The sequence below is a fragment of the Sciurus vulgaris genome, assembly GCF_902686455.1.
Source record: "Sciurus vulgaris genome assembly, chromosome: 7".
Taxonomy (NCBI): domain Eukaryota; kingdom Metazoa; phylum Chordata; class Mammalia; order Rodentia; family Sciuridae; genus Sciurus; species Sciurus vulgaris.
This window is the reverse complement of record NC_136467.1, coordinates 58,379,610-58,451,518: the sequence shown is the minus strand read 5'-3', so window position 1 is coordinate 58,451,518 and position 71,909 is coordinate 58,379,610. Positions and strand designations below refer to the sequence as shown.

At 40.8% G+C, this 71,909-nt stretch overlaps 1 protein-coding gene and 2 long non-coding RNA genes across 7 annotated transcripts; 1 reads left to right on the top strand and 2 right to left on the bottom strand.

Annotated features, from left to right (window-relative positions):
- Positions 1-32,553: 32,553 nt before the first annotated feature.
- On the bottom strand, positions 32,554-41,399 carry LOC306665678. Its single transcript, XR_013765109.1, has 3 exons — positions 41,304-41,399; positions 38,759-38,851; positions 32,554-34,450 (listed from the first exon to the last, which is right to left on the bottom strand). It is a non-coding gene; the product is annotated as an uncharacterized lncRNA (long non-coding RNA).
- Positions 41,400-42,482: 1,083 nt separating this feature from the next.
- On the top strand, positions 42,483-63,711 carry PRDM1 (PR/SET domain 1). 5 transcript variants are annotated; one of them, XM_079149035.1, is made up of 7 exons: positions 42,486-42,885; positions 44,482-44,730; positions 51,363-51,482; positions 55,161-55,413; positions 60,720-61,816; positions 62,223-62,351; positions 62,722-63,711. In XM_079149035.1, the coding sequence occupies exons 1-7, from the start codon at positions 42,844-42,846 to the stop codon at positions 63,298-63,300; spliced, it is 2,469 nt and encodes an 822-aa protein (XP_079005161.1). In that variant the 5' UTR covers positions 42,486-42,843; the 3' UTR covers positions 63,301-63,711. The 5 variants fall into 5 exon arrangements, with proteins under 5 accessions (XP_079005163.1, XP_079005161.1, XP_079005165.1 ...); XM_079149039.1 differs by lacking the exon at positions 42,486-42,885 and adding an exon at positions 42,948-44,234; XM_079149036.1 differs by lacking the exon at positions 42,486-42,885 and adding an exon at positions 42,950-44,211.
- Positions 63,712-64,055: 344 nt separating this feature from the next.
- On the bottom strand, positions 64,056-66,044 carry LOC306666790. Its single transcript, XR_013765397.1, has 2 exons — positions 64,915-66,044; positions 64,056-64,883 (listed from the first exon to the last, which is right to left on the bottom strand). It is a non-coding gene; the product is annotated as an uncharacterized lncRNA (long non-coding RNA).
- Positions 66,045-71,909: the final 5,865 nt, after the last annotated feature.

Sequence of the window (71,909 nt, the reverse complement as noted above, 5' to 3'; positions counted from 1 at the left end):
ATTGTAATGGAACTTGTTAATTCTAATGGCCCATTCTAGAGATAATCAAATGAGACAATATATGAGTATGTGTTTTTAAAACATTTTGAAAGTAAATTGTCTTCTTTTTTTTTTCTCATAGTCTTTTTTTTTTCAATTTTTAGTTGTCGATGGACCTTTTAGAATTTATTTATATGCAGTGCTGAGAACTGAACTCAGTGCCTCACACATGCTAGGCAAGTGTTCTGCCACTGAGCTACAACCCCAGCCCACTACTCACAGTCTTTAAGTAGAACATAGCCTAGGTTGGGTGAGGTGGTGCACACCTGTAATTCCAGTAATTTGGGAGGCTGATGTAGGAGGATTGCAAGTTCAAGACCAGCCTGGGCAACTTAGTGAGATCCTGTCTCAGAATAAAAAGGACTGGAGATACGGCTCAGAGGTAGAGTGCCCTTGGGTTCAATTCCCAACACCACTTAAAACAAACAAAGAAAACCCTCAGGTTGATAGGTGCAGAAATAACTGTGGTATAAGCAGATTCTTTGATTTCTTATTGGTCATCTCTACCCTCTCAGTTCATATTGGAGGGGTGGGAGAGGTGGAGAAGTTCCCTTAATGGGTGTGGACATTTCTTAGAAAGTAAATAGGTGAAGGATCCTTTTGTGTATGTATATTTATTAAACCAAGAGTATAAAATTTTAGTTGGTCTATGTATTCATGAAAGTCCATCTGAAGGTTTTCCCCTGCTCACCTAAGAGAAAAGGGAATCAATCCCTGTTATGTTTTCCTAAGTTTCTGTATGATCCAACATATTGATTACAGGAAGAGAGATTATCCTCTCTAGATACTATTTTACTCACAAATGTTTGAGAAACATTGTGCCAGCTTATCAGACAAATCTGTTTTCCTTAGCCCACTCGTTTCAGAAAACAACCAGAGATATTGTTTTTATTTATTTTTAAAAATGTATTGTTTTTGTTTTGTAAGGATTGAAATACAGGCCACCTGGAATTAGCTTCCTTCTGTCTCCCTTATCATTAAAGTGTATAATTTTACCCCTGATGTGTTCAGTGAAACATGACTAAAAGTTAAAATAAGCTGGTCTGCAGAACAATAGTACTAAATGGGTTAGTCACAAATCTATTGTCATATAATATTAGAAATAAGTATTTCTTGCTGACATCCCTGCCTTAATCAGTTAGCTAGTCCCTAGCGGCTTAGGGAGATTGTGTTTAGCCTATTTCCCAAATGGTAATTAAGAAATGGTTTTGTTTCCTAGTAAAGGTTTGCCAGTGATATCTATCTGGCCTGTCCACCCTGTAAATTCCGTCTCCATCCCTGCCTTTATACTCCGACACCTCTCTAGAAACCCCTCTTCCTTTTGCCCATCACTATGACCAAGTCTTTAAAACATCCCTTGTGTAGGCACTGCCCAGTGAGGAAGAAGTGCTTAAGCAGCTGAATGTTTGAAATCCAGCTAAATGTACCAATTATCATCTGCTTAAGTCTTTCTTATCTTGAACGGTGAGGGGCTTAATGGCTGAGACCCATTGTTCTTCTTTTCTTGGCATTAATGAAGAAATTAGAGCATCCAGTTGATTTCCTAAGATGGCTGCAAGTGACCTGCTGAATTGATTTAGTGTCCCGGCCTTTCCGAGTCCGGTGCAGCAGAAAGCAGTGGAGAGTGAGGTGTTGTCAGAATAAGCCCTTGTGCACGTGGGCTCACCCACACAAGTATGAGCACACCACCTCCATCCACGTGCAAGCCCTGGGTATTTAGCCTCTTGTAAAAGGATTGGAGAGGCTTGCAGATAGTCTGCTTAAGAGATATACTCCCAGTTTCTGTTCTACTTTCTCAGTGATTAAGAATCCTGACAGCAGCAGCCACAGCTTCTGTGTAAAGCTGACTTCCCAGGTCAAACCTATATCCTATGGGTTCAGGTGCTGTCCAGATACAGAACTGACTGTGGCCCACCAGAAGGTCATCTGCTTCTTACCTGTCATAGTTACAAGAATCATTAATTTTCAGTTAGGAATTAAGAGTAAAAAACTCCATTTGCAATGTTAAAAACATGGTGTGTATCCTTCATTACCTTCTTCAGTGCTCAGATAACTATAGGACAATTAACATCAAGATACTTCACATTTCCTGTCATTGTTTTTGAAAAATTAGATCATAATACGTATCTTACTTTTGTCAATGAAAGATGATGGAAATCCTTTTAAAGCCAGTTATGGATCTAACTTTCTCTATTTAATTTGTATCTTATGTTCAATGGAATGGCTATACTACAGAGTATTCAGCCATTCCCTGCTAATGGGCAACCTTCAGTTTCTTTTTTTCCCCACTTATAAACAATACCACATTCTAGGAGTGGTAACAGTGCCAGTTTCTGAAGTTGAACTGTTTGGATTAAATCCTATAATACCACTTAACTTTTTCTTTTAATGTCCAGTGGGAATGTTTCCTGTGTTGAATTCTGCCTCATCTGCCCCTACCCAGGTTTTTTGAGCAAGCATTACTATTAACGTTATCATATGTCTCTTTGTCATTTTCCATTGTTCCTTTGAGAGAATTTTCTGGATAACAGAAAGCCTCTCCTTAGTTCCTCCTCCAGGGTTTACATTTTTTTCCACATTGTGCAAATTTAGTATTTGTAGTCAGAGGCAGAATGAGTTAGTTGAGGAAGATCATAAATTGAAAAATCTCTGAGGAATCTATCTCAATAATTAAGAAAAAAAGTCATTGCTTTGTATGTTGTGTTGTTCTTTTACTTTCCTTACTTTATGATCTTCCCCACTGGAAAGTAAAGCAATGCATACTAATTGGAGACTTTGAAAGGAAGAGAAAGGTATAAAAATTAAAGTAAAAGCATCAGGTGTGACTATAAGAAATAGCATGCGTGAGTTTGTTTTTTTGTTTGTTTGTTTGTTTTGGTGTGGTGGGATCACTGTATATCCTGATTTTCATGGTGGTTTTATGAATCTGTACCTGTGTTAAAATTCAGAGAACTCTACATCTCCCCAGGAACATTAACTTTAAAATTAACTTTGCTATCATTTTTAAATTTAAACTAAAAAATATAATCATTAATTAATTTTTATTAACATTTCGGCATGTTTCTTTCCAGTATTTCTCTGAATATTATCACAGATTTTCTTTTTTACAAAATTGAGATTATGTTTGTGTATATGCTGATTTTAGCATCTTGAATATTTTAAATATTATTTTGTTCTTTTAAAACATTTTCATATGGTTGGATCATAGTCTATCACCAGATAAACCTAATTTATTTAACTCTTCTGTATTGCCTTAAAAATTAAGTGTACAACCAAAGTTATTAGTTTAAATGAACACTTAACGTCCACTTCTATGATTGTTCTCAGAATAAAGTCAGGTCTTCACAGGAAAAATCCCTTTCTTCCCCTGAGCTACAGAGTTCTACGGCCTCCGTTCCTGAGAACTTCCCAGTCACAAATGTGGCCCTGCAGGTCCAGAACTTGCCCAGTACTTCCTGAGTTTGGGGATTTGGGCTGCTTCTCTTCTCTCCACCCTGGCTTGGCCTATGGTCATGGTCTCCTCCCTCCTCATTCTACAAGATGAACACCTTTAAGCCTTAGCGCCAGACTCCCTTTTTCTTCTTATACAACACCTATCCTTTTTCTTTGTTTAACACTTTCCATAACTGTTATTTATTTTTACATTAGTTATTTATTGTTGGTCTCTCCCACTTTATAAGCTTCACTGAGGGCAAGGACCATGCCAGTTCTGCTGATACCTGTTTAGCATAGCACCTGGCACCTAGTAGGTGCTTAATAAATAATCATCGGCTGACTGATGGATGAATGAATAAGAGCCATCATGCTCTAGTGGACATAGGCTTCATGATCACACAGATATGTCTGGAGATCTTGCATTCAGATTTTAATACTTTAATCAAATTAATTATAAGTAGCATTGAGATTGTTCAGTGACCATCAGTGTATCTTAATTTAATGAAATGAGTTGTGATCCTTTTATTCTGTACTGCAGTATTTTTAAATGTAGGTATTTCCTCCTTTTTTATTTAGCTTTTTCTTACTTCCTTTTCTTTTGTGTTGGTTTTGTGCGCTGCCCTCCACATCAATTATGTATGTGTGTATTTATATTTGTGTATCTTTATTTGTATTTTTAAAGTTACTACTGGCTTTACAGCTCTCAGTATCTTTGGAAATCAAAAACTTTAAATTCTTTTGCTCCCTTCCACTACTTCCACCCTTTTTATTCTTTGCTTTGTGTGTGTGTGTGGTCTTCTTCTCCTCTTTCCCTTCATCAAATTCTATTGATAACACTAGGAATTTGTCCATCAAGACTTTTAACTCAATTTCTCTTCTTGGATTATCTAGAAGGTTTTGAAATGTAATTAATTAATCAATTGAATATTAGAAAATTTTGGCACTAGGTTATGTGCACGTTTTTGCTTACTTTATTGTGTGAATTTGTATAATAAATCACGTAGTATTTTTTGCCAGGGGAAGGCAGAAGTTAGTCATCACTCAACGTGTGAAACAGAGGCAAGCAGCAATACTGTTCAGTATCTTAGCATCAAACCATGTCCCCTCTTTTTAGCCTCAGTGCCTCCAGTCTTTTTTATTGTTTAACCAGTGTTTTCTAGAAACTGTTAATTGTCTGATCCAATGTGGATGACAGACCGTGAGCTAAAAGATTTGGATCCCTGCTCCCTGCTATGCAGGTGAATGGATCATTACTGTTCCTGGGGTTGTTAAGCTCAGGTAGAAGCCTGGTCGTTGTCAAGGTCAGCATCAAATCAGTTCCTCCTCTCAGGACACCCTCTCCACCTAGATAAGACAAGGGAAAGCAAGCAAGGATCGCTCTGATTTCCAGTGGGAATTAAGAGATGACAAAAAGGTAGCAAATGTCACCTTCACTGAGGGTTTTTCCCTTCTAAAAGGAAAAAAGGTCACACATAGACCCCTTTGGCAAGTTCAGTCTCCCTTTAGAGTGACTAAAGAACCAAATGGCTAAGAATGTCAAATCTAAATTGAACTTTATTTTTTTAATATTTTGTTTAGTTGTCAATGGACCTTTATTTTATTTATATGCGGTGCTGAGAATCGAACCCTTGTGCCTCACGCATTCTAGCAAGCACTCTACCACTGAGCAACAATTCCAGCCCTAAGTTAAAGAAAAGATAATGGAGTCAGGCGCAGCAGTACATGCCTGTAATCCCAGCTACTTGGGAGGTTGAGGCAGAAGGATCGAAAATTTAAGGCCACCCTGGACAACTTAGTGAGACTCTCAGAATGAAAAGGACTGAGGATGTAGCTCAGTGGTAGAGCACCCCTGAGTTCAATCCCTAGTACTGCAGAAAACAAATAGTAAATAAATAAATATAAGGTGGTTGAAATAGAAAATAAGAGAATATATTTGCAAATAATTTCTTAAAAACTTTTACTATTATCTTTCTGGTAAACCACTGTGACTAGAAAATGTGATTTCTCAGCTCTTTCTGAGGTTCCAACCAATTCAGGGCGCTCCCAACCAAACCTCACTGTCATTATGTCAATGCTCAAGGCAGTGAGGACAGCAGCATCGATCCCCAGAGAAGTGGCGGTTGCACAAGTTGCCTCTGGAGATAGATGTTGGTAGGAGGCAAAACTTGGGTTAAGGGTCGCAAGTCCACATTTTACTGCTTTTCTTTAGATACGTGGTTTAAAAAAAAATAGTTTTATTATTAGACTATTTAAAAGAGCAAACAAAACTTCAGTATGGTAGAATTTCTTCCTGGTGTCTGGAACTATGCCCTCATTTATTGTGGCTCAATCAAAACAGCATATTTTAAAGTAGTAATTACAGTACAAATGATCAACAAGGCCAAATATACGCCATGCTAATCTTTGTACAGTGATCTGAGAAATCAGTGTTCTCTTTTATTAGTGTCTGAAAGGAGTGAAGAAATTTTTTCAGTAAAAAACCTTGTCGACATTCAAGGTATTTTTATTCTAAGAAGCAATGGGGGCGACAAAAGTTAAATTTCCCTTGGCTTTTCAAGGCTATCCTCGATTCTTTCTAAAATGGGATGGACAAAATAAAACAGAGGCAAGAATCTGCACTTCTTTTGATGAGAGTATAAGGGAGGATTTAGAAGAGGTTGAGTCTTTAAAACCGAAACTAAATGTAGAGTGTTTACTAGACAAGGCTAAACAAAACCAGTGTTTATGTTCTAGAAAAACATCCTAAATAATGATCTCTTCTTCCCCACTAGGTTCATGAGACAATGCAGAGCCTACTCTGTATTTGCATGGGCAATTTTATTTTAAAATATACTCAATACCCTGGGCCACCAAATGTGTGACCATTTACCTTGAGAAGGCAAAAACATCACCAGTGTTAACAGGAAAGAAAAGTATTGGTCCTGATGCTACTAGAGCTGCTTTACAGAAGAAGGAATAACAAACCAAAACAAAACAAAACAAAAAACCCCTTGGTAGGATGCTAATCAGGCCTATTCAGAAAAGCCCTAATTAATGTAATTAAAATCTGTCAGATCAAACTGATTAGCCTGATACTCAAGCCTAGGAGAGGGAGTGGGACTTCTAGGGGGAGGGGAGCACCTGCTGCTAAGGTGGGGTTAGCTTTCAGGAGCAGGAGGTGGTTGGTCTCCAAGGTGATCAAAGCAACTTGTCTTTCATTTCCATGGAATAAGGACAGTGGGCTCCTGTCTGGAGATCTAGTTTCCTGCATCTCTAGTTGCTCCATGTACTTAACCATTCAGGTAGGAGAAGCAGGTTCTTTCTGGGCTGTGATGGAAGGTAGTGGAAGGGGCAACTTGTCTTCCTCTGTAACAGCTACAATACAGATGAGGCATTTTTCATCCCCTGGCAATTCCCTGTCACAGACACAATCGTTGGCCATGACCACTGACACTCCAGCAGGAAGGAGACAAGGCCATGTCATGTGATCTTCTCCATAGGACTGTTGACACAGGCCTCCTTTGCAGATCCACATTCTAGGGTAGGAGAGCAGCAAGTGATCTCTGCCTGTCTGGGCTGTGCACTGGGGACAGGGAAAGCCCTGCTCAGGGACCCCCTTCAGAAATTCCAGGCTGCCTGAGTGGAAAAGTGAGTATTTCATCAACAGTGGGAGAGAGTTCGATTCTAGCCAAATTGAAGAAGCAAGGACAAGTCAATTCAGCGTTAAGAAATTCTCTGAGCTTCTAATTGTATCCTAAGAATATATTCTTTCCTGTAGATGGAAAAATGAACATTCCTCCAAGTAACTTATTCTGAAGTTTCAAGAAAGTAATGCAGGTTTTTATCACTTGTTTACTAACTTAGATGTTTAAAACCCAAGACTCAATTAAGAGATTGGGGATAATCATATGAAGTAACTTATCTGATCTTTTGCTTTGTAACAAACTAATAAATGCACAAGATAAAGTGTCCTGGTTCTCCATGATGCTTTTGACATGTTACCTATTTGATTTTTAAGCTAATAATGGCATCAGAAATACTAATAAAGAAAGAAAAATGCCAGTGGGATGTGGGGGAAGAATTTGGTGTCTCAGCTTTTTTCCCGGAATCCTAAATACCAAATGTAGTACAGTCCTTATTTTTAGTCACAGCTTAGCAATTTAAGTCTGTGCAATTTCTTTATTTTTTTGAGAACAGTGAGAGAAGTAACTGATTTGAAGTACATTTTAAAAATTGTATTTAGTAGTGGAGTGGGTCTTTAACAGAGAAGGCCATGAAAGACGGACATACGAATAGTTGGCCAGAATATAAATTCTGATTTGCATACCTTCTTTTCATTGTGTAGCTTAGCTAATCACACAAGATTATGGCGGAAACTGGTAAATCTTTGTTGCAGGGAATTGACTTAGCAGGGGGAAGATGTCTGTTGGGATCTCCACTTTAATACCTTCTTTTGTCACCCTTATCTTCAAAGTCACATTTGCTAGTTTGTCATAAGGGTTGCACAAAGTGATAAGAATGACAAGGCTTTCACTAAAATTTTGAAGACTACTAAGCAAGCCATTTTGGTAACTGAGAGGGAAAAGCTTGGAGCCAAGACCCTGGATTCTTACGTGCTTCTACTGTTGTTTGGTCAAGTCCAAACAAACCCCATACTCTGACCCTTGGTTTCCTCAGAGCTCAAATGCTGAGGTTGGGCTGGAAGCACTACACAGTTCTAAAAGTCTGGGACATTTTAATGAATAAATTCAGAGTAGAATGTTGGTCCTTTTTTTAGCTGTGAAACTTAAGATTCAGCACTTCTTAAATAACTTGTGCCAGGAGTTCTACAGTGTAGTGGCAATTAGTAAATAAGCATTGTGTCTCTGTTTATATTTTATTTGCTATGAATGACTAGATTTTGGAAGTATTCCCCTCCCTTTTCCAGATGTGTGGTGGCCTGGGCTCTCTGTGCACCCAAAGCAACCTCTCTAAAACAAGCACCGGGTGTGTAGAGGTGGCAAACCACCGGAACTGACCACGCCACATTGTCAGAAGGTCACACACTGATCAGGCTGAGCCAAGCCCGTGTTTGACTTAGCTCCTTTTCTTGCAATTTCACAATTTTATGGCTCTCTTGGTTCCATTGATATCCTTGAAAAGGACAGCTCAGTTCAGTTAGTGAACCTGCAGTAAAGTGTGGTTGCCTGGTCAGCACAGGGTCTTATCAGGAGAGAAATGTGTTTTATGGAATACTGAAGGCCAGAAAGGGAGGGGAGGGCTTTTCTCTTTTTGCTTGTTGGTACTTTTGTCTTGCTTCAGATTTAACCTTTTCCATTCCTTTGTACTTTAGAGATCTTTTTTTTCCCCCCTTTAAATGTGGAGGGAATGCTTTCTGACTTTATATTGGCACTTTGGGAGGCAATGGTGTGTAGGCAGGTGTGTGTGTGTGTGTGTGTGTGTGTGTGTGTGTGTGTGAAAGAGAGAGAGAGAGAGAGAGAGAGAGAGAGAGAGAGAGAGAGAGAGAGAGAGAGAGAGAGAGAGAGATCACAGACATTGATACTGGAAAGCAAACTGGCTACAACCCCCAGAAGCAATCATGATACCTCTACGTATTTCTACATGAGAAGAGCTGCACAACAAATGTTGAAATCTATAACTTCCTCTTTCATGACCCCTCAGGTGGCTGACCTAACTGTGTATATCTTTTGTCTTATGGATATGTTTTCCATGCATTTCCTTAATAAATAAGCCTTCAAAGTCATGCCTCCAGATATCTATCCTACAGTTCTATAAGACTTCTTTGCTTTGGTCAGTGTGGATTGCGGATGGCCAGGATGGGGTTGGGGTGACCTGTGCTAGTCCAGCTGTTGCTCCTGGGATGCCATCCTGGGCTCAGCTCAGATGACACCAACTCCATCGCCCTGCCCTGCTTGTTCTTCTCCTCTCCTGGGCCACTTCTGTGACATCTGTCACATCCTTCCTAGGACTGTGCACACATTCACACATGCTTGTGCTATACTCAGAAACAGTGTCACAGTGTTTCTATGCACCTTTCTCAGTACTGGGCACCTCTAATACCTGTCTGCTGAGCAAATGAATCAAGGAAAGAATGACAGATGGCTGCCTTTTCCTTAAATTTAAGAGTTCCCTCATTCTCCTGAGTTTCCATCTTTTCTTTTCTTTCTTTCTTTCTTTCTGGTCTGGAAAATCTGAATTTTGGTAATCAAGAACTTAAAACACACACTTTCCCCACCACAGTAATTTGTTGGCCACTTAATTATTTTCCTATAAAAGCACAATAAGAAGTTATTTGAATTTTCAAGCTATCAAGATTTGGTGGAGAGCAGTACAGAAGATGGCACAAGTAAGAAGCTTGAGCTCCAACACTTGTGTGATATGAATTTGGAGAACTCGCCAGATCTTCTTGGGCCTCCATTTCCACTTCTGTAAAATTGAAGGAGTTGGACTAATGGACAGTGCTTCTCCCACATGGGCCTTGGATCCTTAGGTTGCTTCCACAGCCAGATGTTCTGCTTTTACCTGTTCCATTTGTTAGGGTTACTCTCGGATTTCAGAAAGTTTAGTAGAAGGAAAAAAAGATAATCAGTGGTATACTCACTGCTGAGATAAAATCTCTGGGTGGTGTTAACAATGTACTGCATTACTGCTAAAGTTCCTTACAGAATTCTAAAGTCATGTGATTTGGGGTGGAGATATAGCTTTGGGTAGATGTGCCTTTAGTATGTGCAAGACCCTGGGTTCGATCCCCTGCACCAAAGAAAGGAAGGAAGGAGAAAAAACAATCGAGATAAAATCGTGTGAACTGAAGAGAGCATAAAAAGAGCATTCCTAGGATTTAGAATGAAAGCCTGAAGAGAGCTACCACACATAGGAATCAGTGTGTGTGTGTGTTTTCAACTAAAATTACTTGGGAGACTTTTGGCTATAGAGTATTGAGGTTTATTGTTTTTGCATGTGCTTTCTGTGGTGCTGAAGATCTAACCCAGGGCCTCGCACATGCTAGGCAAAGGCTCCATAACCCCAACCCTCACACATTTCTTTTCCCATCCAGAGCATTTGGGTTCAACCAAAGAGAAACTTCAGAAGGTTCAGCAAACCAGGAACTTTCCTTAACAATCGCTAGGAGTGAAAATCATGGTAACAAGAATATGTGAAGTGTAATTTGGTTCTGGTTAATGGTTAACTCTTTGAGCTGGACCTGGCTCCTTCAGCAAACACCAACACAGTGGGATGGGTCTTCTTTCCCCTGCAGACCCAGGCTTAGATAACTAAGCTTCAGATTGAAGGCCTCTTGCTCAGACTAGGAGAGTGGACTCCCAGCAGGCGGGCTTTCACTGTCTCTTCAAACAGGAAAGGAAGGAATCATGTTACCTAAACTGCTATTTTCAAATAAAGAAGGCAAAGAAGGGGGACTGGTTCTGTAAATGTCTTTAAGATCACAGGGTAGCTGACCTGACTTTCTCAGCTGTTTAACTGACCCGTTGTCTGAACAGGTGTGAGATGCAGCAACGGATTGCTTAGGATAGCTGGCATAACTGTCTTTTCTGTCTGGAAAATAGGAGAAAAAGTAGACCATAACTTGACTTGGCTAGGAAGAGTCTGAAGTCTGAGTCCTTAAAGGGAGAGATGATGCTGAAACTTGAATTTTCTTTATAGAATGCAAAAAATGGTTTTGAGAAGGTGAGTGGGTGGTCGTTCTGTATTTTGGGAATGGTGTTGTCTGCATATTTGGAGGGTAACAAGTTAGTTTTCTTTCTTCTTCCACCCATCCATTGGATAATTTGGATTTACATTTTTAAAAATTAACACTTAACAAAGTAAAATAAACCAGATAGGAAGAGATAAATATTGTATGATTCCATTTGTATGAAGTATCGGAAATGGTCAAATTCATAAAGATGAAACGTAGAATAGAGGTTACCAGGGACTGGTGGTAGGGAGGAATGAATAGGGAGTTATTGGTTAGTAGCGTTGGGGATGATGAAGTTCTGGAGATGGATGGTAGTGTGGTTGACAACAGTGTGAATGTACTTAGTGCCACTGACCTGCAGTTAAAAGCAGCTAAAATGGAAATGTTATTTTACCATAATGAAAATCCGTTACTGTAAATATTGTTCAAAAACATTTGTTATAAGATAAACCAAAGGAAACTTGTAAAAAATATCCTGAGACTAGGAAATTAGTATGATGAAGACATAGCAAGTTTTTTTAAATTTTTTTCTCAAGTGAACTAAGTATTTTGGCAGGATTATTTTACTCTATAGATGTCCCATAACTGGTGTGTTAAAAGCCTGGTCTTCTTGAATTTCTAGTTAACAATGCCTTTTTTGTCTTTCATGCTTCATAAACTTTACATTTAATGAATAATTCTAAAAACAATTTTCAATTTGATGTTAATAACTTATGGCTTACCTATCAGATTGTGGCATGGTAAAATATCTGCCATGTTAAAATCAACAATTATTTTGGATCCTTTTGGGAAGATAGACCATATCCTGATTGTTGGTGTTTGATAAATTATTTGGTAGGATGGCAGATTTATAATTCCTAATTCCTAATAGATGGCAAAAATATATAACTTTAAAAATCTACTGTCACCATCAAGAGGTTATTACAAACCTTAAAATTACTGAAATATTATTTTTTGCAAATTTACCACTTAAGGTAATTTTTTGACTAAAAGTTTATTTTAATTCAATTTTAATTTTAGAATGAGTTTATTCATTTTAGACAAAATGACCCAAAATTTCATTTCCTGCTTCACTTGATGGTTTTGTTCACACCAATTTTAGGAACATGGTCAATGAGCTTTGCATTGCAGCTCTTTCTTCTCTGTTCTCTTTTTTTCCCCAAATAAGAAAAAGCCTGTTGCTTATAATTTAATTAGAATTTCTAGCCAATGCATTTTTTAACCTGACAGAAGTAAGATTTCTGAGAAAAAAACTAAAACTCACTTAAAAGTTAAAACAATTGAATTAGAATAAAGCAGAAATGTAAAGTAATAAATAATCTCTTGAAAGGAGCATTCTTCCCTTTATACGTCACCCTCACCAGTATTTCATTTACAGTTTTAAAAAGAGAAAACGCGATTGAGACACAAATTTACAAATACATAAAACTATCCTAGAGTATCCTGATAGTTTTAATTCTACTGAATTTACGTATTAGCACCTAAGGATGCTTACAAAACCTTAAAAGGCCAGTGCTCTGGGAGACTTATTTGTTATATTGGGACCGAGTTCTTGAATCAAAGGGTGGAAGCCAAAGGGAGTTCCCTGTGGAGAGGATCCCTGGATAAAAGTGTCTTGGCAGTGAGTGTCCTTTCTGATAGTCTGTTCTAGCAGTAGCACTGGTGCCTCCCCCAAATGTTTACATACTCTGTTTGGGTGGAAAGTTCATGCCTTTGAGCATCCTTAGCCCTGGTTTGCAGAGCAACAAGGGCGTCTGAATGAAAGTCTTGAGTACAAAGACTACAGACTACTCGGAAAAGGTTACAGACTAGAAGCCCCTTTGGGGTTTCATTGCAGGACAACATCATGGTGTTAGTCTTTTTTTCATGAAGTCTACAATCTTCAATCATAGTTCATCTGCTTGCCATATCAGCCAGCCTGCTACCGGGGTAAGTGGTTGACCAAAGACTGTTGGTATCCTGAGGTAGCTGGCATGACTTCATTGCAGTACCAAATAGAGAACATTATCATCTAACAATTTTTAGTTATGTAGAAAGAAAACTGAAGGAAGATGCAAATTTGGATATTTTATGGAAGGGTTCTAAGGTGCCTTTTGACTTTGAAGTAAATGAATTCTTCTTAAAAGTATTTAAAAAACTTCTGTGTATGCTTAGTGTAGTTCTGCTTAAAAGTAAAAATCAAATTGCTACTCATTCCCTTATGTCTGTCTGTCTCTCAAAACTAATTCTGAACTGGAGAAGGGACAGGACATATCTTTGGTGGTATTTGATTTTCTTTCAAGAATTTGTCAGAAGATGGGTAAAAGCGTAGCTCTTCTATTACAACAACACTGTGTTTTCTTTTGTGCTTGACAAACTAATGTATGAAAGACTTGAACATTTCAGCCTAAGAGGATCAGTGTCAGATTAATGTGTAAACTTTAAGAAGATAAGGATCGCAGCATTTTACTTCTTCAGGTACAACTAAGAATAGCTGCGTTCAACTTAATTAATGATTGTATGGTTGTGATTGTAACAAACAGTAACTGTACATTCTAAGGAGAGAGAAAAGGCCTCATTTGATGCTATTTGAATTTTTCTATGCCAGGAAAAGGTATAGATCTCTTTGATCTTTTTGTATTCTTTCAGCAAATGCATACTATGGATCTTTGAGAGAGCAGACAAGTATTTTGAATTCATAGTGAGAATAGAGTTTTAACATTCCGTACATGTTACTCATCACTATCAAGAACACTGGCAGTTCATTTACACCCTGGGAACAAAATATTTTGAAATGATCCACACTGCTATTGGATCTGCGAGCTGGTTTTCATCAGCTAACTAGCACTTCTCCATATGGTCTGTCATGGCCTCTCCGAGCTAAAGAAGGAAATCGTTCTCACAAAGCAGCACTCTACCTCGTGGTTCCCCAAAATTAATGCATTCGACTTGGCTCACCACACCCAGACTGCTCTCCCTCCTCTACATATTGGCATCTCTTTGGAGGGGGCTCTTGTAGGGGATGACTCTTTCCCCGCCAGAACTTCTTGGTTTAAAACATACCATGCAGCTTTGACCTAAGATTATTCAATAGTTAAAAATCACTGCTAATTGAAACTTCCTATCATTTCAGCTGGTAGGAGTCTGGGGAGGGGCCCTTAAGTATATATCTGTAATACCCAACTTTGCAGCTTGAGGAAATAGAAAGAAGACTTGACTTTTAAAGGACTGTTTTCTTTGATTTAGTTATATTTGTGTGAACCAGATGCTGTCATTACTTTGGGAGGATACATGTGTCCTGCGTTATTATATACGTAAGACATTATTAATCTGGTTGGGACCTAGTATGTTATTAGCAACCTGGCTCACTAGTATATCTAGTTATCTATACTTCTTTTATATTTTATTTACTTGTTAGGACATTTTAAATGGAAAATGTGTAACATCTGAATATCCAAAAACTTAAGAAAAAGAAGAATGAATTATGTGTCCCTTGAAAAGCCTGAGGATTAGATTATCAGCACAGTTAATACTTAAGGGACCATGTGTCTCCCTAACTTGCCAATTTCTATTTGTTGAGTGTTGCAAGAGTTTGCTAATTAAACAGATGACAAGGTGTTTTGAGCAGAACTTGTGGACATTTCACCAGTTGAACAAATTATTGCTTCAGTTGGAAAAAGTTGATGTTTGTTAACTTTCTTGCTATGTGTATGGAGAATCATCTTCTGGCCAGGACTCTAAGGGGTTCAAGGCATTGTTGAAAATTTAGTTGCCAGTATTCCTGTTGTTATTTCAAGGCACCAGTATCGCTTAGCTGAACTTGCAAAATTGACTTAAGCAATAAGACGTGATTGACAGTCCAAATAAAATTAAAGTCAAGCTGGACGTGGTGTGCACACCTGTAATCTCAGAGGCTGAGGCAAGAGGATAGCAAGTTCAAAGTCAGCCTCAGCAACTTAGCAAGGCCCTAAGTAACTTAGCAAGAACCTGTTTCAAAATAAAAAATGAAAAGGGCTGGAGATGTATCTCAGTGGTTAAGCACCCTTGGGTTCAATCCCTGATACCAAAAAAATAAAAGTAAAAATAAAGTCAGGTATAGGAGTGGATTGGGAGATTGATTCATTCTTAAGAACATGACTTTTTCCTCTAGAGGAAAAAAGAACACATTGTTTCAAATATAAAAGTAGAAAGTGAGGTATTTAAGGTTAAAAGAAAACCCTTTCAAGTTAAGAACTTTCATATCATAATTCTTTGCACATGAAACTACAAAGCCGTTTTATTTCATTACTGAAGCAAAAACTGCCGGCACCAAGCATTTGTTGCATAGCCCAGCAGGACGCAGGGCACAGGCCTTCCTACATCAATCTCCTGTGAGGGAGTCCTCAACTGGGAAATGGAAGGGCACCAGGAGGGTGGCCTGGGACTCACAAGTCCATCCCTGCAAAAGAGAAGGGCACGCCCCAGCCTCCCTGCCTCTCGCCACCTCTCCTGGTGTAAGTGATTTGATGGAACTAATTGGCCAGTCTGAAAATGCAATTGGTAGGAATATTAATCAAACCTTGATAATGATAGAAAAACCACCCCACTTGTCTGCTCCACTGTCATGTGAATCAACTCACTTAGGCTTTAATTCCTTCAGACCCAGGAGCCTGTTTTATCAGCCATACACAACCCTGCTCAGAAACAGGGAGAGAAGCTCCCATGAAGGAAGTGGGTTTGAGTCTGTTCTCCCTTTGTTGTGGTCAGTAAAGGAACTACTTGTGCTTTTTAATTAGAAGGGTGGGACCAGATTCTTCCTAATTGCAATTTGGGCTGTAATACAAAGCATTGAAAGAAGAATGACTTTGCAAAAGAAATCCATGTACCTTCTCTTCTGCATTCAACCCCCAGCCTTTTCTTTGAATGACTTCTCATTTTACACTTTTTACTTAATGCCTCCTCCAGAATGTATTCAGCCTCCTCGGTTCTGGATTTCAAGTTTTCGAAGCTGCAGCACTGTTGGTGGTTGTTGCTTAGCTTGATGCCTAAGGTGTACCTGGGCCTGGCGGGTGCACTCGCAGGGACAATGGGTACGAATGCAAAAGCATTGCAGGAAGGATTCAGCAGTGCACGTTTAGAAGAGCCAGAAAGTGTTCATCAGAAATTGCAGACAGCTGCTTGTGCTAAGTAGGATTTATCCTTAGAACTAGACAAGGAAATTTGTATTTCCTGTTTTAATTAGAAGGGACTTTCACAACATAAGAATAAAAGGCATGGTTTGCCCCAAAGACATGCATCTGCTTTATATAAAAATAAATGCATTATAAGTGTGAGAAATTGCTTGAAGATGGCCATGATATTGAGAATATGCTGTGTATTTACTTTATAGTCATCTGAGGTTTTCTTTTCCAGTAAGGTTAAGAACCTCAAGAATTTTTATGAGTGGTTTAGAGAAAAGCATGTTCAAGCACTCTTGCTCACGTATTTGTAGAGAAAGGAGGAAAGAAATCTTTTGTTTCATACACCTGCCAAATGTATTCATGAAGTGCAGCTTTTTTTTTTCTTTTCCTTTTTTTTTTAAGACCCTGAGAAGAAGCAGAGGTCCTTAATTTTTCACCACGACTGTTGATTTGGGATGCGTAGTGAATGGAGTATAAATTGGTAGAATTGGGTGTGTGTTTGCATTTTTTTTTCTTCTGAATTTGTAAGAAAAACTACTGGTTTCTTGTACAATATTGATTTTACTTTTTAACAAATCACTTTTACAAATGCCATTGCAGAGAATGCCAAATTCACTTTTTCAAAGAAAAGCATGTCAAAGTCATTTTAAATCATTTGCAGTGACAGAAGATTTCTAGCAGAATTGTAAATCATCTTTTAAAATGAAACTGGGTATAATAATCACTCATTTTATTTGTTTGGTTGGTTGGCTTTTTTGGTGCTGGGAACTGAATGCCAAAACAAACAAAAAACACAAGTTTTTATTCTTGTATCCCTTTTCCTCTAAAGAAATGTATCTTAAGTCTTAAGGTTTAAGAAAATTCATTTCACATTTTAATTATATAAATGTAGGTAACAGATAATAAGGAAAGATATATTCAGAAAATCATAATTCAAATTTTGCTATTAAAATCAGGTATAGTGGCAGATGCCTATAATCCCAGTGACTCAGGAAGCTGAGGCAGGAGTATTGCAAGTTTGAGGCCAGCCTCAGCAACTTAGTGGGACCTTGTCTCAAAATGAAAAATAAAAATGGCTAGTTATGTAGCTCAGTAGTAAAGTGCTCCTGGGTTCAGTCCCCAGTACCGTTAAAAAAAGAAGCAACAACAGTTGGAACTTTATGCAAATTAATTTACAGTCTCCTCTCTAGGTCCTGGGCCAGTTACTCTTAAATTGCCCACTTGTGCAGGGAGCACTTCTTATCTTGTAAGTTTGTGTCCTTGAAATGCTTTGCAACTTTTCCTCCCCTTCTTGCATTATGTTCCACCCTATACCAATATTTGGCAAAAGTTCTTTTCAGCTGTCAGTTGTGTTTTGGAATAGCCTCTAAGTTATAATGTTTGGGCTTTGATGACAAAGTATTATTAAACTAGATGACTTCTGAACAAGCAGAAAGGTGTTTCTTACAGTTCTGGAAGATGCAAAGTCTAAGATCAGGGTCCAGCATGGTTGGGCTCTGGTGGGGGCCCTCTTCCAGTTTACAGACAACCAATTTCTCATTGTGAAAGAGTGTCTGGAGTCCCTTTTAAAAATGCACTCCTCTCATTCATGAGCGTTCTACTCTTATTAACTAACTACCTCCCAAAGGCCCCACCTCCTCATACTATCACATTGGAATTCAACACAGAAATTTGGGGAGAACACAAACATTTAATATATTATGACCTCACAGTAAATGAGTCTGGTTTCTATTTGCTTCCAGACTGACCTTTCCACAAAAGTAGCAAGCATATTTCTTTAATTTCATAGTCAATAGCCTATTCAAGAAATTATTGTGTACAACAATCACTCAATAAACCATGTTCAAGTGTATAAATATTCCAGGTCTCCATCTATTCATTCGGTTATTTATTTCATCCAACAAATATTTCTTGAATACGTATGTGTATCAAACATTGTTCTAAATGCAGAAGACAAAATGGTTTAATACACACACACACACACACACATTCTGTAACCCCAATAGAGATTACACTAATGGGAGAGACAGATAAATCAATAAACATTAATTAATAGAAGTTTAGATACTAATACAAGATAGTGACCATGATAGCAAAGCTGAAACAGTGGAAAGGAATAGAAAATTACGGAATAGCAAGCTATTTTAGATAAAGATAGATAAGAAGATCTCTGAGGAGGTAGCCTTTGAGTACAGACTGTAGATGAATTGAGTGGGACATCCCTTTTAGATCTGGTGGAAGGCTAGCACAGATTCAAAGGTGGAAAGGAGTTATTTCTTACAGAAGAAGCAAAATACGGGGCTGGGGAGAGAGCTCAGTCAGTAAAGTGCTTGCCTTGTAAGCACAAGGCCTTGGGTTCGATTCCCAGCACCAAAAAAAAAAAAAGAAGAAGAAGCAAAACACCCAAACCAGTGTGCCTGGGGTCTGGAGAACCAGGGGAAAAGTGAGAGGAGAAGAGATCCAAGGGAACATGCAAGGTCTTGTTTGTAACCTCTGGGGAATACGAAGTTTTAACTTCATTCTGATGATGATGGGAGCCCTTTGCAAGTTTTATCACTGGAGTGACGTGATCTGGTTTATGTGTTTACATTACTGAATACTGGTGAAGAACAGAGTAGGAACAAGGGCAGGACAGGAAGGCCAGTGAGTAGACTTACTGTCCAACAGTTCAGGCAAATGGTGACAGTGACTTGGGCTAGGGTAGCAGTGGTAGAGAAGTGCTTGGAGGGTTTTGAATATATTTGGAAGGTAAAGTCAGTAAAACTCTCTAATGCACTGGATGTGGGTGGTGAAGATAGAAGGATGGGGAAACCACAAATGAATGACTGATAATCTAGTTTGATCTTGGTGAATGAATTCCTGAGATTGAAAGACAACAGCAGTTTTGTGAAGAATCAGTTCTGTTTTGAATTGTGAAGATTGAGATGTCCAGAAAATGCGAAAATAAGAATGACAAGGAAGGAACTGTATGTAGGAATTCAGTGTCCAGAGGAATGTTCCAGGCTAGAGATTAAAATCCAGAGTTATCAGCCTATATTTAATATACAGTGTTATCTAAACTCAAGCATTAGATGTGGCAGCTGAGAACCAGGTCACTCTATCTTTTCAAGGAGGAAACTAAAGGAGACCAGAAATAGTGGCCAGTGAGGTAAGAGGAAAACAGGAGAGTATAGTCATTAGAAAGTCAACCGTAGAGTTTTCTCAAGAAGTACAGCATGGTGTCATCATGTGCTGCTCAGAAATAAACAAGATGAGAACAGAATATCACCTGTTCATTTGACAAGACGGAAGTCATTGCTGAACATGTACAGTGATTTCAGTGCAATGTGGGAATGAAAGGGTGTCTTCAGTAAGGTTCTGGAGGGACTGAGATGAGACAATGTAAGTGTGTAGACACAGATAACTCATTGGAATATTGGGGATTGGGCTAAGTATAAAAAAGCAGGGGCTGTGTAATTGAAAATGACATGCCAGAGAGGATGCATCAGACATGCAAAGTTGGACCACAGGGAAGTGAGAACAAGTGCTATACATGTTGGCAAATGAAAAAAAAAGGACAATTGGTCACTGGGTTGGAAAATCTGATGTGATTTGGTAAATTTTTAGTCAGAGTAGTAAAAACATGGTGGGAAGACAGAAGAGGAAGACAGATTTTGGAGGAAGTATGCTTCATGATGCAGTGACCACTGAGTGGACTGGGAAGGGAAAAGATCAGATGATGTCAGAGGTAACAGGAAGTCCCTGCAGGAAAGACAGTGAGCCAGGTATAAAAGTCTTCAGTCAATAAAAGGGATCAACTAGACAATCTCTGGCCAGTGACAGTGGACACCTGATATCATGTGCTTACCCCACTGGGGGTGAGTTTGGGGTTAGGGTTATGAGAAATTATCATGAAGCAGTGACAGAAACAAGGGGAATCCCATCCCTGATGACAAGCTCCCTCCTTCTCTTTTTGGTTTTCAGCCAAATGCCCATGGATTTAGTCAGGCTATTAAATGGCTCTACTCACCTGGACAGGATGTCTTTCTAATCTGCCTTGTCCTTGTCACCTGGCCCAGGAGTTACTGCTCTGGCCAGGATGTCCCTGTCTTTCTTTCTGGCTGAATTCATATGCATTGTGGCATGATAATTATGTCCCATAGCCCATTGTTATTTCAAATGTGATTTCTGGTATGCAGTTAGATTCTGAGTTCCTCTTCTTCATTTTGGCAACCCCAGAAATTTGGCCTTTATAACCCAGCAATGAGTACTGTGATATAAGTCATGCTATTTCTTGCTTTAGTTGAAGGTCTTAATAAGGAAATTGAGGCTCAGAGACATTGAGTGATGGACTTAAAGCTTTCAGCTAATTAGGGGCAGAGGTCTTGGTGCATTTCAGAAGCATAAGGAGACATTAATGACGTCCACCAGGCACATTCAGCCCTGACCCATCCGCACTTAGTTTCTACTTTAGAAAATGACTTAGAATTTAAACTTATCCAAGAGGCCTGAGAGTGAAGTAGATAGCTTCAAAGCACAGTTACAGTCTGTGATCAGAAGAGGATCTCTTCTGATCCAAAACTAATAATCTCAATCCATTTTTTTGTTGTTGTTGGATTGACAAAGATGAAAATAACTGGAAAATGCCAGAATAAGGCAAGGAAAAAAATGGGTACCATTGAAGTTGTCAAAACCTTCATCCATGTTGGAGAGCAAGTGGGACGTGTCCATTTAAATTAAAAAAAAAAAAAAAAAAAAAAAAACCCTCATGCTCCAATGTCTAAATATCTCATTTTTGCAACTCTCTAAGGATGTTAATAAAGAAATTCTTGATTATTTCAAATTTGGAACTGCCTATAGAATCTTACAGGGTTTTTTTAACTTTATATACGTATGTGAATATATCTTTCATGTCATAAATACTGCATATGTCATGTGCAGTATTTATTCTTCAATTTTTTTTACTTGTCAATGGACCTTTATTTATTTATTTATTTATTTATTTATTTATTTATTTATTTATTTATTTACATGTGGTGCTGAGGATCAAACACAGTGCCTCACACATGCTAGGCAAGCACTCTACCACTGAGCTACAAGCCCATCCCCTTCTTATTTTTATTTTATAAGATCTAAATGCCAAGGGTAATTTCTGTTTCTCTGTCCCACAGAAAACTGAATGTCTTCATTTTTTTCTTATAGGGAAGGCAAATGTGTAACCCCTTTATAAAGTGGTTAATCTATAACATGAAAATTCACATATCAATAATGATTTTTCAGTGACATTTACTACAGAAGAATATGCAATACATTTCCAGGGCTTCAGGTGCCCTGCATAGTTGTTGGTCCAAGTGTGAAGGAAGCAGAATCTCACTAAAGCAATGGTAATGTGGATGTGTATAGAAAACACTGGCTGCACTTGACCTTTCCTAAGAGTGCAACATTCCTTACAGAGAATTGCATTAATGGGTTGTTCCAGTAGAGAAAAGATGGTGAACAGCATTCAAACCCTATCAGGACACCCCTGCCCACACCCCTACACAAGCCTTTCTGAATTGTCAAGTTGGGCTTGCTGCTACTCCGCTTCCAGCAGTTGGTTTCCAAGCAGAGAACAGCTAATACGTTCAGAGAATGTTGATTCTTCCCTGGTTACTGCTAGAAAGGTTTGGTGAGGGTTCCGGAGGGTGGGGGTGGCGGGGAACGGGGGTAGAAATGAAAAATCACTGCTGGTTTCTGTTTTTAAGAGCCAAAGGAAATGGCAGCCCCGGCTACTTCCACCCCACCCCCGCCCTCACCAAAAAGGCCTAAATGAAGATGGATGGATTCCGTTCCCCACAAAGGGCGAAGGCGATGCCCTCCATCTACAATAAGAATGGTGGGGTGATCCTGGGTCCCCACAAATGCAGTCCTTTCCTTGAGTTGTTTTCCTGGGGCTTCCTGACTGTGACTGCCACTCAGCTCTTAAAACCTCTACCTTCCAGGTCAGGCAGAGGTCAATGTAAACTAACTCAACACCTCCTTTCCAGACCGTTCTTCAAATGGCAAGAAAGCACCAGGGGAAATAATGTGCTGGGGTTTTCAAAGGCTGCCTTGTACAGCAAGTATTTGCGCTCCCAATGTTTCACATCTTGGCTACAGAGCAGACAATCTTGGCACCAACTAACAAGTTCTGAAGTTGGTTTCACAAGTAGAATTTTCTTGGTCTTAATTTATATCTTGCCTATAAATGTCTCCTGCTATGCCCCACCCCCATGAAATGAAAAAATGAGTAACCACATTTTGAAGTAAAAGCCTGAATTGCTGGCATGTCAGGCAAGGAGTTTCTCTTTATTTTCAGATATTTAAGAATCAGATGTAACCCTCTGCCCTGTGTGATATGTATTTTCTCTAAGGCATCCCTTCACATATAAAGATAATGAGTCAGTTTAGTAGTTTCAGTCCCTTGAAAAAGGATTTTCAGAAAATATGAAAGAAATGGCTTTATGATCAATTCCAAAAATATTTATTAGTCAATTCTGGAAATTCATTTTCAGTTTACTATGTCATGCTATATCACATCCTTGATCAAGTCATTTGTTAGCCTGAGATGAAAAAGATGGATGAGGGTCTGGGAGTGGAACTCAGTGGTAGAGCACTTGCCTGGCATGCGTGAGGTCCTGGGTTCAATCCCCCCAAAAGTAAATAAAAAGATGGGTGAGTATAAAGCTGAGAAGGAGGGTAGAAACCTGTCAAGAAGCTTTTACGATGTTATTTCGGTTAATTTCCCCCTGTACGCGAATCTTATTTAAAGTAAATTATCTTTCTTCATTGTGTCACAGTGTGGCTTGTAGGGACGTACTCTCTCTTCTCTTGACTTCTACCCATTAACAAGAGTGCAGCACAGAGAATAACTTAAAATTTAAATTGTCCTGGAAAGATCAAAGCTCGCTCATTCTGCAAAGGGTAATAATTCCCTAGTATTAAAAATTTCCCCCAAATATAGCACTGGGATGGACCCAACTGTAAGAGGAAGTACCTTTCTCATAGATGAAAGAGGAAAACACTGTCCTGACTAAAAATAGCATCTCCCTTTCCACCAGTTCCTATCAGCTGGAGGTGGGATTAAACAGTAGTTGTCTAGAAGAGACAATAATTGAGTGTGGCTGTTTCCCCTGCAAGGCCTGGCCCAGGTGGTGAAAGTTAAGTATCATCATTCAGATAAGACCCAAAAGCAGTTTGCCTCCATGTCTATTTAGCTCCTCTGCAAAACGTCCTCTCTGGGTGTTGAGCTGTGGACAGACAAAATCCAGACCTTTTGACAGGGCAGCATCGGCGATCGCTCAGACTCTTGGTGAGCTGCTTAGCCATCAGGCAACTGCTGGGCTCTTAAAACTCGATGGCTATTTCCACAATGGGTCCAAACACAGAAACTGGAGGAGATCTGCCAAATGACCCAAATCAGATGTTGCAAGACCATGGGAATAATTCTACTCCTGTGTGAACCAAAGAAAGAAATTAGTGATCAGAAGACTAGTGTTTGTCTTCTGAGAGCACACAGGCAGCACCCCTCTGTCTTGACAGCTTGGAAGCAGGGAAATCCTGTCTCTGGTTTTCCTGTCAGTATAGGCACAAGCTGGGTACTTACGTTTTAGATGTTTCCAGAGTGGGTTCTCCTTAGTGAGAAGGAAAGAATGCATAGTGGGCCAGAGTCCTCACAGATACTGGATTAAGCTAGCACTGATCAAGAGACTGGTCACTGGGGCCAGAGGGACAGCTAGGAGACTCAAGAGTCTTTGAAGCCTCACTGACACTCAGTCATTCAGTCACTGAATTGCTCTTTTGTTTGTGTGTTAGAGACAGGATCTCACTGAGTTGCTTAGCGCCACGCCTTTGCTGAGGCTGCCTTTGAACTCCAGCAATCCTCCTGCCTCAGCCCCCTGATGAATTATTTTTTGAACCTGGGACAGCTGATCACCTGAATTACTTTTTCCCCACCTGTGAGAGAGAGATGATGCTCCTGCTCTTGGTCTACCTGATCCTCAGTAGGACATTCACCAGCCACAGCTGTGTCCATGGGACTAACCTTGCACGGACTGCTGGAATGTCTTAGGCCAGGTCTCCCATCCTGGCCTTTATTCTGATCATCAGGGTACTTGGAGGTTATCTTGATGACTGGAGGATGTCTGCAGCCTTTGAAGTCTTTTTGTCAATGGTCTTATTTATTATGTATTCAAAAAGCATTCCCTGAATAGCTACTGTGTATACACCTTCTCACAGACAAACCAATTCACAAGATATAAGCCCTAGATGAACAACAGTGCATTTTCGGAGAGTATTCATTCTATAACCTTGCTCCTTTTGCAGTGCCTAGTATTGTAGATAAGCTGAAACGAACTGTGTGTGGCTAAAAGTCTTGAATGAGGAAACTGTAACCAATAGCTCACTTTCCTGGTGTGTGTCTTTAGCACATGTCATTAGTAATGTTCAGGTTATTATAACTGTATAGTAAAAGGGCTACACTTCAGTATACAAAAGGTTTTCAAAAGTATGTTTTTAATTACTGCATGACCAGCTGCCTATTCAATAATGTTGTGTAAATATTATAGAAAATGATTATAATGTCATCTGTAGTTTCTCTGTTTTAAATAAAAACTGGGTCAATAGGCCTTCAGATAAGAGGTTAGGATAAAAGAAGATTGAGACTTCATTGCTTCCATAGATTGAGCCTATGACTCCCAAAATCAGGGGGCTGCCCCATAATCCTAATGGATTGAATTCCAAAATTCCTTGGATTTGTCCTGCTGGACTAGTCTCTCTAAGGCTTATCTGGATCCCTGCAGATAGATATTATGGTTTACATACAGTAATTCCACTTAGTCCAGCTGTAAATTTAAGTCTATTGTATTAACACAGTATTGAAAGGCAGCCTTGCCCTTGCCCATGAAAGCTGAGCCTGTCTTTCAGACTTGTTTAGCAGAATATCAAGGATTTTCAATTAGTTGGTTGGGAGGTCCTTGGAGAAACAGCCGCCCTGCCTAGTCCCCCATTGTCTATAGTTTCCGCCTGCTCCTTCCAAGTGGGACAAATAAAGAGATTCTGTGTGTGTTCATTAATGGGTGAGCTTTGGAGGGGGCTTTGTTCTTAAATGGGGGCTTTATCTTATCCCTGCTGGTTAAGCCCCTCCATGTACTCCTCACCTGTCATAACTGTCATACATTTAATTCATCATGCGGGTGGACAGGAGCTCACAGATCATGTCACAAGACAGGAGGGAGCTGGGGGGTGGGGCTCGGCAAAGTCAGTCTTAGAACTTTACCATCAAAGACGATTACCAGATTTTAATAAAGATTTTTTTAAATAAGATTTTAATCAAATGGGCTGTTTTGCAGAAGAGAATTTTTTGCTTCATGTTTCTCCCTCAGCAAGTTTGATTTTAGCATCCAGCATTTCAAAAGATAGTACAATAAAATGTGTTTAATTTTAAGAATCCATATTTAAAATGTGATGGGTATTTTAAAAACAGTATCCTTCTGCTCCTCCCTTATCAGTCTTTAACTTTTGTTTCTGATCTTAAAAGTAATATTTATTTTTAAAAATGTGAAAAAATACAGAAAAGAAATAATCAATAGTATTTCCACCACCTAGTTATAATTGATGATTAACACTTTGTGTATACATTTCTAATCTTTTTTCCTCTGAATACACACACATCTACTTTCCATAAAAATGATTATAGAAATGTCAGTTATGAATCCAAGTGCTTTCCTAATATTTTATACCTTTGGCAACATTGTTATTTATTATAAAACTAGGACAAGCTTATTGTAAAGGATCTGAACCATATCTGTGCATGTTAATTAAGCACATTTTGTTTGATAGGCCCTTTTCTGGATGCTTTTTTTGTACTAAGTGATTTAGTCTTCACAACCTCCCAGTAAACTTAATGCTATTATTATCTCTATGTTGCTGATGAGTAATGGGAGGAGTAGAGAGGCAATTTTTTTACCCAAAGTCAAACAGGGTGTAAGAGCCAAGATCTTAAACCAGGCAGGATGACTGAACCAAGTCTCTTAGCCACTATCCCAAACAGCCTCATAGAATTTGCTTGTATAAATAATACATTTAACTGATTCCATATTGTTGACATTTGACTTGTTCCCAACTTTTCAATATTATAAAACAATATTTTCCGGTCAAAAACTTAATGAATAATTCTCTGGACGCACCCATAATTATTTCCCTAGAATAAATTCCTGTACGTATGAAAAGTTTGCTTTCTCAAAAAGCTAAACATAGAATTATCCTATGTTACCCAGAAATTCTCCTGTATATATTTACTCCAAAAATTTGAAAACAGGGACTCAGATATGGTATGCAATGTACACAGCAGCATTATTTAGAAAAGCTAAAAGGCAGAAACCACCCCCAAGTCCATCAACAGAAGAATGGATGAATAAGATGTGGTGCATCCACACAGTAGAACATTAGCCATAAACAGAAATGAAGTTCTGATACTGCTACATGTACATGAAACTGGAAAACATTATAATAAGTAAAATAAGCCAGACACAATAAGGCAAATACTGTATTATTCCACTTACATGAGGTAGAATTATAGCAACAGAAAATAGAACAAAATAAAAGTCACCAAGAACTAAAGGTACAGAATTTCTGTTTAGAGTGATCAAAGGTTTTGAAAATAATGTGATGCTTATATAACAGTGTGAATGTAATTAATATTGCTGAATTGTACACTTGAAAACAATTAAAATTATCAATTTGTTTTGTATGTATTTTACCACAATTAAAGATGTGTAAATCTACCATATTATCTTGCATCAAGACTTAGCAGATCTTTGACAACAGTATTACCTTTTTAAATTTAAAGCAATTTTTAAAATTTTGCCTGAATTTTATTTTGCATATGTAAACATATTCATATGGTTCAAAAATCCTAAAGGCGCCAAAGGTATACAATGAAAAATCTACACACATCCCCAGCCACCCAGTTCTTTTTCTCAGAGAAACCAACTCTTTCCAACTTCTTGTGTAGCCTTCCATATGCATTTCTGTGTGTAGTGTATATATTCTCCTTCCTTCCTTTTCACATAAATTATAGCAATTGATAAAGCACTCATTAAAATTTGCATTTATGGAAACCTCTTTCACTCAACTCATGCATTTTTAAAAAGCCTGATTAAATTCCTTTACCACCCCAAATCAGACTTTGAACATTGTCTCTAATAGGCTGTACTGAGCTGGGGATCTGGGTCAAAGATGGACATCCTCACCTGAAAACGCAGTGAACTCTTGGGGTGACCTTTCCAATTCTAGGTACTGAGACAACATCATCTCACATCCTGTGAAGAGAACAGAACCAACAGGCATTTTCTTGCCTCACATAGTAAAATTAACGTTATCCCTTCTCGTTTGTCTTCTGATTTAAAAAAAGGCAATTTCTTTGGAATTCATGCTTGATGAACTTTCTATGTTTGGAAACTTTGTTAAGCTCCCCACCTTTGTCCATTGTTAGGTCACCAAAGGACAAAACCACTAGCCACTGCCTTTGGTGAGTCACTCTACCTCTCGTGAAAATTAAGGAGAACTGTAGGTCCCTTGTGACAACTAGAGTCTACCAGGTGTCTAGTAGCTTAGCACGAGGTCAAATTGGGTTAGAAAAAAACTTACTCATAAATGAGAACAGATTCAATAACTTGATTATAGATCCCACGAATGTCTATGTTAAAAATAAATAAGGGCATGGAGACGTAGCTCAGCAGTAGAATCCTTACCCAGTATGTTCAAGGCCCTGGATTCTATCCCCTGCACCACAAAAAAAATAGATAAATAGATGATAAATAGATAGCTAAAAGAACCATTCCTGACAAAGCCCTAAATGAAGATGCTAAAATTGCCTTGTGATATCAAGGATTTTGTTTTGTTTTGTTTTTTAAATCAGGGTTTTCAAAATTGTTTATAATACGCAGCTCCAAAGTGGGGTTGACTGTTACAAGTGGAAGCATCTTCAGAATTCAAGGAAAATATTGTAGACTTTTTCCTTCCAACAGCAATAGATATAATGACCGTTTGTACTTAGCAATCACAGAAAGCAAGCCAGCCGGAATCTGAGAAATATGCCCAGTTTGTAAATTCAGATGACATTGTATCAAGTTACAGCAGGGAATTACGTGACTTTTCCTGCAGTTTGCATCACTGTCCACTGCTCAGATACCATGGAGAAAGAGAAGCGTCTCAGATACTGTAAATGACACGTGCCAAACACGTGGAAGGTAAATCCCCTAATTCGGTCCGTTCTTCCAGCATTCCCTGGCAGACAGCCAAGCTAAATATTTCTGCTGGATAAAAAAATGCACTCTTGTGTGCTACACTCTTCACTGATTGCCTGACTCCAGTGGAAGGGGTTGCCTCGGCAAGGAAAATAGAAAATAAGGAGTCCGCTTCGAACACCTTATGTGTGTTTTTTACCTTAAAGCATTTCTCTAAACTGTTTGTGGGCTGTGCTTGTGATTAATTTATGCTAGAAGAGAGGAGAAAATTTGGAAAAATATATTGAATGCAAGCCTTGCCACTCCCCATCCAACACCTCTCCCTGGATTTGTTTTTAATGATTATCTTTTCAGATTGCCTAGATGGCTGTCATTTTTTGTCAGTTGCATGTTTTTTAGCTAAATCAGTTTCAAAGACTGTTATATTTGGTCAACTGGAAGACCCAACATATGGACCAGCGGCTTTGTGTCAGATGGGGATTATAGTTAACTGAAATTTATGACAAAACTCCTGACTTCATTAAGACTAATTAGAGGAATAGACTTGGGAGTCAACATTCAGATATCATCTTCCCATTGTTTTAAATGTTTTTCTTTTACCTAAAAGGCCATTTTGTGTGTGTGATTGTGAGAAGAATACAAGTGGAATTATAGTACATTTTTTTCCTCTGCTTTTCATTTAGTAGTACATCCTGAGCATTCTCCCATGTCACCTTTATTTCAGAACTTTTTTATGGCTGATTAGTAGTCATATCATGTGGCTAGATCATAATCAATTGAGCAAATATTCATAAATTGAATGCCCACATCATTCCCAGTTTGTTAACATTGCAATTAAATGTACTTATATAACTGTTCAAATTATTTTCCTGTGAATATATTTCCGTCAGTATAATCATTAAGCAAAGGTTATGAATCTTTAAGGCTCTTCTTATATATAGCCAAGCTTCTTTCCAGAAAACTTACACCAATAAATATGGCTTATAAATATCCAGATATTTAGACTTACGCTGAAATTTCAAGAATTAACATCTTCTAATGTTTTGCTCAATGTAAATGTCAGTGGCACTATTAATATGTGGAAACTACCCTACAGCATAGTGCTTCTATCTTTTGTTTATTTGAGAAACACATTGGGCTCTTCTTATGTGCTAGGCACCACACCATACCCCAAATGGTAGCTTTTGCTAATTTCAAATATTTATTCTTGAGACAATCTTCCATATTGTCACTTTGAACAATCACAATTTGTAATAAGTTTAAGCCATCTATATTAAGAATTATATATATATGTGTATATATATATATATATATACACACACAGGCATTTATTTATTTATTTATTTATTTCTACAGACTGCATTTTGATTCATTGTACACCAATGGGGTACAACCTTTCATTTCTGTGGTTGTGCACGATGTAGATTCATACCATTTGTGTAATCATATGTGTACATAGGGTAATGAATATCTTATATATCTAACAAAAAAGTAATACATAAAGATGATGATGCTCATGCACTTCCAGTAGGATGTAAAATTCAACTTGATTCTCTGGTATTGGGTATTGCCTGGTGCTTACCCATCACCATGCTTGGTGGTACTTTCCTTTTCCAAGCCACAATATTCACCTAACTGGAATTAGGAATGCAGTCTGTGGCCACAGACCCAAGCCAGCCTAGGTGACTTCTTTGAGTACGGAACTTATGTCCTTGTCCTCATCGCCCCAGTTTGTTAATCTCGGAGGCACTGAGGCACATTGTCTATGATCAATCTAGGCCACACATTTGGAAGCTGTTGCTGTGAATGTTCCTTAACCATAGTACGTTGTCTTTGATGAGAAGCATTAGGGCAGACAATATTTTAATATGGAGAGCTTCTACAAGGTGAGTATCTGATTAAGTAAAGCAGAGGCCCCCAAGCCTCTGGACATTCAGCACATTGGAATCAGCTCAGGTATTTAAAAATTAGTGATGCCTGGCTCCCATCCCAGCATTCTGATTTATTTGGTATGAGATACAATCTGGACATCAATATTTTAAAGCTCTCCAGCCCATTCTGGACTGCAGCAATTGGGGACTACTGTTGGAAGCATTTTGGGGACAAAATTGTAATGACATGTTATCAATGTATTCTTTGTACTCCTGCCTCAGCCTCCTAAGTTGCTGGGATTGCAGGTATGTACCACTGCAATGGGCTAATATATTCCATTTTCTTATGTCGTTGCCTGGGCTTTTGTACTAATAGCCACACCAAGTCATGGACACCTTCTTTACCTATTGTGAGGGGAAAAATTAAAAAGGTAAAACTCAAGACTGGAAGACTATTTTTCATACTCCTTAGCTATTGTTTTGTGGTCAGGAAAAGAGAAGTCAAGAATAAATTCACTTTCTAAAATATAATAACTAATTCATGCTGGAAATCATTCTGCAGGGATGATCTGGAGAATAACACATGGGTCTTAAGCAAGGTTCTAGAATGTGAATGAGTAGCTCTGGAAATTGTGACCTTCCCTGTCCTCCCTACACTGACGTGCAACACACAACTGAGTGCTCCCCCACCAAGAATAAGATGCTCACGTTCCTCAAGCAGAGCTCTCTATTCTTCGTTATAGAAGATGGAGAAAGACAAGCGGGGGAAGCAAAGAGGAACAAAATGACTCCCCGTCTCATCCCACAGTTGGACCTGCAGTTAGATTTTTCTCCATGACCCAGTTCTAATAAAACCCAAGAGCAAGACAACTAGATTTCAGCAGGTCCCATCTGGGAGGCTCTGCCCAGATGTGTGTGTGGCTTTTGCTGCCGGTGGCGCTGCATGCGTGGGGGAGCTTCAGGACAACCTTCTAACCACTTATGTCGCGAGCCCCTGGTAAATGAGAACAGAAACATAGTGGGGTGGATTTAGCTCTTCTCTGGAAAGAGGATGGTTTCAATACTCCTCATCCCACACAGACTTTAGGGTGCTTTGAAGGAAACCTTATGCCAGCCGGCTTTTGAGCTTCTCCGGAAGAGGAGGCCTGTGTTGTGCACAGATTTGATTCTGGTGGGCCTGGGGAGGGGAAGTCATGATGTTACAAGTGGTGAATACGGACTGCCGGCTGCTCCCTTCACCATGAGGCAGCCAGCGGGAGACTGACAGCTAACATCTCAGTGACACATGGGCATTCATGTGCCCATGTACATGGACGTTCTAAACCCAGGGTTAAGTGGGTTCAGTTACAGCGCTAACATTATAATACTGTTAAGGACACCACTGTATATATTACTTCTTCGATTTTAAAAATAAGAAATAATTAAGTCATTTTATTGTCTGTGTCCTCTGACCAGCTGAACAATATTAAGGAACTATTACTATTATTTTCATTTATTGCCATTCCTAGCTAATATGTGGCTAATGTTTTTTGTTTATTTATTGCTGTGCTGGGAATCAAATCCAGGGCCTGGAGCATGCGCTGCTAGACAAGCACTCTACTACTGAGCTCCACCCCCAGCCCTGTATTTTATTATTTAAAAGTTATTTGTGATTTTTAAGTTTGTGTGAAAAGAGAAAGGATTACGACTTAATAACTGATTTCAACAAGTATATTTGTTGTGACCAAGCTCAGTCACTGTATATGAAATCAAAGGCCAACTGACCAACAGAGGAAGAAGGTCTCACCTACTCATCTGATGACACCTTATGGTGCTAGATGTGACTCAGAATTCAGAACTTCTCAGATTTGGGAGAGATAATATGGATGCATGTACCCTCGGTGAGGTGTTCTTATTCAAACATCAGTGTTTCTGCAGCAGAAAATAGCAGAAAGGTTCTTACCAAGTAGCTGAGACGACTCAGGCAGTTTCAGGTCAGCACTGAGGGCAACCATGGGAGACTTGGTGGGGAGGGAGGGACTGTGGCAAAGCCATGATTCAGAGTGGTAATTCTGGGGGCAGTGGAGTGATGAAAATTTCTAAGAAATGAGACTGGAAATGGAGAGAGTGATTATAATAAAGATCACTGTAGTATCTTCATGGTGGGAGTTGATCTAGGGCAGTGGGTAAAAAAAGTCAAACAACTTTCAATTTTCAGAGCTTTGTGGATTGGGGAATTGCCGATAATTTATTGTGGGCCAATACTAATAACTGGGTAACCAGAAGAAAATTACTCTGGGAGTCAGTATCTTCCTTTATGAAATTAAATAAGATTTCTGGGGATTGTGATTTTCCACGGACTGAACACTCCTGAACTTCAGACTCACGTTGCCAGAGTATTCCATGTAATAGGTCCAAAATAGGGGATGGGAGTGTAGCTCCTGGTGGAAAACTTGCCTAGCATGTTCAAGGCCCTGTTTGGAGTCCTCTGCATCACCAAGAAAGAACGAATGGAACGAAGGAATGAATGAAAGACATACACAAGGGCTGGGTGCATGTGCTTAGCATGTTTAAGGCCCGGGTTTAATCTCTAGCACAGTTTAAAAAAATTAAAGTAATGTATGCTTGATCATTGGTTAAACAAAGCACAGTATATATCTGCACTCTGGAATTCTCTGAGGCAATTAAGAATAATGTAGACCTGGGAAGATGTTCACAGTAGTAAGGAGAAAAGTGAGTTATAAAACACTTTTTGTACTGTGATTCCATTTACGACATACTTACTTAGATGCCAGAACCTATACTAAACGGCTAATGGTGAATGTTTTTGTTAAGGCTCACTTGGTAGTAAGGAATAATAAACTCATTTAAACCATCTCAGGTATAAAGCCTTTTGCTGGGAATTTATGAGCAGGGCACACCAGATGCCATGATGCCATCCAGCAAGTATCTCTCTAATAGGCCTGGACACGTCTATTTTCTGATATTCTGTATTTTCTGATTTATATGGTTACCAAGAGTTGTCTGTATTTGTTTCAAAATTTGAGGATGTCAATTGTATTATGTAATCTGATTTCATATCATATAACTCAATGAAATATTGGTTAAATGTTACAAGTTATCCCCATTAAAACCAAGGATAGGATAGGACTACCATAAAAATCACTACAGGAGAAATTTAAGTATTTAACACTTCAAATACATGGTTGAAATCTCATGTGGCACTAGTATTGAATAATATGCAATAATAATGAAACGATGCTACTTTTTGTGTGTACAGAAAAACATTTACAGTGATAATGCTCATGAAGAATTTAGACATGGAATCTTAGTATTTTGTATAGAAGGTATTCAGGAAATTGGATGGTATTGATTACGTTTACATCAATTTTCCATTTTAAAAAACATCAACATCTGTTGACTTTACTTATTAGTGGAAAAAAATGAGGCATTTGTGTCTGAATAGTTTACAACTCTATAACCAGAAACAATAACCCAAATCAAGTTCATTAGATCTGAGTTAATATTGTATGAGAAAGCTTAATGCTCAGCAAAATGTAATTTTAGACAGCATTATTTAAGATGTGGGACTCTGTTTTGTACACAAACAAAAGGATTATATGCAAAATGGTTGCATAACTTATCTTTGTTATAAACTGCTCTGCACATCCTAACATAATTTTGCAATCAGAATTATCAGCCCACTAAGCAGCAAGGAGTTTGTTTTGTTAATTGCTCTAGTTAAACCTAATTACCGTGGGGTGGAGTGACTTGTGAAGAGGAGGAAGGCCCTAAGACAGCAGTAGGGAACTTTAGGAAGAAGTCCAGTAGAGGGGTGTGCACACAGGTTGACAGTGGACAAAAGCAGTCCCCACAAGTACCAGGTTAAACCTCTTTTGCCGCAAAGATCTGTTAAATTTGTTTTTAGTGAGCAAGCTTATTTTCAAGTGCTGTTGTCAGAAGTAGGTTCTTCACTTCCCCATAGACATTCCTGGTTTTTATGTCTGTGGCTTCTGGCCTGGAGCACTTTTTAAGTACCACAAATGAAGGCTGCACAGCTGTACATTTCCTCTAGAAAAATAAAAAGAAAGTAAAGTCTCATTCACAGGTGGGACCAGAAAACCATTCTTAATCCAGTTCATTAGTGCACATTAATCAATCATCTAATGTGTAGGCCAGGCACCGTGTTAAGTGCTGGGTTTGTGAGGATGCCTCCTCCGACTGCTCTCAGCCCAGTAGGTAGAAGACCGCCGAGATAGATCCTTTTTCAATAGAATGGGTTCACTGGTACAGCATGAGCAAAAGAGTGGTCAGTGTGCAGAAAGGAAGCCCATGGTGCCCCGTTCTGCAGAGGCACAGCCCGGGGTTGAAGCCATGTGTCTGCTTCCATGCCTCACTGTGGCCATTAGCCAGCTGCTCTGCAAGAAAACGAGTTCTTCAATAACCCAGCATTGTCTGTTGACTTTGGTGCTGCTACTCAAATGATTCCAGAAATTCCTGAATTATATTAATGAATATGTAAATTTAATATGCAAACAATTTGAAAAACAATTTCACACACTGCGTTTTCATTCGATTTTTAGCATACATCTCTTCCAGAGAATGGAGGGACATTATCACCAGAGAAACTTTTCTTCAAGTCTGGCGGAACCTTTTTATAAAAAATTATGTAAACTAGTTATTAATGAAATAGGGTCAATAAGGAAATAAACCTTTGATTTGTTTAAATATATTCTGGGAGACTCTTTAGACAACTTGGTGTCACTTGCCTGATGAGGGGAAACTTGGGGAACATTGAGTTAAGCACTGAGGTACCTGTGATTAGTTCTTTCTTGCTGAGTAAATGTGTTTATCTTTTTCCACTGGTATTTATACTAGTTAATGTGTTGTAGCAGATAAATCTACTTCCTGAGTCCATCTTTCAGCTCGTTCTCTTCTCTTTGGAGCTGACAAATGGTTGGAGTTTGACACAGTTTATCAGTTGAGCCCCTGCTGGGTGCTGGCCAGCCGCTTGCTTGCTCAGACTACTGCGGAGAAAAAGTGAGTTTCCTGCCATTTTTTTTTTTTTTTTTTTGTTTGTTTGTTTGTTTCTAGTTCTTCTGTCTAGAGGAGGATGCATCTTAAGGGACAGATTCAGATGAATGTGAGTAGTTTTACCTCCTGTAGCTCAGAAGTTTTAAAATGGGTTCTTGATCATTTTCTAGCGGGGTCATTGTAAAATTGCATTAAATGCAACCAATTTTCAATTTTATCAGAACGACAAAATTAAACCTACTGGGTGATGTCATACTTGAAGGGCACTGAAGGTGCCTTACATTCGCTAGGCACTGAAAAACATGTTCCCCAAAAGGACTGGAGTCCCAGAAACTGGTTCTTTCTATGGGGCAAGACAGCAGACAAAGCAAACAGATGCCTTCCTCCCATCAAGTCTTCTCAATTTAACTTCATCCACAGTACTGCAAAGGTGATAAACCAGAGTTAAAGAGCCTGAGGGCCTTCAGTGTGTCAATTGGGATCTCTGGAATTTGATGTTTTCTTTTTTAAACTGTTGGTGGTAACACATTTAAAAAATACTCAGGAGAATACTACAGACCAGCTTAAGACCTGGGTTGTTTCGTCTGTTCCCTTACCTCACCCCTGGAGATTTTGAAACAAATACCCAAAACATATAATTTCATGTAAATGTTTTATACACTTACCTAGAATATGAGGATTTCTTTCAAGTACACCACCACCACAGTATTCTTGATTGTTGGGATTATTGTATTTTTTTAAGGACAGATTATCCACTCCTCAGGACACCGAGTAAGGAAGAATTGGAAGAGAGAGCTCTATAGATTTTTCAGCATTAAAAATATATCCCAGGGGTCACGATTGAATTGTAAAAAGGATTTTGCTCCTTTCTAGATTCTGGAAGGGAACATGCACATGCAGGCACCAAATTGGCATTTAAAGCTCTGTTGTTCAGACTGAATTATATCCTTGGGGTGCTGGGTGAGAGCGAGCACTTCACTCAGAGTAGCTGGTGGTGGCAGCATAATTAGTGAGACGTCAGCTACAAATAGAATCACCGAGGCATGTCTCCACACACATAAGCACATGCATATTTGGCAGCTAGCGGTTATCTAGCAGTTGGATTCTAAGTGTGCCCCGTGCCACTTGTTGAGCCTAATGCAAAGTGCAGTTTAATCACTGATGTGCCCGTGAACATGATTAGCTGTTACCAATTAGCGGACTGTCTGAAGACCCAGCGTTACTGGCTTGGATGCAGCCTTCTGGTCCACCCTTCAACATCCTTCCTTCTCCTTTCAAGCTTTGGGGAAGAGGGGAGAAGCAGAAGAGGAAAGGGGGTCCAGATGGGAAGAAAAGAATGCTGAAAAGATCCTGTAGGAAGTAGGTCAGGTACTCTGGAGATTAGAGTAGCTTGCTTCATCCCTGAATGAGGGAGCCAGGGACAAGTAGCATACAATTAGGAGGAATTAGAACAGCAACAAGTAGCTTGGATTTATCAGCTTTAATTGTCTATTGTCAGGACCAAGCTCTCCTCCAGAGGATCATGGTGGCAGTCTACATCCTAATACTTTTAATGGACCTCCATTGTGGGATTAGCTCTCCTAAAGACGGCGCCTGTTCTTTTAAAAGGAGCTGTTGGGGAGTCTGCCTGGAAGACACTGAGCTGTTACTTTCTCTGTGATGGGTCCCATTCTAGGGTAATGCAGTGTTGCCCTTCACCCCCCAGAGGCGCACCTTAAGGGGGAAGATGCCTATTGAGCTATTGAGCATTAATAGGCATCCTGCTTCCCCCACCCCCCACCGTGTACTTTGAGGAAACAATAGGCTGTAGATGGAGACCAGATAAGTTAGGGCTGATGGCTTCAGAATCTCTATACTATCTTCTTGTTAAAAGGGTTCTTGCTTGGTTATTCATAGAGAGTTTTCCAAAAGATAAGATGTGTCTATTAAAGGAGGATTGTTATTATAATGACTTTGTCTTCTCTTTCTTCTGATACCTCTTAACCCCTCAGGTGAAAAATGAGAAATGTAAAGGGGACCGGTCACTTTTCTCAAACCCAGGCACTGAATGAGCTGGTTTGAATATTTCTTTAATGCCCCTACCAACTAATATTTAAAAGGTTCTACAATAGATGTGTCCCCCTTTCCAAGCCCACCTGTACCTTTGGCTCTGTAGGTGCTAAATAACGCTGTATGTGAGGATCCAACACTGAACTCTGGGTGTTGGGGTTTGAGTGGGTGCTGGCTTTGCTGGATGTCTGAGGAGCAGCCCTGTGTGTGAGCTGACACCTCCAGGGTGCACAGGATAGGAAGACCCAGTTGGGTAAAAAGGCTGCGAAGTGTACTTTTGATTCTCTTCTCTGGTCCTTAGTTTTCTTAGCAGGAAGATGGGGTGGTGTTCTGGATCCTATGGCCCTCAACTCAGGCAGGACACTGGATTCTCTTGGGAGCATGGGTGTGTATTCATGGGGATGGGGTAGTTCAAATGATTTCATTATTAACCCTTTCAATTCTGTCTTTTTCTCTCCTGACTCCCTGAGCATACACAAAAAAAACAAACCTCCACAGCCTTGGATTTCCCTTAGAAAGGATGAGAAAAAATTATAGGTCCCATTTTTAATTTAAAAAAAATATTTCTTCCTTCATCCTTTGGTCAGCATTCTGTGGTTCCAGGGAAGCGCACTGTGACAGGCAAAACCCAGACCCTGTCCAGCTTCTGGGAATTGGACTCCCAGCTGCTGTTTCTGCTCCTCCTTCCCAGCCTCCTTTCACCTTAGTTGTTAAGCCCACTGGGCCCTCTTTAATCTTGCTCCAGTGAAAATGATCCTACCTGTGACCTGTCTCTTTATTTCCACCATGGGCCCTCCCTCATTCAGTACATACAACCTCTCCTCCCACTAAAAGATGAGAGAAGCAACAGTTGTCCCCACTGTCTTTATTAGTGTGGAAGCTACTCTTCCTCCCCGAAACCGAGAAAATAGAAAAGGAAAATCCGTGTTTCAGAGTATGCACCTGCCTTGTTGCTCTGTCTTCTTTCTTGAGGGGCCATGTTCTGTCTTCTCTTGGATTAGGTAACTTTTTCCATCAAAGGTAAGATTGTGAAATGTATTCTGGGCTCAAAAATGATCTCTTTTCCACAGCCTTTTCAGGAATTAAAATCCTCTCATGTCTGAATATTCATCATAATAAAAATTAACTAGAAAGAGAAACAAATTTTAGAAACCTACCTTGGTTTCCCTACTAATGCTATGGAGATGGTTATTATTGCTAATGTTAATTGTTGGTAGATGTTAAACTGGATAATTTAAAAATACGTAAATGAAGAGATAAGAACACAACCATTTGTCTGAAGGGCCAAAAAGATACCTGGGTGTCATGACACAGGTGGTTTCCAGAACACAGCATGGCCTGCCTGGGTTTTCTAAAGTCCTCTGGATAGTGCTTGTCCTATCTTCATTCCTGGAAAGGCAAGGAAACTTGACTTTGGTTCTTGAGTTTACTTGATTTTTGTTTCCCTTAGTTAGGAAATCAAAACACTGACATTTCAAAACATCCCAGAGCCCCTAGGATCACCCTCCCTAAAGTTAGGCCCCGAGTATGTTTGTCAGTGATTTGGGGAGGTGAGCTGTGTCCTGAGAAGGAAGTCTGTGCTATTTTTAAATGGATTTAACATATCATTGAAACATATCATACACATATCATACCAGTGACACACACAGCGCATTGTCACACAGCATGTGTCATACATACATTCTCTCTCACTCACACACATACTTGCTCTTCTGGTCCAGCTTTTAAAAGGAAGGCGGTCAAGAAAGCCAAGCCCAGTGATTCCAGTTGAAAGGGCTGTTAAAGTTTAAAACCCAAGTGTCCCTCTAGTCTTCAGCCTGGCTTTGAGACATGTGGGAGGGCTTCAAAGCCACAGTGCCCCTCTTTTAGGTTCAGGCTTACAGTTGGTCCCCAAATGTTTACCAGCACGAAGATGCCTAACTTACAGGAAGTGGGAAATGGGTGTGGGGGGTGAGGGTGGGTGGGTGGGTAAGGAGTGGGGAGTAGAGGGTGGGGGGTGTTCTCTTGATGTGGTTAGCCTGTCATTGACCTTGTTTGGGTAGAGCAGGAGTTGAATTAGAAAATGAAAACGCGTTTCATCTTGAGTATATTTCATCCCACTTTTTACTTTCCTTAGTAAGAAAAAGAAAAATTCTTTCCCCCAAGCAGAGTCAGGTCTCCAGATTTGGTGCTCAATTTCTCTTCATTCGACATCAGTCCTTTTCCCTGTAGAGTCATCTGGCCGCCTACTTTGCCATTTCCAACCCACCCAAAGACTGGAGTGGGGAGGGAACCTGGCCCAGTAGCTGAAGCTGAATTAACATCAGCTTGTGGAGCTCTGTGATGATACCATCAAAGGGAACAGATCAGGATTTCTGAGGACAGAGCAATTTGGATCATTCATGATTTGCTGCTATTGTGAACACTTTAAATGAGAGGACTCTGCCTGAGAAATGCTGATTAATAAAGGTAACCGGCTGGTTTTTTTCTTTTTTCTTTCTTTTCTTCTTGTTTTTTTTTTTTTTTTTTTTTTTTTTGGTGTTCTGACAGGGAGGGAAATGACATAGTGACTAAAAATGCACCAAGTTATTACTTAGAAACAAACATTTTGCGACTTCAAATTCCAGACGGGGTAGTCTTGGAGCTCTCCGCCTGGCTGTACAGTGCCAACATCTCCCAGCTCTCGCTGGCGTTCTGCATGTGTGCTGCTCTAGTCTTCTGGAAGGGCTGAGTGAAGTTCAGGGCAGTGCCTTTCCTCCCCGCTTAACAGTTTAACGCTGGACAATACCTAAGTAATAAAATATGAACCTGGTTTGCCCTGTTATGGAGCCTGCTTCCTTTCCTTTATTCCTTCTTCCTTTTTTGTGTCCTTCATTTTAAATTATATTATCACTCATCCTTGACCCCTATGATCAGAGTCAAAAGTTGCCTGGGAGGTTTGGGGGATTTTTTAGAGTTTATTTCCCTATCAGTTTAAGACAAGCAACAAACATTTGAAGGATGTGATATTCCAACACTGTGTCTCAAAATCTCTTTTCCTTAAAGTTCTACCGTGGCCTTGTCCAGCTCAGCTGGAGCACCTGGAACTAATTTTAGGGTTGCCTGGCTAAGCCCCACACTGGTATTTGATGTTTGCGTCTTCCCTAGACTCAAGCCCATTTCACCACCTCAGAAGGTGAGTGCAGGCTGATATTAATTAACAGTGAGTTGATTCACCGGCATCTTCCAGTCATTAAAGCAAATATTTGGCTTAATATAGCCCTCTGGAATATCAGCCTTTTGCCTATCCCTTTATTCCACTGTGGTTGGCTCACTGGCACTTGCATGGCATATGCGGTCCCAGAACAGAGTTGGATGCTGAAAGAGAAGTGAAATACTCTCTAATCTGCCAAAGAGACTATGAGCAGCAGGCCAGCCTTCAGTATGACTACGTTGTTTTCCTGTCCATTGTGGTGCTGACTCAGCATCAGTTAATAAACCCTCTCGAGAAGGCTGGATTTCTCTTGTTAATTATCATCTTGGAGGCTTCTGAGAGCTCTTAGGAATTGTTCATTCAGTTTTATACCCCGAGCACATCAGCCGGTTTAAAAGCCCTGTTTCCTCTTGGTGCTAGCGTCCCCTCTGGCATAACATGCAATAACAGGTGGACCCACAGCCAGCAGGGAGTATGTGCTACTTATGTCCCCTAGTGGGAATTCAATTGTTCTGTGCTACAGAGATTGTACAAGGATTTTAGACACACATACCGTTTGGGGCATATAACCTTTCACCTCATACCCTCCCAACCACCACCACCAACAACAACAACAAAAAATTCTAGGACCGTTTCCTGAAAAAAATTTTTAAAGATAAACAGACGTACCTTTATGATTGAGTTGGGTTTTTGCTTTGCTTTGTTTCAGTTTCTTTCGGTAAACAAATACTCAAATGTCCACTTCATTGTATGACTAAGTTGGTATCATCAGGTTGGGACTGGGTGTGTATATGTGGGGGTGTTTATGTATGTGGGTGAGTGTGTATGCACACGTGGTATATTTAAAATACTAGAAAAGACATAGCAGGCTAAGGTAGAAAGAGATTTTTTTTTTTTTTCCCTAAACTACATATGGTGAGGCAAGCAGGAAAGTGGAAGACTTGTCTTTTGGTGATCTAAATTGTAATGGGGTGCTTGCTATAAATGAACCCTTTGCATCATTGTTTCTCTGAATTAGAGGATTCCTTGCTGAAAGCACAAGACCATTGAAGGAAGTAAAGCATCTGGTTTGTTTTGTAATGAGAAGCAGGAATGCAAGGTCCACGCTCTTAATAATAAACAAACAGGACATTGTATGCCATCATCACAGGATGTCCTTCCTTCAACAGAGGACTGACTGGGGCTGGAGGAAAAGCCAGCCAGGCTCAGAATGAGCCCCACTAATTATTGCCTCCAACCGCTTTCCCCTTGCAGTGATCAGTTCAATATTCCCCTTAACTGTGAAATAATTAATGATCCACATTTTACTTACACACTCCACAGAAGTCTACATGTGGGTTTTGGGAGGAGAGGAAAGGGGGAAAATTAATCTGTAGGATTATAACTTTTTCCTATTTCCTTTTTTACCAAATAGTTGAAAGAGGGAAGTTACTTCTACCAAAATTGAGTGTATTTAGTTAGGAGAAATGGAATCTTACAAGCGTGTGGTGGTGGTGGTGGGGGTACGGATTGTGTATTTAATAGGCAATAACTTGACCAGTAGATAGCTACTTAGTATTACATTAGCTACAAAAACAATTTAACTTGCTCTTTCCAAGTACGTTTTGTGTATCGTGTAAATGCAGACACAAACTGAGGAACTACACAATGTTTTAGGTAATTTTTAGGTTTCCTTCAATTAAGGAGTGTGCGCCCCCCTTATTCTGCCGCGACAGGAAGCAGGGCGATCTGGAGTATTTAGAATACAATACAGCACCATTAAACGTTGAGGGTAAGTGACTTCAAAGGGAAGTAAGAGGATTCCAAGTAAATGTTGAAATTCGTTTGCGAGAGAGGAAGCTCTCGGCGGCTCGCAATCCGGGGGAAAGCCCTGGGCTCCGGGAGCGCGCGGCTCCGGCGAGCCCAGGTATGGCCACGCCCCCATCTCAGGCAGCTGGTAGGAGTGAATCAGACGAGTGGCTAATGAAATCGGGGAGGGGAAAGAGCCGCCGGTCTGGTTAACACAGACAGTGCTGCCGTGACACTCGGCCCTCCAGTGTTGCGGAGAGGCAAGAGCAGCGCGCAGCACCTGTCCGCCAAGAGCCGGGAGCCTGCGCCAGGGCTGCGGTAGAGAAGAAGGGACCGGCGAGGTGCGCGTCAGTGCTGCTCAGCCCGGCCCGGGACGCGGGGAGAATGTGGACTGGGTAGACATGCGTGAGACTTATCTCAGATGTTGGATCTTTGCTTGGAAAAACGTGTGGGTACGACCTTGGTAAGGAACTTGGTTTTATTTTTATTTTGAAATTGACCTAAAAACTTTCTTTACTTCCTTTTCTTTTCGCTCTTTCTTTTTCGTCCGTTCTTCCTTTTGATAATGCAGTTGCGGTAGAAGGAGAAATGCTTCTGTTTTAGTGCACTTAGTACTGTCAAACATTTATAAGACTTTTTCCTTATGAATCATTAACCCTTTCGGTTCTAGACATAATTGTCAATTCATTGAAATTTCAGTAGTAGTTCTTGCCCACCCCCGGCAAACAAAATAACTATTCCGGGTCGGCTGAAGTTTTCAATTTTATTTTATTTTAACATTTATTTAGTATCATGACTCTATATGTTGTAAATAAATAAAGGCAAGCTAGTGTAAGTCTTAACTGAGGCAAAGACGGCTTCAAATCTAACTTGAAAAAAAAGAGCATCATATTTAGAAAAGAAGTGGAAGAATGTAAAACCATCTTGAAGGACTTCCACCGTGTTGTGTTTACATTTTAACAAGCACGTCTTCCATGGAAAGGATACCCTCATTCCTAATTTTTATCAGACACATCTATCTACTCGGGAATACACTGCAGAAGTTGTTTATCGCTCTTCTTTGGAAAGCACTCTTGCTGTGTGCGGGTGGATTTTGAGTCTGTCCTCATCAGTTTACAAGTGGAAGCAGATCTTGTGCTCTGAGTCTTCTATATTTGTTATAACTTTAGTTACAGTAAACTGTAGCACATCAGTGACTTCTGGGAATTTGTACACTTTCGGATTTAAATGGAAAGTGCTATTTGTAGCTGAGGGCTCCTAAAGGAATTCTCTTCAGGGAATTCTATTGAATAGTTTAATGTTTTCTGCTTTGTCAATTTGGTGTGCGATGCCCACAGATCCAAAAGAGCTGCGGGGGTGTTTTCCCCCTCACGCACTTTTCCTCCTCTTTTTCCTGTGGTCCAGACGGTCTCTGCCTGAAAGGCTGAAGCTCAGTGATGCTGGCAGGATGCAACCCTTTTCAGCCTTCCATACCAGAGGATGAAAGAGAGAGCGCGTAGCAGAAAGGGGGGGGGGGGCAGTTGTTTTGAAAGTTGTTTTGCGCTGGGAGCTGGTGGGAAAGTTCAGTCTTCCCCGTTTGGAAAAGGCAGGCTGGGTTCCGCTCCTGCACCACACGCGCTTTCCATTTTTAGCTTCATTCAGAGGCAGACAGAGCTCCTTCCTCTTCCTCTCCTTGTTTGTGACACTTTTCTGAGGCAGCTTTTCCACAGTGCGGAGGGTCTGGCGGCCATGACCCCAGGCGTTCTGGGACACAGGACACAGCGCCCACAACATTTTTCTGCTGTGAAAGGTAAAGCCAGGGATTGTTCAAAGGTGTTTCTTCTTCTCCCCCTGGTGAGGTTGCCACATTTTTTTTTTTTTTTTAACTAAGTAGCATTTTAAAACCTTGCTTCTTCAAGGCAATCTACTTTATATGTCTTTTTGGCTCTTACTCAACTGTACCAAGCACTCTGCATCTGCTTTTAAAGCCTTCGGACTACTGTATTAGTCATAGCCTCTCAGAGGGAGCCACAGGAACGGCAGGACAATGGGGACTGAAGGCCTTTCCCTTCTCTTCCAGGCTGCCCCCAAGTGTAGCTCCAGTGCTGTGAAGTTTCAAGGGTTGGCAGAGGGGACTGAGGAGACCATGAAAATGGACATGGAGGACGCAGACATGACTCTGTGGACAGAGGCTGAGTTTGAAGAGAAGTGTACATACATCGTGAATGACCACCCCTGGGATTCTGGGACCGATGGAGGGACTTCTGTTCAGGCAGAGGCATCCTTACCAAGGAATCTGCTTTTCAAATATGCCACCAACAGCAAAGAGGTAAGTCTCTGGTTCATTGCTGAGGAAGATTGGCACCTGGTGCTAAATCTCCCACTTGCCCTTGAGGCCTCTTACGTCTGAGAACTATGAAAATCTCTAAGTATTGGTAAATAATTGATCACTCCATGTACTTTTTTTGCATTGCTTTCTCTTTCCCTAAGTCAGTTCCTTCTCATTTCCTCCAGCCTTCAACTGTCTCATACTAATTAGTAAACAGTTAAATCTTTTGGCAAATTGACACATCTTCATGAGCTCCTGAAAAGCTCTGCACCCACTGGCCCTCCACTGGACAATATTTTAAAGGGAGAAAACTTTTCTCAATGTTTCTTTTGTCTCCCTTTGGTCATTAGATGGCTTTATACTTTTTAACGAGCCAGGTTTACTAGCTGGGTTTCTAAAATTATTCTCAAAACCTTGACGTGTTTATGAACTGAAGTGATGGCATAAACCGAGAAGAGGGTCACGTAAAAGTGTCCTCTGTCCGGATGACTTCACTAACCACTGTTTATCTGCAGCAGCTACTTTGCTCTGGTTGGACTGGCAGGCCGATTCCTTACTGGCCTCTGAAGTGGGTTCGCTCTTTGTTGTTTCAAAGGGGCTGAAAACCTAAACTTGGAATGAGCAACTGATTTGTGTTTACCCTTTTATATAATGATTATAGCTAGGCGTGATGTTTGGCTGTGAAATAGCTTGCAGAGCCACCTCTTGTTTTGAGAATTTGACTACCACAGTTGCTCTCACTGGGCTGAGTTGAAGAAACCCACCCCTTAAACCCGGGTTCCCACTCACCATTACCACAGGGCCCCGTCAGTTCTGCTGCCTTCAGAAAGTAGCAAAAAGAGGTCCTTTGCTCTAAGAATCCAGGATTTGCTGCTAGGACAATTCACTATAGCCATGTCAAATCACTTTCCCCCTTCCCTAAGGAACAAGGAACAGCATTTAAAGGAATCCGGCAGCCTATTTGGAAACACTTTGTCGCTTTCCTGTTTGTGTGTCTGAGTTCACTGTTTTTGGTGAGGGGGAGACACAGCTGTCTAAAATTAAATAGAGCAATTCTGCTTTAAGTTGCATTATAAAGCTCTACTTTTCGTTTTGTTGGGTATTTTCCCCCCATGCTGGGAGAGTGGTGGCAGATTTTATAAAAAGCAAAACTTAAATTGTAGTGGTACATGAATGTTACCAAAAATTTAACCCCAGAGGTCGGTCTTAATTATACCTCTTCCTGAAAGTAATGCTCTTCTCAATAGAAAGTCTCTCTAATATGTGGCCCTTGGAATCAATGTAACATTTGTTTGGGTATTGAAGGTTTGACTGTGACTTTAAGAGGTGTAGTGGGTTTTTCCTGTATCAGGTTTGACCTAATATTGTTCTGTTCCCAAGGTACGTTTGTATTAGGCTGTCCTCATCAGTCCATTGGGACTGAAATAAAGATCTCCAATCTGTGGATCATCTTTGTCTTTTTATCTTTATTATTATAATGTTCTTGTCTTCAGTTTAGCTCTTGGCTTAAGTTTTTCAATTTTTGTCATTTGAGTAAAAATCATAATTTAGTGAAGTTATGTGCTTAGATCATTTAGTCCAAGGTTCAGAGAGATAGTCACTCACCCAAAGGCTATAGTTAGAGGCAGACACGAGACTTGGAGCAAAGTTCTGACTTCTCCAACAAGTGCTTTGATTATGCTACACTGGCCCCTCTTGGTGTCACTGTGGTTTTATTTATCATCTTAACATATGTCCAACTGAGCCCTTATTAAGCTTGTTTGGTTTTTTTCTCCTCTGAAAGTATAACTCCCTATTTTAGTATGTTAATCAACCAAAAAACAGACGGTACCTATGTTCCTGTAGGGGATCCTTCAAAACTAACATAAAAGACCAGGGTTCTTTTATCCTGTTTACCCATGTTTTACTGAGCTGAAACACTTACATAGGGGATATAGTACATCCTCAGTCCCTAATCACAGAAGCAGCCAGAAAATAGATGTCATGCTGTCTTTATCTTACTCTAGAATTTGTACCTACTTTTCTGTTTCCCTTTCCTCCCTTTTTTGAATGTTGGGAAAGGACAGCTCCCTTTAGGTGGTGAAAGAGGATGGTGATGTTGAGCCATTGAAGGTTTAATAACTGCAAAAACCTGTTGCCGGACAGAAATATTTAGGATTGATGAAATGTTTACATTGTCATTATTCACTTTGTTCTTCAAGCACCGTGAGCCTGAGCTTGGAAATAGGGTAGAAACATTTCTACTTACAGTTTTTATCTGATTTATCTTCCCCTTCTTTAAACGTTTTCATTAATTTAAATAACAGGAGATGTTACATTATGTACTGTCTTGCTGACATACTGGGGAATTTTTTTTTTAACAAGATCATTTTTCATTATGAATTTGTGCTATGTGTCAGCACCTTTTCTTCTTGGTTTAAAAACAAAACATACAAACCATATTTCTAATCTTGACCTTCGTTTTTAGCTTTGTCTTAAAATCATTCTGCACCTTTAATGAGGCTGTTCTTACTTCCTATTTCCAGAACTAAAACCAAATATAGACATCCTTTTCAAAACTTCTAAAACTTTTTAAACTGACAGGTTGTTCTTTTATGGGGATTTTCCCCTTGTCCTCCTGAAATTATCTTCTATGAATACTTGACTACAGAAAACTCAGTTTCGACACATATTTTTGAAGCAATAGCCTGTATTAGCTTCTGCCTTCAGCTGGGATTGCTCACTCACACGAGGGGAGTCTGACCTGAAATCATGTTCTGATAAACATCAGGTAGATAGATCCCAGAGACTCAGGCAGTGTCCATCCTGATTGTGGTCCATTATTAACTGAAGTCATCTGTAAAAGTATCTTACCATAACCTGCAATTCCCTCTTCAAGCTTTTATTTGGGAGATGATGTTCTAAGGCATTATGAAGTTTCTTCAACAGAAATGTAATGAAGAAGTCAACTTTCCAAAAACATCTCTTTGCTCCACCCCTTTTTAAAATGGGTTATATTATAGGGTGAAGGTCTTGGTTCACTATAGAGTTCTCGTCCCCTCAATGAAGATATCCTGATAGCCAAAATAGAATTTTAATCAAATGATTCATTTTGTGAGGGTAGGATCCAGGGAGGGGGTAGAGATAGTTAGTAATTAAAATGATCTATATAATTTGAGGCAAGGATACTCTGACCACATTTAGACCTGAATAATGTTTCTGCTTAAATTTCACTGTTCTGCTGATATACCCTCTAAAAGGAGCAATTCACCTTTAAAACAAGCAAACCTATATTTATTCTTCCTATTGTAGTTTCATTTAGTGCTCCCATTCAGACTCTCATGAGCTGTGAAATCTCCTTCATTTTGTACAACTGAGAAGAAGTCCCCCCAACACACACTTTTTTTTTTTTTTTTTTTTTTTCTGGAAGCTGAGGACATCCGGGTGTGTTCTGTAGCTGAGGCCACTGACAGAGACGGATGTGTCCAGGTGGCAGAGGGGTCTGCTCAGCACATAAAGCATGGGTGAAGGGCTTCTGTGGGGGCAGATGGAGCATGTCCATGTGGAAGTGCAGTGTCCTCTCCCTGAAAGGTTTATGGAAGGCACGCAGCAGCTTGTCCCCAGCAGTAATTCTTTAGGACCCTGGTCAGTTCCAGTGAAGTTTCCTTCTTGAGTTAGGTGAACACATCCTTAATTAGCCTTTTTAGCACTGTGACATTCAAGGCACATGCCAGGTTTCTCTGACAACGTTTGCTTGCAGGTGTCAACAATACGAGGCTGGCTAAGATATAGCCCTGGATCATTAGGACCAGAGGAAGAACTGTGTCTTGGTTTTCCACTTCCCATTAAAATTAACCCTGGTGACTTACCCCCTCAAAGTTACCTGGAGAAGCACACAGTCTTAAGAGTTGCAGCTTTTGTGTCCTTTTTGAATAATGTCTCCAACATGGATTTGAGAAGTTATTGAGTGCACAGTATCACAGGGCTTGGAATGGATATAGGTGGTTCATCGGCTATAGGATTCCTTCCAACCTCAAAATTCCAGTTGTGTGTCTCTATCTATAGAGGTTAGTCTATGTGTACTCTGTATATAATGGAAATTTACACAGTTAGGGTTCTGGCTAATTTGTACAGGTAATCCAATAATGAAGTTCTCAGTTTGTCTGGGGCTTGAGGATCTTCGGTTTTTCTTCCACCACCAGCCCTCTTCTTTTTCTTGGTGCCCATGTCTTGCCTGTCAGAATCCATTTTTAAGGTTATAGATGGCAAGACTCCTTCCAGAACTGCTCTTTTTCTCCCCCAGTAACTCCTCCATCCTGGAGCTTAGTTGGTGTTAGTGGTTTATGCCTTCCTCAGATGCCTTGTAGGAACAAGATTCTAGTTAACTTCTTTCTGGTCACAAGGCAATGTGTATTTTCTTAGTGTGAGATTGATAGCTGAAAACCAAAAGGCTCATCCTGTGGAAGTACAGCAATTTGGAACAAAAACTGTGACCTCAATGTGATGCTCCTTGTTGGTAATCAAGTTCTGGCTCCCAGGACACTGTCTGCAAGAGACTATAATTTAAAACAAAGTTGATGAACCAGTTGAGTACCTTTCTTAAAATTACTGCTTTAAAGTGGATATGTTGAAAATATCAACTGCTAATTATTGGCTCAACAACAAATCGCACTATTTGTTTTTCCTGTTTGTCATTTTAATATTATGGAATAATCACTCAAACGTGAATGTCTAATGATTTGTGTGTCATTGAAATCAATTCCATGAATTTTCCAAATTCATTAGGTTCAATAATACATCCTAAACAATGAACCTCTATAGAAGTCCTAGTCTACTTAAACTTTAAGTATATATTTTTGTCTCGAGACTGCTCAGAGATGCTCCTGTCCCCAGTGGGGGTGCTGACATATTTTGATGAACTATTCTTGAAAGGGCAGATAGATGTAAATGAAGGCAGAGGAGGAGAATGAAATGAACATCTGCTTTTTTCAGCTCTCTGCCAGAAATTCAGAGAGGACCAAAAATAACACTCCAGCTCTCCAACCTTGTTTCAACTTGTGTTCGGTGTAGGAAATTTTTTTTCTCTCTTTCCAGTCTGAGTATGCTCTATTAACTTGTATATTCAATACTAAATTGTTTTAGGGAAAAAAAATCATTTGCTGATAAGAAACTTCCATGAGAAAGACTGGTCTGTCACGCAATGTAGGTGTGCTTATTCCCTAGATAATTAAACAGAGGTTGAAATTATTGATAAGATTAATGAGGTCCCAGGACATATCACAACCAAAATCTTAGATTCCACTGTGCACCATTTGAATAGCTATTGGCATCTGCCATGTTAGGTACACAGTTACACAGGAAGGATAATTAAAAACTAGAAATAAATATCTTCTACCCTAACCCACACCCCTTGGTCCATTTTAGTAAGGTATTCAGTAAGTAATTTGTAGTCTGTTTTGAACAAAAGAAAATTAAAATGGGAAAGTGAGAGAATAAAAAGCAAAGCAAAACTGTAAACTACAATCGTCATAAAGGACAGCTCACAGGGTTCTTTTGAATAGTGAGAAATTGCTTCCTGATTCGTGGTTGGTGATTTTTTTTTTTAATCCCCTCAAAAGAAATTTACCATCAAGGAGGAACTAGCATAGTTAACATGTTTCCCTAGCCAGGCCCTGCCAAGTTCATATGTGTGATGCATCCAGCCTGAGAAGGTCATTTCCTCAGACCTTAGAACCCACAGCTCTCTCAGTATAAATTCCATTTCTAAGGAGAACTTTTGACCACTGTAAAATAGAAGATGTTAGGGAAGAACAAAGTTACTTGAAGGATCTTTCTTCTGCTAAAGAGAACCTACAAGCTATGGCAGAGGAGGAGGGACTCATCTAGAATAAAAAAAAAAAACATAATGTGTTTGGTTTCTGGTTCCTTTGGCCATTGTGGAACAACTAAAGAGCGTTATTTTGGTTTCTGAGGTTTAAATTATTTTATTCCCCTCAAGTACACTATGTTTATGGTTTGAGGGAGAATGAAATAGGAAACTAGGAGGAGACCTGAAAAAGTCTCATCTTGACCATCTAATTTTACAGTATCTTGTTCTTGATCTAAAGCAGAATGGTTTTCCTTTCTGATCTTGCAGCAAGAAAAATAGTAATAAAAGTAAAAAATCCTCCATCACTGGAAGATAATCCTAAAGACTATTTTAATGCTTGGTCCAGTATTTGCTTTTGACCTTAGACTTTAAAAGGTGGCCTTCTTAAAAAAAAAAATCAAAAATTTAAAAAGATGGTCTTCTACTTAAATCACAAGTTTGAGACCAGCCTTAGCAATTTGGTGAGACCCTGACTCAAATTAAAACAAACAGGGTTGTGAATGTAGCTTGTTGGGAGCACTTGCGTAGCACACCATAAGCTCTGGGTTCAATCCCTAGCACACCACACACACACACACACACACACACACACACACACACACACACACACACACAGATGGTGTACCCCTTGGGTGAAGCTTGCTGTTTGTTACCTGCACCAGCATCATGAATGTCTGCTCTCCATTGATTATGTTACCACTTGACAGTTCCATTGGTTGAAATAACAAGATTGGTTAACATTTTGCTGTTAAAATAACTGTTTCATGTATTTTATCCCTTTTAGGTTATTGGAGTGGTGAGTAAAGAATACATACCAAAGGGAACACGATTTGGACCCCTAATAGGTGAAATCTACACCAATGATACAGTTCCCAAGAATGCCAACAGGAAATACTTCTGGCGGGTAAGTGAGGAAGAATTTTCAGGACTTTCAGTGTTAGGAAAAACTGGAGCTAGAAGAGCAGGGTCACTTCCTTTTTCAGCCTGTGCTGAGAGATGCTGGGTCCCTGTGGAAACAGGGAACTCTGAGCAAGTGCAGAGAAACTGGTTCAATGTTTGGCCCTGGAAGTACTGTCCATGGGTGTTTAGTGGAGGAAATATGGACTATATATGTGAATCTCAATTTTTGCAACTCATTAGACCTTGTGATGAAAGGAAACAGTTTGCTGCTTGCTCTAAGGGTAGGTTCATTTGCATTTCTCTGCAAGGAAGTAGTAATGAGTCACCAAGCCTTAGATTTCACCCCTTCTTGATTTCTTGCTGAGTTAACTTTAATTGAATGGAAGAGTTATCATAAATGAATTATGTTGAAGAGAAATGTCACTAAGGAAGGATGGGTAGAAGATGGGCTAGGGGAATAGAGAAGGACCTCAGGACTAGCCCTATTTAAATCCATCTGTACCATAAAACTATTAAATTTGTCAGTATATAAGTCACTCCCATGTAAGGAAAATGCTTACAATCCGGTAAAAAAAAGAGTCTGGCCTATACAATCTCCCTTGAAATATCAGGGTTAGGAAGGACCCCCATGGTGAACCAGTGAGATGGAATTCTTTTTTTTTTTTTGGTACTGGGGATCAAACCCAGGGCCTTGCCAGGGCCTCGCACTTGCAAGGCAAGTACTACCAACTGAGCTATCTCCCCAGCCCTAGAATTCTTAAGTAAAAAAAAACTACATTAGAAGTGATCAGAGGGCTGGGATGTAGCTCAGCGGTCCTGTGTCTGCCTGGCATTCATGAGGCCCTGGGTTTGATCCACAGCACCACAATAAAAAAGGGGAACAGAGAAAAGTCAGACTCCCTTATTCCATAGATGTCTCTGGGATATTCAGTTTTCTAAATTAAGAGATGCTTACTTAAATTTAGAAAGCAATTTTTATATATACTTATGTAAAATGTACATACCTGAATTCTTAAAATAAATGACTGCCTGATAATAGTCAAAATTGGATTATGCTTCCTTTGGCTGGTAAATTGGCCTAAAAAACGTAATGTCTTTTATGCAAGTATCACAAAAGACTTCTGTTAGAGGATTACTCAGAAACTATTCCTAAGAGATTTTTATTAATCCAGGAAGTCTTATTGTTTCTGAAAATTTATTTTACTATTTGCCAAATGAGAGAGAACAGTCATAGAGTCACCAAGAATTATACACCTTCAATTCTTATTTAATAATTACTCTAAAATATGTTCACTGAGCATGGTGGCACACACCTGTAATCCCTACTTGGGACTGAAGCTACTTGGGAGACTGAAGCAAGAAGATGGCAAGTTCAAGGCCAGCCTCAGCAACTTCATGAGACCCTTTCTCAAAATAAGAAGTTTTAAAAAGGGCTGGGGACGTGACTCAGTTGGTAAAGTGCCCCTGTGTTCAGTCCCCAGGACCAAAATAAAATAAAACATATTCGCTATATGACTTATAATAGAAAAATATGAACACACATTTTTGCCTTTATTGTCAAGAAATTCTTCTCAGATGTGAGCCATAGAGGTACATTGATCTTAAAGTCAACGATCTGAATTAACAGTCCAACATAAGTCTCATTAATACCTGGTCATTTTGAAAAAAGACAAGAAACACCTAAGAGTCTCTCATCACTGTCCCCTACTTATTTCACTTAAAGATTTCACTATAAGTAACTAAAACTGGATTTATCTGAATCAGTCCTTCACATGCAAAGGATATTGTCAGAGATAACTTCTCACGTGTCATTAGAAGCATCCCGATTTTGCTGGCAGGAATGTGAACATCTGTTATGAGGAAAGAAAAATTTTCATGCAAATTACACAGTCAAAGAGAAGGGGTGTTCAAGTTGAGAAACCAGTGACATTTCTTGTAACTGTACTATGAGTCAGCACGTTTTTAATCTTGTGATAATAGAGGGAAATGCAGCGAGGTGACAGGCAGCGGTGTTCATTTTACGTGTGCACTATTTTATTTTCTGGTGGGGGTGTGCGTGTGACTTCATGGCATGGATGGTTCTGTTTTTAAATGAGGATACAGTAAATCGCAGTCCGTGGAAGGCTGACTGGAACCGCCAGACCCGTAGCTTTAGAAAGCAGTTTCCGCCTCGGCAGAGAGCACTAGAGCGATGGAACCCCATGTTCCTGGAAGTTTGCACATCAGAGTAAACAAACTTGAAAACCCCTCTTGATAGCCGAATTCACCCAGCCTTGTTCCATTTTCTCTTAACAAAACACACCGCAAAAGCTCTCACAAGCTGCTTTGATGAAGCCACATGTATTTCCCCCTTCGCAATTTACAGGAAGTTACTCTTAAAAGAAAGTGATTCTGGTGTTTACTGCCTGTGTTAAAGGGACAGGGTTCCTTTTTTACTTCTGATAACGTTGGAGGGAACTATAGAAACGATTCACAGACTAACATAGCCAGCGAGTGACTCAGAAGAAAGCAATAGCCTGCTGTCCTGTTTGTCCTGAGCGAAATCTCTGCTACCCCACCTACCTACCACTCAGAGGCTCGGGTTGCAGATGACCAGGTATTGGTGTGTGTTGAAGGAAAGCGCTTGAGTGTGAAGAAAAGGTGGTACCTCCTAAGAGGAAGGGGAGAGACAGCAGCTTTCTGTGGAAGGATATGGAGCAAGGTTAGCACGTAATTTCAGTAAGAGTATATCTTGAATTTTTCCTGTTCTTACCTCTGCCTTTTTACAGTGCCCTGAGTGCATCTGTTCCCCAGAAGTGGTGTTACTGCAGGACAAACTATGAGTCCTTTGTGCGCTGCCTTTAAAGCGCCACACTTTCTTTCTTCCTCTTCTTTTTCCAAAAACGCAAGACTGTGGCTCTGTGCTTGGTGTTTTGGCCAACCTCCCCACAGAGAAGGGGATTGCTCTTCCCTTGTCTGGCCCAAAAGCAAGGCGCAAGGCTGAACAAGTGTTTATCGAGAGGAAAAGTGACTTCTCAGTAGACTGTCAAACTCTGGCCTTGGTCCCAGCGCTCCCTTTGTTATGGCAGGTGAAGTTCACCTTTGCCCCACCCAGTGTTTCCACAAAAAGGCACGGTTCCAAGTATTCATATGAACAAGTGTTACTTTAGGACTCGGAGGGTTGGGGGTGGAGGATGTTTGCATAGTCTGAGCCTTGGGCGGGGGTGTAGGAAACAGCAAGTACAGAGGCCATAGAAAAAGCTGAGACTCAGTTTGACGCAGTCAGTCAGCTTGCTCTTCTACCCAGTGACTCAAAGCACTAAAAGTCAGCAGAATCAGAACTAAAGTTAGTAGCGTCGCCCATTTGCCATTGACCGTGCTGTAGCAAAAGTAGTACTCTCGTGGTTTAATCGGTTTGAGGCCGCTTCTTAGGTGAAATCTTGTGTTTCATTCTTCTGCTGTTTTTCCCGAACATGAAAAGATGATAAAACTGAAATGGAAAAGGTAACTGACAGAATGTGCCTTATTTGTCTCCACCCTCATTTCTGCTGATTCAAGACTACTCTGGCCAAACTGATTTGATTCTTTAGGCACTGGGGTGGGGGTGGGGGTGGGGGCAGTGATCACACACTGCCAGTGTCTGTGCTAAGGTGCTCAGGGGCTGACTTCCTCTTACACCACATCTGTCTTCTCTTTTGGACAGATCTATTCCAGAGGGGAGCTTCACCACTTCATTGATGGCTTTAATGAGGAGAAAAGCAACTGGATGCGCTACGTGAATCCGGCGCACTCTGCCCGGGAGCAAAACCTGGCTGCGTGTCAGAACGGGATGAACATCTACTTCTACACCATTAAGCCCATCCCTGCCAACCAGGAACTTCTTGTGTGGTATTGTCGGGACTTTGCAGAAAGGCTTCACTACCCTTATCCTGGAGAGCTCACAATGATGAATCTCAGTAAGTGGATTACAGAACAAAAAAATAAAATAAAAAATGCCAGTAATGTCAGTTCTGCCCCTATGAGCTAATAACAGGTTATTTAATTATATGGCTTCATCATCTGTTGGGACTAAGTAGGTGGCTTAAACCAGGGATGAGGAAGAAGGAAAACATTTTTCAGTCCCTGTTGCCTATCATGAAACCTGACCATTCAAAAAAATATTAAGAAATACTTTGAGTGTTGAATTCAGAAACTTACAGGAAGAAATATGTATCCAATTCTAATTTACCCAAAAGGGGACAGTTGGGAGTTTAATAGAGATTGGTCCAGACATGCAGAACACATAAGCTATCACTTCTTGTTGGTGGTAATTTGTTGGTGCCTAAAATGTGCATTGAAAAATGTAGAGATGCACATTTGAATATAAAGTCAAGGTCTAATGTGGCACATGAGATTGTTTCTAGAAAGGCTTTGTCATAGTTTTTCAAGTATATTCTAAGTGAATAACCCTAGAGATTTCATATCTTGGCTTCCTTCCTTAAGGTAAAGCTAATTAATCTGATCTCCTAATCAGTATTACCGTAACCACCTATCACTTTATCTTAACAAATTTTCAGTTCCTTAGGTTTATAAGCTTTTACTTTTTTTTATTTGGTTAAAAATGTTGTCATGACCTTTGTCTGTAAAATGCTTCTTCACTTTATCATTCTCAAATGATCTCTATGAACAATTTAAGAATTAATATAACATTCTAATCTGTATTGTAACTATAATTGCATATTTTTGGTTAGACTTGCTAAATTTTATATCAACTTTTAAAATGAACTCTTTTGAGCTCAAAAGTTAAAACTGAATGCTGAAATTTTTGTAACTATTTGTTTCAATAATATTTTAAACTTCAGAAAAGTATAAGGAATTTTCAGTTACCCTTTACGTAGACTCAACAATTTTTGATATGCTGTCTCACTTGCTTTATCTGAAGACTGAATTATTTTACTTCACATTTTTACCTTTGGGAAATATGGAATAAATAATAATTTTAACATAAATCAAATTTTGACTTCAACTTTAGGACCAAACCAATTGGTTTAGTAACAAACCAATTACTTGTGCTATTTTTATGTAATCCATCTGTCCAGTGTGTTTATTACACACTGTTCAGCTTATTGGTCTTTCTTAGGATCTTGAGACTATATTTGTAATTTTCTGAAAATCTGGGGCTGTAAAAGCTTTATGACCTCTTCTTTAAGAACACATCACAGAATTATGTCCATAGCCCTTAACGCCTATAGTAATTTTATGAACTCCAGGGAAAGATCTTGGGCTATTTGAGAGCAAACTGGCTTCTACCATGAACGTGAGGAGTGTCATCTACTCTAACCAATGGCAGCGGTTCTCTCTGTAGCACTGAAACTGCCAGGCACATCCCTGGGGCTGAGCACCCAACAGCCCTTCTGCTGTATGTGCCCAACCTGATGTGAAGGTCCCAGTGGTAAAAGTCACGAAGGCATAGTTGGAACATAGTTCTGTCAGGGCCATGTCACTTCCTCCTCACTTTCTCAGCGTAGCAAGCCACTTCTCCTTGAGTCTCCATACATTTTTGTTTATTTAAAACTTATTTATTTATTTATTTTTGCAGTACTGGGGATCTAACCAGGTCCTCACGTATGCGAGGCAAGTACTGTGCCACTAGGCAACATCCTCAGCCCTTTTTATTTTTCTTTTTTTTCCCATATTTTATTGGTATAATATAATTATACATAATGATGGGATTTCTTGTTATGTATTTGTACATGGTAAGAGGATAAAAAAGATGTACCCTGCTAAAACTAATCAAAAGAAAGCTAAAGTATCGGCATTAATGTCAGAAGAGGGAGACTTCAGAGCAAAATCATTACCAGGAATAAAGAGTCAATTGCTTTAGAAGCAACTCATCAGGAGAAGAACATAACAGTCCTCCTCCAAAATTATTGTACTTCTAATAATGAGCTTTGAGAAACTTGAAGCCCTTTTTATTTTGAGACAGGATCTCTTACTCAGTCTGGCCTTGAACTTGCTATCCTCCTACCTCAGCTTCCCAAGTCCTTACATTCCTTGAGTTTCATAAAAGTTTTTTGTTTTTTTAATTTTTAAACAGTAAGTCCACTGGGGTGACCCTGACCCCACTGACTTCCCAACAACCATGAAGACACCTTTCTGCACACAACCCGCACCCGGTGCCAATCAAGGAAAAGTTTTAAAGGCCTGGCATTTTTGTTCCCAATGAAAGACTTTGCACTGTGTTTTAAGATTCAGTGCTTATGTTCAGAGGCAACACTGAACTGACACCTTTGTGCCTTGAAATATCTGCTTTTATTTAAGCAGAATCTTTCTAAATGGTGGTGGTTCAGCATATTCAGGTACCCCTTCATTGTCCAATATTCATAGGAAAGAATGAGAGTTAACAATAGCCAGTCGCACTGCAGCAAGACTCGGGCTCTGATTGTGAAACCAGTTGTCTTAGGTGTGGCAACTAATGATTGAGACTCTGATCAGGAAAATTTCCACTATTTCATCAGGCCTAATAGGGAGATTGTGTCTCCAAATGAGTTGTGTTGGGTTTCCAGGCTTAAAATACAATAGAGGCCTATGCCGGATCACAGAGGGTTGACTTGACCGGGAGGGTTCAAGTGGTAGACTTGAGGAGATGTGAAGCAAACCGAAGGAAGAAAAAGTAGCCAGATATCACAAATTGGCCTGATTTTTAAGTAAAAGAAAAGAAGTAAGAGACCTGCTTAAGACCCTACCCCTCCTTTTTTTTTTTTTTTTTTTTTTTTTGCCATCTATCTAACTAACCCATCTAGAAAACAGTTGACCAAATTATAGACTTCTAAATGTTAATCTGCTTTCTCAGTTTCAGTTGAAAACAGACTTTGTTTTGCCTACTGCAGAACTTCTAGGTTCTTTCTTGTAGTCTTGGGGGTTCTTATTATAGATCGAAAATGTGAGTCGGCATCATTAAGCCATTCAGAGCCTTCAAAGCAGTTCACTCTTGAAATGACTCCCTCCGCCTACAGCCATTTAAGATTGAAGAACAAAAACAGATCTTGATTTTCTTTTTCATGTTAACTCAAGCTGCTGCTGAGTGGGAGAGTCAGAAATGACACCAGCTCCTCCCATCACTCAGCTGCTGAAGGGCGATTTTTATAAAATGTACCTTCACAGAGACTCCGTCATTTCCACCTGTAGGACATTTTAGAGAGGCTAACGTTTCACTGTGGATATTCTTCTAGAAGGTGTGAATCTACGAAGACATCAGAGATTGCAGGCATTTAGTGTGGATATACTATGTATCAGGCACTGCGCTAGATATTTTCCAGAGAAAATTTGAAACTTTGACTCTGTGCGTGTGTGTAGGTGTGTTTTGTTGTTGTTGTTGCCCCAGACATTAGCTTTATGCCAGATTATTAATTGAATTCTATTAAGGTGCTCAGGAAGAACACAGTCTAAACCTGGAGGCAGAGCTGGGAATGGACTTACATGTTCGTGCCCACTGCTCTAACTTGATGGATTTTAGAACCGTGCGGGTATCGGAGCGACTAAAACAAACTGAGACCTAGACGTAATTGGCCACATGATAATGACACAAAGTTATGAGGGTGAAGTTTCTATGTTTTTATTTTATTAGGGCAGCTTTTTTGTTTGTTTGTTAATTTAAGCCAGAGGATGCATGGATGCATTCAAATCATTCCTTTTCTCCCCCCCTCCCCACCTTCATAAAATTCCTTCCCGTGGCTGTGAGATGCCTCGCCTATCAGCTTTCCAGCTTAGTTGTCTTTCTCTTCCTTTACCATTTCAGCTTTAAAAAACAAAAGTGACAATTTGAACTTCCTGCCTGCTGGGCCTCACTGAAAGGCTGATATTGGCCTGATAAGGGGATATTTATTTTGGTTTAGTGGCTTCAGAAATCCTCTCCCTCAACAAGCTTTCCATCACTGCCCCCTGATCGGCATCTTCCCCGATAGTGTTGTCTGAGGTGTTTATTCTGGGGCTTCTGGCTGGCCCAGGAGTAACTGATAACAGCTAGCAGGAGATAACACTCTGAGGGGCTCTCAACTGGAATGAATCCCTCCCTCCAGGCTGTCAGCCTGAAGAATGGATTTGAACAGCTCAATTCTTGAGGTCCACAGAGTTCATTTCTGACCTATCAGGTGGCGGCCTGTAGTGTTCTCACAGTGAAATCCGGCAGGGCGTCGTTAGGACGAGGAAGGATACTGGTACGAAGGCCTCCGCTTTCCACGTGCTGGGATGCCCAGGCCACGGGCCCTGCTGCTTCTCAAGGCACCTCCACACCCGAGGCCTTCAGCTGCACTTTCCTAGCGCAGGCAGGCCAGCTTCAGGGACGGCCCTCCAGGAACTGGGGCTCAAATCAAGCCTCCAATGTTTTACTTTTGTTGCAGGGAAGGCTGAGCAGAAGTTTTAAGTTTCCCTGCTCTGATGGATGTTAACTGCAGGCTTCCTTTGCTCTGTGTGACAGGGCTGGCAGTGGCATGGATAGTCATTTGGGAGCTATCCTCATTGCTCCTGTTCCTAAATAGTCTGTTGACCCAGTGACATATGCCATCCTTGGGAATAAATGCTTTCCTCTCAGCTGCCTGTTTTCTTTGGTGGTGTAAGTAATTGAACTGGCTTGGGAAGTACCTGTTGTGGTTTGGCAGAAGTGACTGTCACGCCTTGTGATTCCAGGGGACAGTACTGCTGGGAGCCTGGTTAGACCAGAACCTTGGTGAAAGGCTTGTGCTGTCATCCAATTGCACATAAGAGGTGGCATCCAGGTCCTTGATCTATTTGGTGCAGTCACTTTGAATAGGGCTTTATCAAATTCATATTGAACAAGAATTGAGTTGAAAATTGATGACTGTTTATTACTTGAAATGAGTCTTTATCTTTCACATCTTGCTGCAGGGTGTACTGATTTCCTTTAACTAAACTGTGAACATCAGAATGACTTTTATTAACCTGTGACAACCCCCACCCCAGTATTTTTCCACCCCATTTTAATGAACGCTATCTTGTTCCAACTTGAGCAGAACTTTTCTGTCATAAAGTTTGTACTAATGGAAACAAGATCATCCAAATGGCACTGTTGTCCCCATTTTGCTGAGGAGGAAATGGGGTAGCACTTCCAAGTGGGTGGCCCTGAGCCCTCTAGAGTGAGGGCGTTGGGAGCTGGGTGCCTGTCATTCACGTCACCAGTTGGCACTCAGGTTCTCTCAGGAGAGGGAGCAGCTCTGGCCATTTCACTTCAGTTCTCTGAATAATCGCCCTTTCTTCTTTATTTCAGCACAAACACAGAGCAACCCAAAGCTACCTAGTGCTGAGAAAAATGAACTCTGCCCAAAGAGCGTCCCAAAGAGAGAGTACAGCGTAAAAGAAATTCTAAAATTGGACTCCAACCCCTCCAAAGGGAAGGACTTGTACTGTTCTAACATTTCAGATAAGGACATGGATGGCTTTAGAAAGAATGGCAGCCCAGATATGCCCTTCTGCCCCCGGGTTGTTTACCCCATCCGGGCCCCTCTACCCGAAGAAATTTTGAAAGCTTCCCTGGCCTATGGGATGGATAGACCAACTTACATTACTCACTCCCCCATCCCGTCCTCCACCACTCCAAGCCCCTCAGCAAGAAGCAGCCCTGACCAAAGCCTGAAAAGCTCCAGCCCTCACAGTAGCCCTGGGAACACGCTGTCACCCCTGGCTCCTGGCTCTCACGAACACCGGGACTCCTACACTTACTTGAACGCACCCTATGGCCCCGAAGGCCTGGGCTCTTACCCAGGATACGCACCTGCCCCCCACCTCCCTCCAGCCTTCATCCCCTCTTACAATGCCCACTACCCCAAGTTCCTGTTGCCTCCCTATGGCATGAATTGTAATGGCTTGAGCACCATGAGCAACATCAACAGCATCAACAACTTTGGCCTCTTCCCGAGGTTGTACCCCGTCTATGGTAACCTCCTTGGTGGGGGCAGCCTGCCTCACTCCATGGTCAGCCCAGCTTCTCTCCCAAGTTCGCTGCCCTCAGATGGAGCACGGAGGTTGCTTCCGCCTGAGCATCCCAGAGAGGTGCTTGTCCCAGCGCCCTACAGTGCCTTTTCCCTTACTGGGGCTGCCGCCAGCATGAAGGACAAGACATGCAGCCCCACAAGTGGGTCTCCCACGGCAGGCACAGCTGCCACGTCAGAACACGTGGTACAACCCAAAGCTACCTCAGCAGCGATGGCAGCCCCTAGCAGTGATGAAGCCATGAATCTCATTAAAAACAAAAGAAACATGACTGGCTACAAGACGCTTCCCTACCCACTTAAGAAGCAGAATGGCAAGATAAAGTATGAGTGCAACGTCTGCGCCAAGACTTTCGGCCAGCTCTCGAACCTGAAGGTAGGCCTAGTGGCACCTGCAGGGTGCACTCAGGGTCACGCTTAGCTACCCCTCCACACATCACAAACTGCCTTTGAGCAGTAGGAGACCTGGGCTGGGCCCAGCTGGTGTGGATTCTGCTTTGTTTTCACCACTTCTAGCTCTGTGGCTTTGGACAAGTTCCCCTGAGTTTCTCCTAAACAATAATAATATGGGGTTTGGGCTAGAAGATCAGTTGTAAAGTCCCTGCTAACTTGAGACTTTTGTTCTTTTAGCTCAGGCACATCAGAGCATTCTGAAAACACAGGCTTTGTTCTCTTTAAGACTTTGTCTTGATGCTTTTCTTAAGACATTTGCACATAAACACCCAACTTTGAGCCGAAACCTCAGGTGTCAGAGCAGAGCTAACAACTGTGGCTTCTTCCAGGTCCACCTGAGAGTGCACAGTGGAGAACGGCCTTTCAAATGCCAGACCTGCAACAAGGGCTTTACTCAGCTTGCCCACCTGCAGAAACACTACCTGGTCCACACGGGAGAAAAGCCACACGAATGCCAGGTGGGCGGTATTTTCTGGGTAGAGCTTTTGACCTTTGTAGAAAATGTCTGGAGCTGCCCTCTCGTGTCACATAGCCCTTTGTTTCAACCAGCACAAGAGTCCTGCCTCGCGCTGGCACTGCAGAGCTCCCTGGTGCTCTGTACCTGCTTATGGGTGGTGAGGGGATGGGAGGGAACAGCAGCCTGTGTGCAGTGTGCCCACGTGCTCGTGTGCTTAAAACCACACCGTTGGTAGTAAGCACACACAGGGAGGCTTCTGGCCTCCAGGTTGCTGGGCGTTGACCTGTTAGCTTGTCCCTGCCACTGGCGACTCTTAATCTTCTGATCTTCCCTGTCTCCCTTCTCGGCCCTTTCTTGTCCCCACACTGTAGGTCTGCCACAAGCGATTTAGCAGCACCAGCAATCTCAAGACCCACCTGCGACTCCACTCTGGAGAGAAGCCTTACCAGTGCAAGGTGTGCCCTGCCAAGTTCACCCAGTTTGTGCACCTGAAGCTGCACAAGCGACTGCACACTCGGGAGCGGCCCCACAAGTGCGCCCAGTGCCACAAGAGCTACATCCATCTCTGCAGCCTCAAGGTTCACCTGAAGGGGAACTGCCCGGTGGCCCCAGCCACTGGACTGCCCTTGGAGGAACTAACCCGAATCAACGAAGAAATTGAGAAGTTTGACATTAGTGACAATGCCGACCGGCTAGAGGACATGGAGGACAACATCGACGTAACCTCTGTGGTGGAGAAGGAAATTTTGGCTGTGGTCAGAAAAGAAAAAGAAGAAACTGGCCTGAAAGTGTCTTTGCAAAGAAACATGGGGAATGGACTCCTCTCCTCAGGGTGCGGCCTTTACGAGTCATCTGCAGACCTGTCCCTCATGAAGTTGCCCCACAGCAACCCACTACCTCTGGTACCTGTAAAGGTGAAGCAAGAAACAGTGGAACCAATGGATCCTTAGGATTTTCAGAAAGCAAGTGTTTGTTTCTTAAGTTATGTCTCGGCCAGTTGGGGTGCCTGTAGCAGATCGCGTGTGTATACTTCCAGATCCGCAAAGCTCTCCCCATAGCAAGTGGTTCCCTCACATCTCTGGAATTAAAGAAGGACTCCAAAGTTACTGAAATCTCAGGGCATAAATGAGGCAAAGACTCTCTCTCTATATATATATGTATACATATTATATATACTTATTTACATCCATGTCTATATATTTGAACCTGTGTATTTTGAATATTTGTGTGGATACATTTGCATAGCCTTCCCATTACTAAGACTATTGCCTAGCCATAATTATTTTTTCAGCGATAATCCTTCATAATTTATTATACAATTTATCATTCAAAAAGCAATAATTAAAAACGTTTACAATGACTGGAAAGATTCCTTGTAATTTGAGTATAAATGTTGTATTTTTGTCTTGTGGCCATCTTTGTAGATAATTTCTGCACATCTGTTTAAGTACCTAAGATTTAGTAGATAAATACATGACTTCAGTCAACCTCTCTCTGTAATAATGGTTTGAAAACGAGGTTTCAGTATTGCCAAAGTTAGACATTCGATGTGTTAACTCTTAGGATCATGTCCTTTGAACAGCCCTGTGTACCATGGGGGTAGGTGTGCAGAAGAACCACCCAGTGACAACTCAAGTAGGAACGGGAAAAGGAATCTTGTCATGTTTTGTTCATAGTTTGTAATTTTTTTTTTTCTAGCCATAATTTTACCAAAAAATGTGACAGGAAGGCTTTGCCAACCTGTCTTTCCAAAAAAGTAGGGTCCTCCCACCCCACCCTAAAAGTCATTTGACCTTCAGAGTGGCCACCTGACTTTTGCATCCCAGTGTATTATCTGAAAATGTGAAAGATAAAATGCCATGTTTAAAACCACAGAGAAACTTTCCCAAAGCACAGGTGGTTTTGTATGTGTGAGGTTGGGGGCTTGAGTCTGGATGTTGTTTTGTTGTTGGTTTTTGTTTTTTATGTCGAAATTGCACAAATGTGGTGCTCTACCAGGAAGGATTTGAAGTAAATAGGCTCAGGCCACACTTAAAAAACAAACAAAATACAAACAGAAAAACGGGTATTCTGGTCATCGTAGGGTAAAAGCGGGTAATGGACATTCCTATCCCCAACACATCAATTGTATTTTTTTCTGTAAAACTCAGATTTTCCTCAGTATTTGTGTTTTTGCATTTTATGGTGTAATTTAATTGAAGATGAAAGGGCATTGCAAAGTTGTTCAACAACAATTACCTCATTGAGTGTGTTCAGTAGTGCAGGAAGTGATGTCTTATCTAATGATTTGCTACTCCAAAAGAGAAACCAAGTCAGTGTGCTCCAGAAAGATAGACGGTATCATTCTATCTTCTATTCTGCTAAGCCCAAAGATTACCTGTTGGCGCTCAAGGTGTAGCAAAGAATGATGTATATTTATAAATCTATTTATACCACTATTCCATGTGTATATATAATATATTTATAACCACTTAAATTGTGAGCCAAGCCATGTAAAAGAACCTACTTTTCCCAAGGGCAAAAAAAAACCCCTCTTTCTGACACTTTGCTTACTCCCTGAGGACCTCACGGTCACATCAGTGCTCAGGCAGCCCCTTGCCTGTTATCAAAGACCCAGAAGCCTTGGCGCAGAGGTGAGGGCCACATAACCAGGGAGAAAGCGATACACGTTTTTTGCTGTTAAGGATCATCTGGGACAGCTATGTTTTCGTTTTGCCGCATCATGATTATGTGGTCACAGTCAAGTCACAGAAATTAAAAAAAAAAAAAAAAAAAACTCACCTCTCACTGAACTTTCTCCTCCTCTCCCTCCTTCCTAAATACTGACATCACTGTTCACTTCTTACATATTCACCATTTTGTTGACACCAACTAATGTCAACTTGCAGAGAGAACAACAGATTTCGAGCAATCCAGGGAAAACCAAAAGCCTTACCGATCTATTTCTAGAACTAGCGCGACTGACAATTGTTCTTGTTTCCCTTTTCTTTCTCTTTTTGGGGGGTTGGGCAGTGCTGGGATTGAAGCCAGGGCCTCCTGCGTACGAGGCACTCTACCACTGAGCTACACCCCAGCCCAAGACTGGCAATTTTTGATGTATCTGTGTTTGACATAGTCCTTGATTATAGGTGAACCAAAGCATCATTCTGACGTTGACACCAAATATGCTCTATTCCCAATGAACACATTGGTTTCCTTTCATGCTTCCTTGTATTTGAGAATTTTTACAAAGACCACTTGCTTCTCTTGCCATCTGTCTTTCCCTCTTAGGCCTCTTACATGTGAATGTTGAGCCCACAATCAACAGTGGTTTTATTTTTTTCCTCTACTCAAAGTTAAAACTGACCAAAGTTATTGGCTTTTTACTTTGCTAGAACAACAAAACTCTCTTATGTTTACGTACCGGTTTACATTATTTATGTGCAAATTGTCAAAATGTAAATTAAATATAAATGTTCATGCTTTATCAATGCTTGTCTAGTGTCTTGAGTGGAGGGCCAGAAAGCAACTTTGTACCCATACTCTAAGGGTGACCCAGGACCACACTTTGAACATGATGCAATTTGCCTCTCCCTGCCCCAACCCAACTCCGTTTCCAGTAGCACCAGCTATGAGGCCTTCATCTTCTCCACCTCCCTTGGGCATTGATCTGTTGTACCCCTCGTTAACTTTTAACAGTGTTTAAGATTTTTTTAAAATTATGAGCTATAAAACTGTTCTTTAAGAAAGGCATTTCAATTATTCTCCAGTAAAGGGAGGGGGGATTTTGTTGACTTTTGTTGCATTTTTTGTTGTTGATTTTTATTTATTTTTTGCAGTAGTGGGGATTGAACTCAAGGCCTCACTCCTGCAAAACAAGTGCTCTGACACTGAGCCACATCCCCAGCCCTTTTCATTTTATTCTGAGACAGGATCTTACTAAATTGCCCAAACTGGCCTTGAATTTGCAATCCTTCTTTAGACTCGGAGTAGCTGGGATTACTAGCATGCCACCACACCCACCTTTGTTTGTTTGACTTTGTTGATGGCTTGGGTGTGAGGAGGTAGAGAAAATGGGTCAATTCTGTGTGTGTGTGTGTGTGTGTGTGACGCACGCAGATCCAGTCTACTGGTGGGTGAGGAGCCCAAGGAGGGTGGGTCTAGGTACTGTCCGCTGGTGACATGCAGTGTTGCTTCAGTCAATACCGAAGCACGCAATGGGGCATGCCCTACCTCCTATTTCTTCCCCCTTCACTTTTTAACCTGGGAAGCAGATTTGCTACTTGTGCACATCAAATAATTCCAGAGAGTTGATTTACCAGAATCTGGGCATTGTTAGTATATCCAGGAATCATGGCTTTGGGCCCCAAGGGTTATATTCTGGGAATGAGTCTACTTGCTTGTCCATGGATGCTCCAGGACCTACCCTGTCTCCAGAGAAAAGGTACGACTAAATTTGAGTCCTAGTTGGTAGATGTGGGTAGGAAATACATTTGGGATAGTGCCTTCAGTGAGGGGGAAAAAATCTAAAAGCCCTTTGCAAATGTTTTCTTGCTTCTCATTACATCCATTACCAAGTTCATGGTTCCATGCTAACTGCATGTTAAGAAAATAATGCTCCTTCTTACATTTTAGATACTTAAAACTGCCTGGTGTTTTATTTTGTTTTTAATATTTCTTCCTTAAATTCACTTAAAACATCTGTGCCAAGAATTTGAAATGCTGCCAACATGTAACTGTGGAGTTAAGAAAACCAGAACCCTATTGTCATAACGCGCCAAAGGGTGCTGGTTATACTCCTAAATCCTACAGAACCATTGTGGTAATAATTTTTCAAAATGAAACCCAATAAGATCCAGAATATGACAGCTATTACCATAAATCATCGTTCTTTACTTGGCAAATCATGTCTCCTTTGCTCAAGAGTTACATATCTTGGGAACACTGGTGGATGGACTTAGCTGTTTAATGAAACACTACATGGAAAGATAATATTCTCTAAGAGTCCAGGTCCACCTGCCAAAGTCCATACTGCTGGATAGAGGCTTCATACAGCTGTTCGTGAGGCAAAGCAAGACTAAAGAAGAAGTCACCCTTTTCTGAAATTTTCCTTAACTAAACAAAAGCTCTACCAAGAAATGATGCCTAGAATTCCACACCGTAAGGCAATAGAGAGAAATTATAAACAGTATCATGGAGCTTCATGAGCATATTGATAGATACTTTTTCTCCTTGGGGAAATGAAATCACTTTAGGACCCACAAGTTGGTATGGTAAGAACTTACTCGCACATGTGTGTCCGTGCCTGTGCAATGCCTTCTCTAAAAGGTAATGAGGAAAGGCCAGAACGGGAATGGAAGTAATGAGAGGCACGTGGCATGGGGTTTTAATGTAAAACCAGGCCTCCGGGATTATCTGGTCTAGGAAGGAAGGCTGCACCATACAGGGCGGCTGCAAGACTTGATGAATAGGAAAAAGGTTAGAATGTGCTTACTGAACCCAGTCCAGAAGACCCCTGTTTCCTTTGAGACACGGTGGACTCCTTTGCCCATAACAGGTCCTTGTCATCATTAACGTCCAGCCAGAAGGAACCAGAGCATTCGAGGCACTGCCTGCCTCTCCAGCGTTGGCTCCCATCACATCCCTTTTCAAGCGTCAACACCTAAGAACCCCCAAGTCCAACTGCTCAAAATGCTGCTGACAGCTGCTCCTTAAATAAGTTGAGAAGTGATTTTAATCTCAATACAGCCTTAATCATGTTATTCAGGCAGAAACTGCAGCCAGATTCCAAAGAGTTATTTTAAACCAGATTTATGCAAATACTCTCTCTTCATCACAGAGTTTCACAGAATACTATAAATTAACAAACCCTCTCCTAGTTTGCTCTTCCAGGTTTGACAGACACTGAACCAGAGGTGGCCTTGTGCGCATTTCCTTCTCTATGAATTTTAGAAGGTTTTGCAGGTGTGGCGGCACATGTCTGTAATCTCAGAGGCTAAGGCCAAGGCACGAGGATTGCAAGTTGGAGGCCAGCCTCAGCAATTTAGCAAGATGTAGCTCAGTGGTTGAGTGTTCCTGGGTTCTAACTCCAGTACTGCAAAAAAAAAAAAAAAAAAAAGGAGAAGAAGAGGAAGAACATAGGAGGTTTAATTCAGTCTAAATATGACTGTAGTCATCTTATAGTTTTCCTCTACCTCCATCAAGAAAGAGGAAGTGACAGATAAGTACCAATGGGTGATTTTGGTAAGATGCTCTCCAGTGTGTTAACAAAAGGGGGTTGTTCTGGAATTCTGGCAAAACGCCCTATCTTTAGGCATCTGAGGGATTCACCTGTGGATGAAAACAACCAGCTGTTCTCCTTCACTAGTGAGGAGCAGAACAAGGGAAATGGAATTCAACCAGAGCAGAAGGGACTAGAGTTTAAATTGAGAAGACTAACCACCTTTATGGTTTGTAGCATACTGGGTTCCTCAGAGGGGCAGAATCTCCTTGCTTGGAGTCTGCTTGTTTGAAAGCACAGAATGAACAAGAGACTCTGGCAAATCCTTTCTTGGTATACAATTCAAACATTTCCATTGTCATGTACCTAGGACCAGAAATACAGAAGGTTTTGGTAGAGAACTTAAGGCTTTTTAATGTTCCTGAGGCCTCCTAGGAAATGCTTTGCATATATGTAGAGAAATATGGAGAACTTGCCTCATTCTAAGGAAGAATCTATGATACTGTGAAACAAACTCTGCTGGATATTTCAGTTTGTTTTATTGTGTTTACAGTACTGAAGACTGCACCCCGGGCCTTGGACACTGCGCTTCATCCCCAGCCCATTTTATTTTGAGACAGGGTCTCATTAAGTGGCCCATTCTCCTTCCCCAGCCTCCCAAATAGGTGGTTATAGGTACATGTCACAGTGCCCAACTATTGTACATTTTGTTAACTATTTTAAACAATATTCCACACTAGCATTCCCAGGGTTTCTGAAAGAGGATGGAAAATGAGCCAAGGTCTCATTCTCTCCTAGCATTGCACCTGTGTAAAAATGATGTCCAGGCCGGTGGTCTTGCAGTGTAGTTATTTCTTGGGAAGAGAAAGGGTCCCCTCTGCCTACTCTCCTCCCATCAGCACGACTTCCCTTGAATGCCAGTTCCCACCCACACAGGCAGGGGCAGTGAGACAATCTCTGCCATGCCATGTAACTCTTTCTTGCCTCCCTGGTTTTAATACTGATATTGTGAGAGTCATCTGCTGTGACACCAGCCAACTAAGGATCAACAATGGGGTCACATATTTCTTTCTTCCAGGGCTCACAGGGCCAGAGTGTAAAAATGTACCCAAGATGGGACCTGAGATTATGAGCTCCTACTCGTACAGAAAACACAGTGAACCAGGAGATTAGAAGCTCAGATCTAGACCTGGTTCAACCCCTTGTCAACTGCATGCTCTCTCAAGAAAGATCTGGAACCTCCCTGGTCCTCCATTTCCTGATCCTTAAAACAAGGAGTCATTGCTGGGTTGTTTTCCTGCTTTTTTTTTTTTTTTTTTTAAGTATCACACTTGTAGTCTTGTAGTAAGTTAAGATTCCATCATTTTCTTTTATATCTATTCGATTTTCTTTACTTGGAACTCTGATCATTATTGCTATAGGCAGATATTTGCAACTTAGAGAGCAGATGTCAAAGAAATGGAAATGAGGGGTGAGCTTGTATGGAAACAACTATCATGGCTTCTTTTGGCAAAGAGTAAGTTTGCAAAGGTCCTGCTAACTTGTGAGAACCAGGCACTTTCCCCAGGAATACACTCATCTGAAAGGAATCAAGATTCTTTTAATGGAAATAATGGGTTGTGCTTAAATCAAACCCCTGCTAGACTTAAGTGCTATGAATGCTAGTATGTTTAATTTAATGGGTTTTAGGGTTTTGGGTTTTTCTTCTTTGACTTTTTTTTTTTTTTTTTTTCCAAGGCAAAGGCATACTTGCACAACAAGTGAGAAAGATTTAAATTTCTTGCCCCAAAAGGACCAGGGGACAGAAGGAGCACTGGCAGCTAAGAAGCAGAATGAAAACCCAAGAAAGAGACCCTAAGGAGACATTGAAAGGAAACATTTCGGTTAGCAAAGCACTCGAGACCTCTATACCGTTCTAACGGTTCAAAGTTTTAAAAAGGGAATAAAGAAAAATTAAGCTGAAGAGGCGGGGGAGGGAAAGGCGAAGCAGAGGCAGAAGCTGTGAGTAGAGAGATGTGAAAGGGGCTGAAAATAAGTGAAAAGTGAAAAATTGCTTTATGAATAAACCGTTAAAAAATAGTGAGTGAAAAAGCAATCATGCTTCCAGTTATTACTGAATCACAAGCGCGTGGAAGCCGAGGCTGACCCCAGGAGCGAGTCCGCGCTAAGCCACGTTGCAGCAGTTGGTTGGCAGCAGTTCCTGTGGGCGGACTCTGCTTTCTACTTGAGTGTTCAGTTTCATTGTGATTACCCCCCATCACAGACGCGTGTGGGCCCTTTTACCGCCCTGAACCCAGAAAACATGACTTGGTCACCTCTCCTCCTTGCTGACACCACAAGGCAGGTGACACCTAACCATGGGGGGGGGGCGCAGGGTGGGGACACACACGCAGCACAGACAAGCCAAAGGGCGAGGGCCAGGGGCAGGTGAGCCATCTTCTGAGGTGAGAAGCAGCCGAGAAGTTCATGAGGTTAGAAGTTCTTGCCTGTCTCTTTCTGAAAGTGACCATGTGATTTCAAACTCAGTACTCCTTGTCATTCCTGGGAATGGGTCCCACAAGGACATCATGGCCCTGGCAAAGGTCTCTTCTGTGCTGACAGCTGACAGATGACCCTTCTCCGGAGCACATCTGGCTCAGGTGTAGCAAGTGAAATGCCAATCCTAGCAGCTGTCCCTCCACCCCTTTGCATACTTGAGGAAGTGCAGGGAGCACTAGGAAGTGGACCGGTTCTACCAGTGTGACTCTGCTGTCCTCTGAGCCTCCAGGAAGAGGATGATGAACGGAAGTGTTCCGGCCCCCACCAGAAGATAGGCCCAGTATCATGAAGAAGGACTGGTGCCAAAGGTACAAGCCAGTTCCCAAGCTGCTCGTGGCTCCCTCCAAATCCTAAGTGGAGAACACAATTCTCTGTCTACACACACAGCTAATTTTTGATTGTCTGCTTCAGTGGAAGAGAGGTGGAAAATGGATACTCACAAATCCCAAGATAAATCTCATGGAAGTGCTTCCTGTGCCCTTCATTGATAAGTGTCACCCTCCCTGAGCAACCCTCATCTCTATGACAGACTCTGGGAGGCAGGTGTCCTAGCCGCTGGGAATGCCAGCCCAGGGCAACCTTTGACCCAGATGACCCATGGAACTGCTGGACTGTGCACACAGCTGGTGTACAATCAAAGGATCAAGTCTAATGAACATGTCCCATTTTTAGTAACCAGGATAAGACTGTAGTTCTGTTCATTGGCCAATGGGGCTGAGGTTTTCCTGAGAGCCCACGGAGATCTTGGTATCTGTCCTTGCTATTGCCAGAGGAGGACCCTGGCCTTGTGCTGACTGGAAAGTTAAAAGCAATGCAATATGC

Coding starts and splice junctions, on each gene's coding strand:
- PRDM1 (XM_079149039.1), top strand. CDS start 43,902: ATGAAAGAGAGAGCGCGTAGCAGAAAGGGGGGGGGGGGCAGTTGTTTT. Junction 44,235..44,481: donor AAGCCAGGGATTGTTCAAAG/GTGTTTCTTCTT, acceptor CTTCTCTTCCAG/GCTGCCCCCAAGTGTAGCTC. Junction 55,414..60,719: donor GCTCACAATGATGAATCTCA/GTAAGTGGATTA, acceptor TCTTTATTTCAG/CACAAACACAGAGCAACCCA.